The sequence below is a fragment of the Hordeum vulgare genome, chromosome 2H (assembly GCF_904849725.1).
Source record: "Hordeum vulgare subsp. vulgare chromosome 2H, MorexV3_pseudomolecules_assembly, whole genome shotgun sequence".
In the NCBI taxonomy this organism is placed as follows: Eukaryota; Viridiplantae; Streptophyta; class Magnoliopsida; order Poales; family Poaceae; genus Hordeum; species Hordeum vulgare.
Genome location: NC_058519.1, coordinates 647533111 through 647605199, shown reverse-complemented (window position 1 = coordinate 647605199; position 72089 = coordinate 647533111). Strand labels below are relative to the sequence as shown.

Sequence of the window (72089 nt, the reverse complement as noted above, 5' to 3'; positions counted from 1 at the left end):
AGACGAAATAGTTGCTCCATACTATGTAAAGAGCAGTGCATTCCCTCTGTTTGAGCATCATATCAGGAGTTACTTTCAGAGGAGTCAAAGTGCTCTCACCTAACAAATCCCAAGGAAAAACCATATAATTTAAAATGCAACATAAAGTTGTATATCATGATGTTTGACATTCCATATAGGTTGACATCTCGAATATATTCTGCTAGCCCAAAAAACGTGATGATAAGATACTTTGGTAAAGGCCTACATGCACCGAACACGGGTAGATATTGTTCTCTGGGACGTGCGCATATAAATAGACGTTGGACGGAAGAAAGACTGCAAACCAAGAACTGAAGAGACCGAAGTCCAATAGTGGTGATGCATCAGCGGAGAGCAAGCCTTACATGGCTGCAAGGGCCTTATCTCTGATAGCCAAGGATGACTTGCCTGTGTCTTGTTCCTCCCTCAAGGCTTAATTGGTGGCCTTGGGGTGTGGTTTCATGGGCAGTCTTCTTGGCTAGCCTGAGTGGCTCCTGCGGCCCATGCTAGGCTGTCTCTTCATAAATCAATGCATACTGATGTTCATGTTCATGTTCCATGCATGGAGAAAATTAGCTCCGTATGGTCGCGAAGATGTGCAAAATGGAGGATACCATCTTCTAACTCAAGGGGTTTTCGTGATGGTATGAAAGATTATAAAAGAGGAGAAATAATATCCCACTAAGCCTGGTTAGTTCTGTATAGTTTCCCCGTCATTGAGAATGACATGTGGCTTTCTTGCTTTACAAAACATCATCATCATAAAATCTTACTTTTGGCCAGCTGATTCCCAATATGCAGTACAGTTTCTTTGTCACTTTTTTCTAAAATTAGTATGGTTCTGTATTAATTAGTAGGAAGATCTTCCCCATCAGGGTCAGGGCCCCAACACATGGTCTCAAGTGGCCACTGCATGATTCCATGGCTACACTGCCAGTAGGAAAACTCGACGTATCATAATCGCAACTATCTCCTCAGGCGCACAAGGGACAACTGCCAAAAAACTCACACAAAACGTGAGTGCATCTATCAGTGTGTATCTGTTTTTTTACCGTTTTCAGTCAATCTCGTACTTTCGGTCTTTTAATCTGCTCTGCGCGTGTAGATGTTTTTTCTCATGTTTGATTGAGAGTTCAAGGCAATCCGTTAAGATGAAAATCTAGTATCTTCCTCCGTGGGCACTCTTTTTATAGGTATTGATCTGACTATGTTTCCCAATCACATCATGTTGCTTTCATTCATGTACCGAAACACCATGTGTTTATGGAGGAGTTGCATGCTAAGCTGACCAACATTTATGTTTTATCTAATTTTAACCTTGAACCACTAAGCAATTGAACACATAAGCGTTGGTTTGGACCAGCCCTGGATTAATATTTCGTCCTACTTCATTGTCGATACGGATGGCGTGATCGAGCTCTCAAGGTGGGTTGTTTCTGTCGATTTAAGAGAGAAACTGTTGTGATGCTATGGACGCCTCTCTGTCCGGTCTTCTTGCTCGGGATACAAGTACAACTGAGTTCAAGCCAGAGTGCTCCGGCACGAGCTGCGGCATGTGCGACCTCGGTTCGTGCAAGATTCAAGTTGCCGTTGCTTGGTCCCTCTTTGTTATTGTTGTGTGAACGCTGGAATTATTTGGTCTTGTGGGAATTTGTCATTTTTATGAAGGGCTTTTATTACTTAAGAAGTTTTAATCATTACTTCCGGTCTTTTCGTAGCTAAGATGCACACAGTCATAATCTCGAAGTATAAAAAATAGAACAACAACAGACGTACTACAATTATGTTGACGTAAATCATCGTCGCCTATGGAGGACCTATCTAGAGATCACGCGGCCATCCATGTGGGATGAAAATATCCCTCGCCACTTTCTTCAGTCGCACAGAAGCCTTTCTAAAAAGGTCTCGAAACTCCATTCATTGTAATATGAATCACGAACGGAGAATACTTGTACATTGAAAGAGAACCTGCAAACGAGTTGAATTTTTATCATTAAAAACTTTATCATTTCTAATCAACCATAGCCGTTTTCAGTGGTAGTATTCCCAAGCCGTTGAACTGTCTCTCAATGATCATGTTTATTTGCTGAGATGTAAGCTTGTCCCTGTAAGTTATCATGTTCTCTGTTGATCCACACCGTGTGCCATTGTTTGGAAGTCTTCTGTATCACCCAGAAGCAAGAAAATGATTAAACGTTACTCGGATTATTTGGTCTCATGGGGATTTTTTTTTTGTTAAAGGGCTTTTATTACTTAAGAAGTTTTTAGCATTACACCCCATCTCTGCATAGCTGGGATGCACACAGCCATTATCTCAAAGTATAAAAAAAAAAGAACAACAACAGACGTAGTACAATCATATTGACGTAAATCATCGTCGTCTATGGAGGACCTATCCGGAAATCACGCGGCCATCCATGTGGGATGAAAATATCCCTCGCCACTTACTTCAGTCGCACAGAAGCCTTCGTAAAAAGGTCTCGAAACTCCGTCCGTTGTAATATGGACCACGAACCGAGAATACTTGTACATCGGAAGAGAACCTGCAAACGAATTGAACTTTTATCATTGAAAACCTTGTTATTTTTACTCAGTCATAGCGATCATATAACGGCAAGCGCTCATACCCTTAAAATGGTTCTAAACTTACTATCAATCCCAAATAAACAGTTACCAAAAACAAGGCAACTGAAGTTGGTGAATACAAGTTGGAAGCCATCTGAATAGCTGATCAAATAGACCGTGCAAACTGGCAGTCGAAGAATAAGTGTTTTATTGTCTCTTCTTGATGATAGAATACACATTTCGTGTTGCCATGCCAGTTCCATTTGACGAGGTTATCTTTAGTTAAAATGACACATTTACGAAGGTACCACGCACGCGAATATTTTTAACTTCAGTGGAACCTTCATACGTCATATTTTTATTATTATTATTATTATCGACTGACACATCAGCCTGTACTAACGCCCTATAGATGGAGTCCACCGAGAATTTCTCATTTCCCACATAGATTCCAACGGAACTCATCGGAACCTTGCGTCAGCCGTACCGATGCCACGCATCCCAACAAGGTGTTCCAAGACTATAGTCTCATACCAGTTAAGTCACGTCTGAACGTCACAACTGATGGCAAATCTTGCATAACAGAAGCAAGCGTAGCACCTTTGTGTCGTACAATATTATATAAAACTGGATATTATTCTCGAAGGATGGTATTCCTTAATCAATTGTATTTCCAAAATCTAATTTCGATTCATCCTTAATCTTATATACCCCAAAGCGAAAGAAGTGTTTCTTAGTCGTCATTGGGCCAGCCCAAAAATGTGAGTCACCAGGTTTTCATAGGACCTGTGATAACGGTTTGTGCCAATGTATTTTCGTTTAAGAAGTGTTTGCCAACACCATCCTCCGTAAGTAACTTAAAAAGCCACTTACCCGAGAAGGCTAAGTTCTTTACCTATAGGTCATGGGCCCAGTCATCCCTGGTCTTTTGGTCGGCAGACGACATTCCATTTAACCCGTGGGAATTTGGTGAGATCAACAGAAAAAAGCTGGACCTGCAACAGTTCTTTTTTTTATAATGGGCTTTTATTACTTAAACTATTTTAAGCGTTACACCCGGCCTCTACATAGCTAAGATGCACACAGCCACAGACCAAAAGGTACTAAAAATGAAACAGCAACAGACGTAATACAATCTAAATCGTCGTCGTCTATGGAGGCACTATCCACAGATCACGCTGACATTCATATGGGATAAAAATATCCCTCGCCGCCTTCTCCAGTAGCACAGAAGCCTCCGTAGAAAGGTCTCGAAAGTTTGTCCGTTGTAAGGGGTACCACGAACGGAGAATACATGTGCATCGAAAGAGAACCTACAAAGGAGAAGAATTTTTATCATTAAAAACCTTGTCATTTCTACTCAGCCAGAGTGATCATATAACGGCAAGCGCTCTTACCCTTAAAATGGTTCTAAACTTATGACCGATCCCAAATAACCAGTTACCAAAAATATTGGTAACTGAGGTGGGTGGATACAAGTTGAAAGCATTTGGATAGCCGATCAAATAGACCATGCAAACTGGCAATCAAAGAATAAATGTTTTATTTTCTCTTCTTGAGGATAGAATACACACTTCGTGCTTCCATGTCATTTCCGTTTGACGAGGTTATCTTTAGTTAAAATGACACATTTGCGAAGGTACCACGCGAATATGTTTAATTTGAGTGGAACCTTCATCTGCCATATTTTTTGTTATTATCGTCTGGTACATCGAACTGTACCATCGCCCTATACATGGAATCCACGGAGAATTTCCGATTCCCACATAGATTCCAACATAACTCATCAGAACCTTGTGACAGCTGAACCGAGGCCAGGCATCCCAACAAGGCATTCCAAGTCTATATAGTCTCCTACCAATTAAGTTCTGTTTGAACGTCACATCTGGTGGCGAATCTTGCATAACAGAAGCAAGCGTAGCACCTTTGTGTCGCACAATATTGTATAGAGTCAGATATTGTTCTTTAAGGGTGGTATTCCCTAACCACTTGTCCTCCCAGAATCTAATATCCGATCCATCCTTGATCTTAAATACCCCGGACCAAAGCGAAAGAAATGTTTCTTAGTCGCCATTAGGTCAGCCCAGAAATGTGAGTCACCAGATTTCCATAGGACCTGTGATAACGGTTTTGTGCCAATGTATTTTCGTTAAGGAGTGTTTCCCACACACTGTCCTCCGTAAGTAACTTAAAAATCCACTTACCCAAGAGAGTTGAGTTCTTAACCTGTATGTTATGGATACCCAGTCCTCCCAGGTCTTTTGATCGGCAGACGACATTCCATTTAGCCAGTCGATATTTCTTTTTCTCACTATCCCCTTGCCAAAAGAATCTCTATCGGAAATAATACAATCTTTGTAAGACTCCTTCGGGTAGTTGGAAGAAAGATATCATATACTGTACCATATTAGTTAATACTGAATTTATGAGAAGCAGTCTTCCTTCCGGGGATAGCTATTTTCCTTTCCAACTCGCGAGTCCTTTTTGCAGACGTTCTTCGATGTGCTTCCATTCGGCATTCGTTAATCTCCTATAATATACCCCCTCCATTCCTAAATATAAGGTGTATTAGTTTTTTTAAAAACTCAACCGTTTTCTATGTTTGACCAACGTTATAGGAAAATATATAAATATTTACAATACCTAATATATAATATAAAAATATATTTCAAGGTGAATCTAGTGATAATGATTTTGTATTCTAGATATTGATATTTTTGTCAATAAACTTGGTCAAAGTTTCAGAAGTTTGACTTTTTGAAAAAATAATACACCTTATATTTATTAAAGGGGGAGTATTGCTATGCCGAAATACTTAATAGGAAATTGCCCTTGCTCACATTCAAATAACTCACCATATTGAGCAGTTGGGTCCTTAGCCTCGCCAAAACAGAACAATTCACTTTTACGGAAATTAATTTTCGATCCAGATAATTACTCGAACGTTGATAATGTTAATTTCAGATTCGCTGCTTTATCTAGGTCGTATTTCACAAATAGAATTGTGTCGTCTGCATATTGAAGGATTGATAACCCTCCATCCACCAGATGTGGGACCACCCCTGCAATTTGACCATCTTGTTTAGCCAGGTCAATCATGATCGTTAACATATCCGCCACTAAATTGAATAGTATTGGAGATATAGAGTGGATAATTCGCTTCTCAGCACGGGCTCAGATGCTCCCGCTGACGAAACAAATAAAAAGAAATACTAAAAAAATTCAAAAAAATCCAAATTTTTTTTTGAGTAGTAGACAATTTGATGCGCAAGGTCCGCTCCAAATTTCACATCATTTGGACATTCGAGCATCTCTCAGCAAAAAAGACAAATTGAGTCAAAAAAATTGTAAACAGTGAACCTTTTTCACAGACCCAGATTTTGTCTTTTTTGTTGAGAGCACCTCAGATCCCCAAATGAACTCAAAATTGGAGCGGGCCTCGCGCATCTAATCATCTACCACATACAAAAAATTTGGATTGTTTTGAATATTTTTTGTATTTGTTTTGATTTTTTCCGTCGGCCCGGGTGCAGATGCACCCGAGAGCCAAAACGCCGCACTCATATAGAGTCCCCTTGTCTTAATTCCTTTTTTGTTTAGAAATGGTGTCCTATGTCATCATTGACTTTTACGTAAACGCTACCCCCAGAAACAAAGCTATGGATCAAGGCACACCATTCCCGTAAGAACTCTTTCATTCTAAGAGTATGTTGGATAACGACCAATTAACTTTCTCATAGGCTTTTTCAATGTCTATCTTGAAAATTACACCATTAAGTTTTTTAGTGTGCATCTCATGAACGGTTTCGTGTAAAACAACGACCCCATCCAGGATATCACTCCATGATGTGTAAAGAGTAGTGTGTTCCCTCTGTTTGATCACTATAGTGATAATGTGGTAAATAGATAAGCGATTCAACTTTTCATGTCCTTTTAGCACAGATATGGGATTGATCATACTAGCTAGCTTTAACCAGATTTGAGCACCATATCAGGAATCGAGTTCAGAGCAGTCAAAATGCTCTCACCTAACAAATCCCAAGGAAAAATTATATAATTCAAAATGCAACATGAAGTTGTATATCATGATGTTTGACATTCCATATAGGTTGACATCTAGAATATATTCTGCTAACCCAAAAACCGGTGATGATAAGATACTCTGGTAAAGGCCTACATGGACCGAACACGATTAGATCCTGTTCTCTGGGGCGTGCGTATATAAATAGATGTTGGACGGAAGAAAGACTGCAAACCAAGAACTGAAGAGACCGAAGTTTGGTAGTGGTAAATGCAGTAGCAGAGAGCAAGCCTTACATGGCTGCAAGGGCCTTATCTCTGATAGCCAAGGATGACTTGCCTGTGTCTTGTTCCTCCCTCAAGGCTTAATTGGCCTTGGGGTGTCGTTTCATGGGCAGTCTCCTTGGCTAGCCTGAGTGGCTCTTGCCGCTCATGCTAGGCTGGCTCTTTCATAAATCAATGCATACTGATGTTCATGTTCATGTTCCATGCATGGAGAAAATTAACTCCGTGTGGTCGCGAAGATGTACAAAATGGAGGATATCATCTTCTAACTCAAGGGGTTTTCGTGATGGTATGAAAGATTATAAAAGAGGACAAATAATACCCCACTAAGCCTGGTTGGTTGTGTATAGTGTCCCTGTCATTGATAATGATATGTGGCTTTCTGGCTTTACAAAACATCATCATCATAAAATCTAACTTTTGGCCAGCTGATTCCCAATATGCAGTACAGTTTCTTTGTCACCTTTTTCTAAAATTAGTATGGTTCTGTATTAGTAGGAAGATCTTCTCCATCAAGGTCAGAGCCCCAACAGATGGTCGCAAGTGACCACTGCATGATTCCATCACTGCAGAAACAAAACGGGTTAAACAAGTGCAGGCATATGTACAAAAGCGCCATTGCCGACATACAGACAGCACGAAATATCAAGGGAAACATATTTAGGTCTGTAGGAATCATGGTTTTCATTTTCAGTGACATTTCAATGAAATTCATTGAATTTCATTCATTTCAGTAGACACTGAAATATTACGTTTCGGCCAAAATATTTCAGCAATTTCAGTAGTACACTGGAAATCAAATATTTTTCAAAATAATTTTCAAAATTTTCAAATATTTATTTAAATTCAAGTGAATATTTCGGTCGTTTGGCCGAAATGCAAACTGAAATTACTGAATTTCAGTGATTTCGGTTGGTGCTGAAATTTTTTCTGAACTGAAATTCAAAACCATGGTAGGAATAATGGGGTGAATGCAGGTGAGAAGATGAACAGAAAATCTGGAGCTGAAGCTGCAGCTTTCCTGTGAAGCAGACTGAAACGCTGAAGCTCCAGCAGTCTTGGTCCATTTTGTTTTGAAGTGTTCTTTACAAGCCGAGGGTTTTCCATTTTGGTAGATTCTGCATCCAAGTTTCCCAGGCATGTTGTTATTTCTCATCAGTTCTGGTAGTTTAATACAACCAAAAAGAAAAGTAACCTTGAGGCGCAGAGCTAGAACCTGGGTCTGTGATATTGTGGATGGATGGACTTGTACAAGTCCTAGACCAAAGAGAATTTCAAGCATACCTTATTGCATTGCAATGTAAGCCTGTGGATCAAGCATTTTTACGAAGAGGATTAATGAATATGTAAATTTTATTATAAGTGACATCACCAAGAGATTAATAATGATGTAATATAACTAGAGCAAATGGATGGACAAAGGTCTATGTTGCTGCATCTATCACGGATATATCTTGTGAAAATGTGACTCGCCAGAACTATAAGAGCAAGTACAATAGTATAGCCAGCTGCTGGCTATAAGCCATTGTCATGTCATCTATAGCTTACCTTATAGCCAACATGTACAATAGTTCATTACAAAAATGTACTGCTTTTTTATTATATGGTCCACCTTTCATACTCACAAAATGCCTAGGAGCACGTGCTAGAGCTGGCTCTTAGCTAAGAGCCCTCTTACCTTCTCTCTCCTCTTCTCTTTCCTCTAACTAAACAAAAATATAGTAGTTTATTCCTTATAGCCATGTACTTGCTCTAAGCATGTCCTCCTTGCAGCATGACTATTTCATTGAACAACGGCATACTCGTTGATGTGATAATCATGAAGGAAAAAATACAGCAGGAACTTAACCGGCGCCTCTTAGAAGCATCATTTTATGATAGCTCTTACAATGAAAGTTGCGACAAAACACGAGTTCCTCCTGAAATTCACGGAACAATCGTGGTATCCATGAATGGCTTCTGCAAAATTGTCGTTAATTTGGAACATCTATTCATCTCTGATACAACTGGAAATAGCTTCGAACTTGTCCACATAGATATCATGTGGCATTAGATATCAGCCATGCTAATACTTTTGCTTTTACCCTGAATTTTACTAGCATGTTAATTCTTAAAACTGCTGGGAAATACCATACAGGTAGCCCAATGCATATTTATCTAATAGAATGGTTACTACATTTTATATCTATCAACGGAGTAGCTTGGTTTTTAAGAGTAAAATACGTTCAAATTATCAAAAGACGAAAGAGAAAGGTGTAACAGTACCCGGATGCCTAGGCAACTTCTATGAACAGTAAAATCAAAAAAATAGAAAAAAAGGATAATAAAATCTGAAACTTTGCAACATATAAGATGGTCAAATTTTGTAGGTTTTTACAAGTTTTCATGCCAAGATATCATGTAAAGAAAGGTGTACAAACAAGTTTCAGATTTCGGTGCTAAAAGTGCTCAAAATTTGAAGTATTAAAATGTTTTTCCTGTGTAGAGCTCCTGGAATGTTTTATTGGCATGAAAACTTGGAAGCCCCTAGAAATTTTGATCATCTTTGATATTGCAAAGTTTTAGATTTTTTTTATTTTTTTCTATTTATTTTGTTGTTACTGTTCATAGAGGGCGCATAGACACCCGGGTGCTGAAAATTCACTTTCAAGACGAAAGAGTTGCTCCATGCTATGTAAAGAGCAGTGCATTCCCTCTGTTTGAGCATCATATCAGGAATTACTTTCAGAGGAGTCAAAGTGCTCTCACCTAACAAATCCCAAGGAAATATCATATAATTTAAAATGCAACATAAAGTTGTATATCATGATGTTTGACATTCCATATAGGTTGACATCTCGAATATATTCTGCTAGCCCAAAAACCGTGATGATAAGATACTCTCGTAAAGGCCTACATGCACCGAACACGATTAGATATTGTTCTCTGGAACGTGCGTATATAAATAGACGTTGGACGGAAGAAAGACTGCAAACCAAGAACCGAAGAGACCGAAGTCCAGTAGTAGTGATGCAGCAGCGGAGAGCAAGCCTTACATGGCTGCAAGGGCCTTATCTCTGATAGCCAAGGATGACTTGCCTGTGTCTTGTTCCTCCCTCAAGGCTTAATTGGTGGCCTTGGGGTGTGGTTTCATGGGCAGTCTTCTTGGCTAGCCTGAGTGGCTCCTGCCGCCCATGCTAGGCTGTCTCTTCATAAATCAATGCATACTGATGTTCATGTTCATGTTCCATGCATGGAGAAAATTAGCTCCGTATGGTTGCGAAGATGTGCAAAATGGAGGATACCATCTTCTAACTCAAGGGGTTTTCGTGATGGTATGAAAGATTATAAAAGAGGAGAAATAATATCCCACTAAGCCTGGTTAGTTGTGTATAGTTTCCCTGTCATTGAGAATGACATGTGGCTTTCTTCCTTTACAAAACATCATCATCAGAAAATCTAACTTTTGGCCAGCTGATTCCCAATATGCAGTACAGTTTCTTTGTCACTTTTTTCTAAAATTAGTATGGTTCTGTATTAATTAGTAGGAAGATCTTCCCCATCAGGGTCAGGGCCCCAACACATGGTCTCAAGTGGCCACTGCATGATTCCATGGCTACACTGCCAGCAGGAAAACTCGACGGATCATAATCAGAACTATCTCCTCGGGAGCACAAGGGATAACTGCCAAAAAACTCACACAAAACGTGAGTGCATCTACCAGTGTGTATCAGTTTCTTTTACCGTCTTCAGTCAATCTCGTACTTTCGGTCTTCTAATCTGCTCTGCGCTTGTAGATGTTTTTTTCCCATGTTTGATTCAGAGTTCAAGGCAATCCTGAAGGAAAATCATGGAAAGAAAATCATAAAGTGCAAATAATCATGATATGGCCACACAACCCTGAAGACTGCCAGGAGTTACAGTTGTCTAAATGTTTTGAAGCTCTGTCCTTTTAGCCATTTTTCGGTGGTAGTAACCCTAGGATGTTGAACTGTTTCCGTGTGATCATCATGATATATGGGTGAAGAGATGTTATGGTAATCTGATTTGGTAGTATGTGTATTCTTATCCTCAGATGTATGTGTAAACTTGTGTATGTTGCAAGTATCACTTCCGAGACCTCTATCTCTATTTATTTTCATTCTTCCCTTTGGTCAGATACTAAAATGTACTCCCTCCGTTCCTAAATATAAGTCTTTTAAGAGATTTGACTAGTGGTCTACATACGTAGCAAAATGAATGAATCTATATTCTAAAGTATGTCTATATACATCCGTATGTAGTCCACTAGTGCAATCTCTAAAAAGACTTATATTTAGGAACGGAGGGAGTAGTATTTTTATTGGACATCCTCCTCACTATTGAAATTAGGGATGCTCTATGTTATTCACACTATGTGCCCGTTGTTTGTGTGGTCTTCTGTATCACTGAGGAAACAAAAAAGGGTTAAACGAGTGCAGGCATATGTACAAAAACGCCAGTGTCGACGTGCAGACAGCGAAATATCAACGGAAACTTGTTTAGGTCTATAGGAATGGGGTGAATGCAGGTGAGAAGATGAACAGAAAGCTGGAGCTGCAGCTGAACCTGCAGCTTTCCTGTGAAGCAGACTGAAACGCTGAAGCTCCAGCAGTCTTGATTCTGCATCCAAGTTTCCCGGGAATATTGTTATTTCTCATCAGTTCTGGTAGTTTAATACAACCAAAAAGAAAAGTAATCTTCGGGCGCAGAGCTAGAACCTGGGTCTGTGATGTTGTGGATGGATGGACTTGTACCAAGTCCAAGACCAAAGAGAATTTCAAGCATACCGTGTTGCATTGCAATGTAAGCCTGTGGATCATTGGATCAAGCATCTTAGAAGCGTAGTTTTATGATATGATAATCATGAAGGAAAAAAAATCAGCAAGAACTTAACCGACGCATCTTAGAAGCGTAGTTTTATTATAGTTCTTACAGTGAAAGTTGCCACAAAACCGACGCATCTTAGAAGCGTAGTTTTATTATAGTTCTTACAGTGAAAGTTGCCACAAAACCGACGCATCTTAGAAGCGTAGTTTTATTATAGTTCTTACAGTGAAAGTTGCCACAAAACACGAGTATCACCTGAAATTCACAGAACAATCATGGGTTCCATGAATGGCTTCTGCAAAATTGCCGTCTGGAACATCTATTCATCTCTGATACAACTGGACATAGCTTCAAACTTCTCCACATAGATATCATGTGGCATTAGATATTAGCGATGCTTATACTTTTGCTTTTACCCTGAATTTCACTGGCATATTAATTCTTAAAACTGCTGGGAAACACCATACAGGGAGCACAGTGCAATGTTATTTAATAGAAATGCTTACTGTATTTTAAGCTGTTAACGGAGTATCTTGGTTTGTTAGATCAAAATATTTTTTCTTCAAATTATTGATGTTTAGTATTTTATTTTATTTCGCTAAAGAAGACTCCAACTTAAGTTAATATGCACACCCTAAGTTAGTTCCAGCATTTATGGAGTATATGGTTAAGAAATTATTTAGCCTCTTCTGTCTTTAGTATCACACTGATATGTGTCATATGTACTTGATCATTCCATGTTTCCATACTCTTTGGCTTATCTGAAGATGAAATTATCGCTCCATGCTGTGTAAAGAGCAGTGTGTTCCCCGTGTCTGATCACTATAGTGATAATGTGGTAAATCAGATAAGCGATTCAACTTTCCGTGTCGTTTTAGCAGAGATATGGGATTGATCATGCTGCTAGCTTTAAGCAGATTTGAGCATCATATCAGGACTCGCTTTCAGAGGAGTCAATATACTCCCACCTCATAATTCCCAAGGAAAAATCATATAAGTCAAAATGCAACATGAAGTTGTATATCATGATGTTTGACATTCCATATAGGTTGACATCTAGAATATATTCTGCTAGCAGAAAAAACGGTGATGATAAGATACTCTGGTAAAGGCTTACATGCACCAAACACAATTAGATCTTGTTCTCTAAGACATGCAGATATAAATAGATGCTGGATGGAAGAGACACTGCAAACCAAGAACCGAAGAGAACAAAGTTCAGTAGTAGTAACGCGTTAGCAGAGAGCAAGCCTTACATGGCTGCAAGGGCCTTATCTCTGATAGCCAAGGATGACTTGCCTGTGTCTTGCTCCTCCCTCGAGGCTTAATTGGCCTTGGGGTGTGGTTTCATGGGCAATTTCCTTGGCTAGCCTGAGTGGCTCTTGCCGCCCATGCTAGGCTGGCTCTTTCATAAATCAATGTATGCTGATGTTCATGTTCATCTTCATGTTCCATGCATGAAGAAAGTTACTTCAGTGTGGTCGCGAAGATGTACCATCTTCTAACTTTAGGTTTTTTTGTGATGGTTTGAAAGATTATAAAAGAGGAGAAATAAGCCCACTAAGCCTGATTAATTATGCATAGTGTCCTTGCCATTGACAATGGCATCTGGGTTTCTGGCTTTACTAAACATCATCGTCGTAAAATCTAACTTTTGGCCAGCTGATTCCCCAATATGCAGCACAGTTTTTTCTTCCATTCTTCTAAAATTAGTACAGTTCTTTATTAGTAGCTGTAAGTTCAACTGTTTCTGTATGATCATATTATGACATTCGGCTAATGTTATGGTACTCATCTTTCTTAGTGTTTATTTGCTCAGATATAAGCCTGTGCCTGTTGTAAGTATATAATGCTCTATATTGATCCACACTGTGTGCCAGTCTTCTGTATCACCCAGGAAGCCAAAAAGGATTAAAATATTGCATTGTTTAAGCTTGTAGGAGGAATTGGGTGAAATTCAGGTGAGGTCAACAGGAAAATCGCAGCAGTTCGTATCAAGCTCAGAACATTTTGTTTTCAAGTTCTTATTTGCATTGTGCAAGTTTCCCAGGAATGTTGTTCTTGTTTCTCAACCCAAAAAAAAGTTGAAGGGGAGCTGTAAATTTCAGGCACATCTATCATAAATATGTGGGTTAGAGTTTGAATTTTGAAACCAACTGCTTTCCGCGAACACAGCGGCATACTCGATGTCGTGGTAATCATGAAGAAACAACATATATATATATATATATATATATATATATATATATATATATATATATATATATATATATATATATATATATATATATATATATATATACTGCAAATATGTATGGATCGGAGTGTAAGCATACAGTTGGTCGCACGACGCTTAAACTGTCAAGACAAACAGTTGTCTGAATACTTGGAAGCTGCTAAGCTCTGTCCTTTTAGCCATTTTTTCGGTAGCGACATCCCTAGGCTGTTGAGCTGTTTCTGTGTGATCATCATGTTATGTGGGTGAAGAGATATCATGGTACTCTCCTTTGTTAGTATGTACTGTATGTGTCACTGTCGCGTGAAATATCAGCAGAAAGTTATTTAGGCCAGTAGGAATAGGGTGAACTCAGGTGAGAAGACCAACAGAAACGCTGGAGCTGAAGCTGCAGCTTTCCGGTGCAGTGCGGTGCAGCATACCTTTGTTGGTTTGTTGCGCTCCTGTCGCTAGCAGCTGTAAGCCTGTGGACTGAGCATTTGTAGTAAGAAGATTAACCAATGTAAAGGTTAAGTAGCATCAACAAAACATACGTATAATGATTTTATTATAACTAGATCACAGGAATGGCCACGAATTACGACAGGAATATAAATTCCACTCCAGTTGATACTTTTAAGGCCATTTCTTTCCTTGCAGCCAGCATGACTATTTTGTTAGACAACCACATATTCGCTGCCATGTTAATCATGGAAGAAGAATATCTCGTGAAAATTGTGACTAGCCAGACCTATAAGCAAGTCCTATGTCGACTCTGAAGACTGTCAAGAGTAACAAGTTAGAGCTTTGACAATGATACCAAATTAGATGGCCAGAACTTTTCACATTATTGTTACCAAGTTTTTTTTGTTTTTTTAAGGAAAACTGTAAGGGAAACCCCCACATCGAGTTTTTTTTAAATAATAAGAACCCAAATTCGCATCCGTGGGGACTTGAACCTGGGTGGCTGGGTTGTACATCCACTCCACTAGCCTTCTTATTGTTACCAAGTTAGAGCATGCTTTGCCATTAAAGAGAAATTCAAAGAAAGGAACATAACAGATTTCTGTGTGACAGATTATAATATGCTAATATATGTATGTACTGCATAAAGAAGAACTGAATGGTGTTTTGCTATCGATTTTCGTCTCCTGCTGATACAACAGTACAGGTTCAGAATTGAGGCGCACTGCCATCTAAATTGGTAAAAGAGAACCATCAGAACCACATGCAAGAGAGAAAGAGAAAGATCATCCAATCCAAAGCATGCTATCCAGAACAGAACACAAAGTTGAATCATATTTGTGCACTCCGCTGGACCCTCTGCTAGTTGATCTACAAAATGTAGTGAACTCATCGTACTTGAATCTGGTGTCCTATAAGCAGAAGAATGTGATTTCCAATCCTGATACATGTTGGTCTGGTTGCTTTAGTGTGAACCTGAGCTCCATTTGGCCTGCACATATGACACACATAATAATCGCTCCATTCTGTCATGTTTCCATCCTTAATCGCTCCATTCTGTCATGTTTCCATCCTTTTTTGCTCATCTAAAGACGAAATTATCGCTCCATGCTGTGTAAAGAGTAGTGCGTTCACTCTGTTTGATCACTATAGTGATAATGTGGTAAATTAGGCGAGCAATTCAATTTTAAGTGTCTTTTTAGCAAAGATATGGGATTGATCATGCTAGCCAGCTTTAAGCAGATTTGAGCATCATATCAGGAATCGCTTTCAGAGGAGTCAAAATGCTCTCATCTCTATAAATCAAAATGCAACATAAAGTAGCTGTATATCATGATATTTGACATTCCATATACGTTGGCATCTAGAATATATTCTGCTAGCCCAAAAAGCGGTAATGATAAGATACTCTGGTAGAGGCCTACAAGCAACAAAGACAACCATTAGATCTTGTTCTCTAAGACATGCAGATATAAATAGATGCTGGATGGAAGAGACACTGCAAACCAAGAAACGAAGAGAACAAAGTTCAGTAGTAGTAACGCTTTAGCAGAGAGCAAGCCTTACATGGCTGCAAGGGCCTTATCTCTGATAGCCAAGGATGACTTGCCTGTGTCTTGTTCCTCCCTCAAGGCTTAATTGGCCTTGGGGTGTCGTTTCATGGGCAGTCTCCTTGGCTAGCCTGAGTGGCTCCTGCTGCCCATGCTAGGATGTCTCTTTCATGAATCAATGCATACTGATGTTCATCTTCATGTTCCATGCATGGAGAAAATTAGCTCGGTGCGGTCGCGGAGATGTACAAAATGGTACCATCTTCTAACTCGAGGTTTTCTTGTGATGGTATGAAAGATTGTAAAAGAGGAGAAGTAAGCCCACTAAACCTGGTTAATTGTGCATAGTGTCCTTGTCATTGGCAATGACATCTGGCTTTACAGAACATCATAATCATAAAATCTAACTTTTGGCCAGTTGATTCCCCAATATGCAGCACAGTTTCTTCATCCCTTTTTCTAAAATTAGTATGGTTCTGTATTAGTAGCGCAAAATATGTGAATGTGGCAGTTCATAATGACCCTATTAGGTGGAGCTGGGAGATCAACACCGTAAGCATAGGAACGAAGGGTGTAACTAATATGTGCTATTCTTTATTTTTCTGTTACGCGTGTCCCGCAAAAAAGAAGTGGAATATGTTTTCTAACCGGAGCCTCTCAGCACAATTGCTGCTATTTGTTTGGGTTGTTGCTTTTTATTTTTGGAGTTTTCAGCCGAAGACAGAAAAGGCACAAACAAATAGGAGGGCCACGTGTAATTTACATGTTTTTTTCTGTTAGGTATTGCTAGCTTTCGATAGTCTCAAAATAACTGTAGCTTTTCACACACAAGAAAGATCGGGTTTTAGCTCCATGGTAGCTATGAGTGAAGGTCGGAAAAGAAGAAGATGAAAAAATTTGGTTGTACAGTTCACTTCTTCACATATTTGAGTTAGTATAAACAAATGTAGAATTTGTCTGTTGTCACCACTAACCAGTATGAGGATTGATGATGCTTTAAAGAAATTTGATGTTACATGCACACAATAATCATTGCAGTACTCTGGTGGATTATCCATGCAGTCATGCTGTGGATGTGTAGATGCAGGAAGGATGCATTTTGACGTTTTATGTTTATAACTGTAGGAAGTACAACCAACACACCACAGGGAGCTGATCCCTTGGATGGAGCATCCATCTGAGCTACAGTCGGCCGAAATAAAACCTAATTCTACCGCTGAAAAAGAGGATATGGAGTTGCCGAATAATCCGAACACCACGACAGAGAGTGCATCACATGCTCAGAGAAGGTTGCTTCAGAAGATAAAAGTGATGATCAAACAGGAAATGCAGAAGAAACTCATGGAAATGATGCGGGAACAACAGGAGAAGCAACTGTTAAAAATGACGAGCCTTAGAGGAGGAAGCTAATGCATCATTTGATTTGTTAAGGGATGTAGAAGACCTCCCTGAAGAGTACAGTTATGATTATGGTGATTATGTTGATGATGCCACGTTGGGAGACGAGGATTGTAGAGAAACAAGAGCATGAGAAAGCGGAAGATTACGTGATCATAGATGCTCACATATTGTCGACCCCAGTAAGTGAACATTTTTCTACATATATTTGATGTTTGTTCTATTAATGTTCTTGAGTTGGTTACTTGGTTTGACATTCTTTCTGCAGGTGATTGCAGACATTGACAACGACGGTGTACAAGAAATGGTTGTTGCTGTATCTTACTTCTTTGACCACGAGTGAGGCTGCTTTCTCTGCTACTAATGCATTTCGTACGTGTTGCTCATCAGCTCATGACATCGGGGTGATGACTTATAAGTAAGAATCTCTGAACGTCAGTTTATTTGTGATGTCCTGTATTGCATGCATGTGTGTGTCATTAATGCTCTCCAAGATTAATTTCCCAAAAATAGGACCCCCTTTGTTCTCTCTTACCATGGACTGGTTGGTGCATTTGCCTGCCTGATTAATATTATGCTTTGCTTTGATTGTTTTTGTTCTGTTTCATGCTTGTTCCAGTAATGAATCGAAGGTGCTAAAGCAGAAGCTAGGTGTTTGTCTATCTTGCTGTGCTATCTTTTGGTTATGATTAAATGGTTTATTCTTAATGCAAAACTTTCAGCCACAACATGAGCACTTCATTATATCTTGCCTGTGTTACCATGGTGGTGTACCTATTGCAGTCTAGAAACTATGATAATGCAAAGCATTTAAAAGAGCTAGGAGGGATTGACATAGGGAAATATATAGCAAATTAGCAAGCATTATAGTTGTTTTTAAACTTGACACAAAACAAGTTAAATGGACAGCAGACCTTGATTTGATTACCGGAAACAGGAACTTCTGTTCCCATGCATATTCGTCTCCAACTGTGGCTGATTTGGATGGTGATGGAAATTCAGACATCCTTGTTGGAACTTCCTATGGCTTGCTAAGTTCTGCTGTCGACAAATTAGATGACCAGAACTGTTGGCACATGATACCAAGTTAGAACATCATTTGCCAACAAAGCAAAATTTGAACAAAGGAACATAACAGATTTCAGTATGCCGGGTGTTTTACTTTCAGTTGCGATCTCCTAGTGATACAACAGGACAAGTTCAAAAATGAGGCCAACCAATATGTCAGCAAGAGAGCAAAAGAAGGATCATCCAATCCCAAGCATCCTATCCAGCACAGAGCACAGCTGTGTAATATCTGTGCATTCCACTGGACCCTTTCTGCAGAATGCCTTGATCACATTGGCAAAAACCCTAGCATCTATAGCGACTCCTTTCGCTAGCATGTCATCAAACAGACGCAAAGCCTCTCGAACATTTCCGCTCCTGACCAACCAAAATGCCAGATGCGCTACGGGCTCCGCAGGGTAGCCGCCGTCCATGTGCCTTACCAGATTGGCAGCCTCGGTTCTCCTCCCAGACCTAAAGAGGCAATCGACCAGCGTGTTGTATGTGATTACATCTGGGGTAATCTTCCCTGAATCGATATGGCAGAACAAGAACCCGAGCTCGCCCTCCTTTCCAGCACCGTAGAACTGATGGATCAGAATGTTACAGGTCACGGTGTCTGCCACAAACCCGTTGCAGCCGAACACGAACTTGGCGGCCTCAAACTTGCCGGCTCGGCACAGGGATGAGATCAAGATGTTGTACGTCTGCACATTGGGTGTTATGGGCTTCTTGAGCAGGTCCGTGAACAGCCTGAGCACAAGCAGCCACTGCATCTTCTTGGAGAAATGGTCCATGACCGTGTTGTACGTCACGACATCGACCTCGAAGCCCAGCTCTTCGCAGCGCTCCAGCACCTCCTTGGCCACCCACATATCTAGATCTTTCGCGGCGTAATCCAGAAGTATGTTGAGGCCAACCACGGTCAGCTGCAGCCCCATGGCGACCATGATGTCCAGCTGCCGGAACGCGTCCTCGATGTATCCAAACCGGCAGAGCCCGGCAACGTAGGTGCTGTAGGTCACCGCGTCCGGCACCCACCAGTTCCAGACACTGTCATTGATAACCCTCTGCACGGCGTGGAAATCGCCGACCCTGCACAGCCCGTGGATGTAGATGTTGTAGATGACGACGTCGGGGTTGCACCCGGAGCGGCACCCGGAGGCGCGCATGGAGGCGATGAGCGCGTCGGCGGCCGGGATGTCGCCGGCGTCGCAGTGGGCCTGGAGGACGGGCGAGTAGACGTGCGGGGGGACCGGGTACCCGAGCGCGCGCATTTCGTCGAGCAGCTGGAGCGCGTCCGGGAGGTGCCCCGCGCGGCAGAAGGAGAAGATGAGGTCGGCGTAGTCGACGGGGCTGGGGCGGACGCCGAGGCCGGACATCCAGTGCAGGACGGAGCGGCCGGCGGCGGGGAGGCCGAGGTGGGTGGAGTAGACGTGGAGGAGGAGCGAGTAGGCGCGGCGGTCGGGCGCCACGCCGTGCGCGAGCATGTCGTCGAAGAGCGCCATGGCGTCGGCGGCGCGGCCGGCCTTGGCGAGCGCCGACATGGCGGAGACGTAGGAGGCGGCCGTGGGCGCGCAGGCCGCGGGCGAGCCGTGGCGCATGCGGCTGAGCACGCGCAGCGCCGACTCGCCGTCCCCGTCGCGCGCCAGGGCCGCCAGCAGGCGGTTGTAGTCGTCCAGGGTGTGCGCGGGGGAGGAGGAGGTGGTGGTGGCGGTGGAGTGGGTGTGGGTGCGGGGGACGAGGCGCCCGAGCGTGCGCACCGCCGCGCGCGCCGCCGCCGCGGCCGCCGACCACGCGCCGGCGGCCATTGAGGATCGGCGGCCGCGGCGGCGGCAGGGCGGAGCCTGAGCGCGGAAGGCAAGGCGGACTTGGACAACGGCGGCGGCTTTGCGGCTGTGGAGCGGCGGCGGTGGCGATCTGATGAAGCCGCAGGCCGCATGGGCTGGCTGGAAGTCTGGCGAGGCTGACGGTGAGAATGAGATCCAAGCGGCTATGTCAATGCCACTGCACAGGCTTCAGTTAGTTCAGTAATACTGACTACTCTAGTACTCCCTCCGATTTCTAGATATAAGTAGTTTTAGAAATTTCATTAAAGGACTATGCGTGGATGTACATAAACATATTTTAAAACATAGATTCACTTATTTTGTTTCGTATGTGGTCCACTAATACAATCTCTAAAAAGACCTATATTTAAAAACGGAGGGAGTAGTTCTGTTCCTGATTAAAACGATTTTTCTATTCATTCACATGTTAATTTTGGCACGAATACTCAAAATATTTATTCAGAAAGTAACATGATGTCAATGTGTTTGCCGTGGAGAAACGATTATGTTGTAGATTTAAAGTACTCCCTCCGTTCTTAAATATAAGTCTTTCTACAGGTTTCACTAAACGACTATATATGGATGTATATAGACATCGAGTGTAGATTCACCGAATATTGCTTTTGACTCCCGAGCTCACTGGAGGCCTTTAAATTCAAACTTTAAATTAAGTGAAAATTGTATTTTAATGTTTCAAAAAATTCTGAAAAAAATACATAGATAAATGAAGGTATAATACACAAGTGGGTAAATTTTCAGAATAAAATACGTTGAAATGAGGGCTGTGCAAAAAAGACAAATCTGAGGCTGTTTAACACATGTTACTATTCACCATTTCAGACCATGAATTAGTCTTTTTTGTACAGATCACGTTTTAAAGTATTTTGACCTGAAATTTTAAACACATGTCGGTTACATCCTTACATACATGCATATTTTTTTCAGAATTTTTTGAACCATAAAAATTTGAATTTGAATTTTTCAAAAATAAAGGCCTCCATGGCTCCCGGGAGCCAAAACGCCATTCTCGTAGGTTCACCCATTTTACTCTGTATGTAGTCTTTTAATGAAATCTCTTAAAAGACATATATTTAGGAATGGAGGGAGTAGAAAATGTCTATCGAATAGGCTCGAAAACGTCGCGCCATCTTTATCTCAAAACAACCATATAATAAAACTTGGAGACCCAGATATCCAGCGAATGTCAGATCTTTAGGCATGACAAAACCGACATTTTCTACGGTACGTTGTGTTTACCGAAGAAATCAAGTGTAATGTCTACAAATCTGATTCCCAAACTCAAAAGGTCAATGATAATGTTCCTACCGTATCCAACAGGGATCAAAGCTGAAGTAAAGTACAAGCCTGTGGCGCCTGAACAAAGGCAAACTTCAAAAACAAAGGGGGTGGAAAAAGGAATCATCATTTATGAAGCCTATGGTAAAAACTCAAAACAAGGGGGAGAAAAATGAAGCAAGCTGCATTGATCTTTCAACAATGAACAATGGCTAACACAATTCAGTTACACCGCGCGGGGCACCCAAGGCCCGACAAGCGGAAAGAAATGAAAGGTATGTGAAATCAGCAGAGGTTAGCATCCTGTACTAACGTAGCAAATCAGCGGGTATCGGTGTCGAATCCTGATGCAAGTCACCACGAGCAGCTAGAGCATCCCAAACACAGATCATCGAACGGTTCCGTGCATTCGAATTTGGTTCAATGGTGATCTAATGCTAGTGAACTACAAAATTCTAATATGTTGGAACTTTGTTTAAACATGGCCCCGTGTCCTATGAGATGATGCGTTAGTCGTCCTTCTGGCAGAAATCACGACAGGTCCCGGACAGCAGCCTCGCAGATTTTCCACGATCCATCGTCCTGCCTCCTCAGCGTGTACTGAACTTCATACGTACTGCAGGTATAACAGCACAAACCATCAGTGCCATTTTATTCTGGAGAAGAATGAAAGAGCGATAGACAGAAATGGCATGTTCTCAAGTACCTGTAATAACTAGGCTTCTTGGGCTGAGAGTCGTCAACAAGCTCAGCAGCTTCCTCAAGCACAGCATCGATTTCCGCCACTTCACCATCACCAGCCTCATCAAGCAGGATCTCGGCTCGAACAACAGAGAGATTCAACAGGACAAATCTCCAGTAGCAGGACTGATCCTTTGCTGATAAAGCCAAGTCCTGCCACTGCTCAACAAGAGGGTGTTTGATTTGATTATGCACTGCATACACGATCATGCATGAACTCCATATGCAATTACGTGATTGATAGAAGAAACTTACCTTGGACAGCATCGAACCATCGAGGACATCGGAGAGCATATCAATTTCATAGTCAGGGCCAAGAGCTTCAGATTTGATATCTTGCCACTGCTTCACAAGCGCTTCTGCTTCTTGAAGAGACATCCTTTCCTTGCGAGCTATAGCAGTCACATCACCAGAACCAGGAGACAGATCACTTCCTTCACTTCTCAAATAGAGCCTGTTGTTCAACCAAAGCATTTTTGACAGCTTCTCAAACTGTTCCCTAACTCTGCTACTGATAAGAGAACCGTCTGACGAAGATGCTTCATTCAGAGAAGACGTGGCTGCAGATTCTCTAGTTGAGGGGACAGGTTTTGTGCTCCCGAACTGAAATCTGAGCAGTTTTAATGTACCAAATAGGGCAAACCCCAGGACTGCAGTGTACGCAATCTTTCCTATAACATCCCCAGTCAGGCCCCACGATTCCAAGGTTCTTACAGGATGGGATCCGGGATTGCGCTTCAGAGGAACAGATGTTGTACTTAAGCCATTTACTGGCCTATCCGTTGATGTATGGCCCTGGCCCCCCAGGGTGGTTGGTGCAAGCTGCTTTACAGCTTCCCCGAGATGGCTGGTAGAATTTAATCTTGGATTCTGCTGCCCTGAAGTCCTGTTGGATGTGGAGGCACTAGAAGACGTCTGAGAGCTCAAAAGGACTCTTCTTGTGGCTCCTAGTTTTTGCTTGGAAGTGCTAATGAGGCGCTTAGGAGCAGCAAAGAAGTTTGCCTGTCATAAGATGACATTGATAGTCAAATTAATCCACAGAGAATGTTCTGAGGGACTTGATTACTAAAAAAAACATGGCACGAACCAAGGATGGCGGACAATCTCTTGTATCTGCAAAACGAGAAAGTGCCACATCCTTCAGCCACAGTTCCTGGTAAAGACAAGTTGCCTGGCATGAGATAGTTTCAACAGACCATAGGCACAGTAATAACTTCAGACAAATATATCATCTACTCCCTCCGTCTCAGTTTACAAGTCCGGCACATGTACCTAGGTCGTCAATTTGACCAACTTAATGAGAGGCATATATTACAAAAAATATATCAGTAGAAACTTTAGATGATCTATTTTCTAATGATATAATTTTTATGTTAAACAATATATTTTATATAAGTCAAATTGACGACCTAGGTACACGTGCATGCCTTCTAAACTGTGATGGAGGGAGTACTAATCTAGCATAGTAAAACTTATTTGCTCTCATCGCAAGATGTAGCATACCAGTGACTGGTTGACAGTAACCTTGTCACTGCTGTCTTTCTTTTTAGCTAACCCATAATTCCTTGAATTGGAACTTCCATTACTTTGAAGCTGCTGAAGCTTTTCAAAAACTGTGGTGCCAGATTCCTGAGAGCAAGCCTTTAGTCCTAGTAATGTGCAATTGTGCATTACTAAATTTATAGATATTGAGATTAGCTTATCACCTCTCCAAGAAGAAACGAGCAAAACGATTCCTCAAATTTCAGGTCGGTGTTCTCAGATGCAACAAGGCATTCACAGATGGTTTTAGCTTTACTTATCTGCACAGAGGTAATGTAAATTGAAGAATGGGGAAAAGCAGCAAAGAGGATAGTTTGGTTCCTATAGGCTATAGGCTACAAGTAGTAGAAGAAGAAGAAAAAAGGTACCAACTCAGTCTGCCGGGTTGAAAATCCAGATGCAAGGTGTGCAAGCATTGCCCTGTAGAAACAGTTGAAGTCAACTACCACCCGCTGGCTCTGGGACTCCAATGATTTTTTGTTTTTACGAGTTGTAGCCAAAGAGTCCCAAGAAAGTAGTTCCACGATTTCAGTGGCTAATAACTTGTCCATTGCCTGGCCCAGGAAATAAGGCCAATCATGAACTCTACAAGATGACTCGACATCAAGTCCCTGTCCAAGCAATTCACAGAGAGCTGCAATAGCACCACGCCTGCGTTCAGAATTTTCAGGTGTACGGGGCAGGCTTAAAACCTCTAGAGTGCAAGCTGGTGCAAGCTCTTCAAGTGATTCTTCGATCTGGTTCACCCAACAAGAGAAGTTATGGCATGATTGCATACATGGACAGATCTGTAAGGTGAAAGCAATAACATGTTACCTGCTCAAGAAGAGGCATCTTCTCTAAAGATGTTTTTTTCCTCAAAAGATATTGAGCACGTGCTAGAGCCTCAAAGCCAAGAGATACTTTACTTTTTTCAAAGCTAGCTTTTGCAATGGAGCACTACAGGAAAATGCATGGAATTATTCCAAATTGCCAAAGATGTACATAATAAACACTGTACCAAGCAGCTTTTTTCACTTTAATCATGCATAGTACTTACTTCAGCTAGTGCCATTGCAAGAAGTACATCGTGAGCATATGGCTTAGAATCAGGGCGTCGTAGAGCTGCCTGACCAATGTCCAAGACCAGCTTCTCTTCCCCAACCTGCAAACAATACTGGCATGTGGTATCTTACACTGGCAATAAACAAACAAGCCAGTACATGATGATAAGACAAGCACATTCAACAGTGACGAACAGAGGCCACTAGGACTCTCCATGCTTGAGCCTTTAAATCTCACAAACATCAAACTGATTATCAATCACATTTAAGTATATTACACCTACCTAGTCCGAAAGATGGGTATAATTGAATTTTGATATGCTCCTTACAGTGATACTACAGATATTCACCATGGAGATTTCATAATTTTGTTCAAGAAAGCATAGATAAATCTTAAACAGCCTGTAACTTTTCAAACCGCCTCGATGAGAAAAACAAGAAACACAGTCGATGTTCAACTAAATATTTCATATTTTGGTAAACTTCAGAGAACAGGGGATGCCCATGATATTGGCTATCCCATGTGATAGTGATACATACAGATGTGAAACATTTCAGTACATGGTTACAAGACAAGCACATTCAACTGTATTGAACAGAGGCTACTAGGATTCTTCATGCTTGAGCCCTTTCTCAAACATAAAAGTGATCATCCATCACATTTCGGTATTTTACCAAAAGATGGGCATTATTCAGTATCTACATGCTCCTTACAATACTACTACAGATATTGACCAGCATTTAAGTATTTTACACTTGCCGGGTACAAAAGATGGGCATTATTCAGTATCTAGATGCTCCTTACAATAATACTATAGCTATTGAAAATGGAGTTATCATAACACTGTTATATTTTATTAGTTTTCCAATAAAGCACATATAAATCTTAAAGCACCCTGTAACTTTTCAAACTGCCTTGATAGGAAAAACAAGAAACACTGTTAATGTTCAACTAAATATTTGCTGTTTTGGCAAACTTCTGAGAACAGGGCACTCCCATAATAGTGACTATCCTGTGTAGTATAGATGAAAGGCCTAGATTATGTTTGAACGGACCAAACTTGATAACTGTCCTTAATTTGTACATATGAATCTTTTGACTGGATGGTGTTTATGTGGCACATTACCTCCTGCAAGACACACAAGGCAGCAGGCAACCAGCTCCAGGGTATATGAAGAGAGGATCTGGGAGGAACCTTGGCCCTGGTGCTTCCTGCGTACTCCTGTTCAAAGAGAAGCTTGTCTCTCACGTCCAGCAGCAGAGCCTGAGAGAAAACCAACAAACAGCACGACATGTTAAACACCGGGGTTCTGGCTGCATATGATTCCGGGCAAAACTGCATCCACGCAATTGCTGAATGAAATGAGCAAAAACCTGTCTGCAGGTGGACACCTCCTCCGTGTACCCATCTTCGATCTCCGATTTCCTCAGGTCGATGGCCGACTTGACGATCTCGTCCTTCTCGGCCTTCTCCGTGACGCCCAGGATCTGCACGGTGGTCATTTGGACAGACGCGTCATGAAAATGGAAGACAAGATGATCCAGCCGCTTTTGGCGTGGAGAAAAACTAGGAAATCTCGGAACTCATCCGCGGCAGTAGAGTCCAATTCAAAACGAGGGAGGCGTGTGAACCACAGGCGCGAATTCAGGTTCAAACGGGTGCGAGGGCGTTGAATTTCGACGATAAAATCCACAGCTAGCTCACCCGTAACCGCATCAGCGGATCGAGCGGCCGACGCGGCGCGTCGGCAACGGCAGGGGCCGCATTTCCGGGGAATTCGAACCCGGGGGCGGAGAACGGCGGGGGTCAGACGGTCTCACCTGGTAGCATGTGACGGGGATCTCGACGGCGGGCGCGGCGGGGGCCTCCTGCCTGCCGCATCCCTCTGCCGCCGCCGCCTCGGTCACCGGCGCGGCTGCCCCCGCCACCCTCGCGCGCACCGCGGCCCCGCGCCCGGCGGAGGCATTGCCGCCGCGCCGCGCCGGGGAGGAGGAGGAAGGGGCACTGCGGCGCGCCGAGGAGGTGGAGGGGGACGGGGCGGCGACGGCGGAGGGGTGGAGCAGCGCCGCGGCGGCCGTGGGCATGGCCATGGCCGGGGAGGGAGGGAGGGGGTGGGCGGAAGGACGGAGAGCCCTAGCCGGCCCGCGTCTCCGGAGCGCGCGCCTCCATGCGCGGTGGGGGGGGTTGGGTTTTGGTTTTGGGGAGGAATAAAGGGGGAGGGAGAAAGCGTCAGCGGCAGCGGGCGTCGTCAAGGCCAAGCCGGAGACCGGCGAGGTGGATCGGGTTTTGCTTTTCTTTTTCACTGCGTGGACCTGGTTCACGGGCTGGATTTTTTTTTTTTTGTTAGATGCTGTGTGTCTGTCTGCTTTGATGACCGTACGTACGACAGGTGGGCCACTCCAGCGGATGACGCGTGGCCCATCCGTCTTCATTTTTGCTTTTATGTGAAGTGAAGACGACACACCCTCCTTCCAAAGTCCTTTTCCGAACGTATTTGCTGCCAAGTCATGGAACAATTTTCACTATTTGTTCATTGAGTGTGCTACGCTTTGTTGATCTTTTTAAGAGATTAGTGGGTTTGTGAACAGTTGGATTTGACACATCGAATAAGTCAGACGTGTCTTCATCACTCCAATACGAGTCTTGTTATGGAATTATTTATGTAACATATGTTTTGTTGTAGAATTTTTTGCAATAGTTGTTTTGTTGCGATTTTTTTTTACAATTCAGGTTTTGTTGTAAAGAAAAAAATTACACTAAGGTTTTGTTGCAAAATAAGTTTTGTAACAAGGGTTTTGTCATAAGTTTTTTTTGTGCAATTAAGGTCTTGTCGCAAAAAAAACTAACAGGGGTTTTATTGTAAAACATATACCCGCTGAGACCATTACAACATCGTATATGTTTTAGAAACATGATTCCTGTGAAGGAGCGCTTCCATTAAGGACGGCATTCAGACCCTTAGTTGGAGGCGTGTCATGCATGGAATGTGCTGGATGCGGGCGCTGCTATCCCCCGGATGACGGTAGGCTTTTCCCTTGTTCATTTCAATTTTCTTGACTACCAAAAGAACAAAAAAGTATCGAAACAAGTTTCTCAACTAGCAAAAGAGAGACACATGATTTTGCCCATTTCAATCTCACCCACATACACTTTTTGGAAGAACCTTGATAGCAAACATTGACACACAGTGTCAACCTCAAGGATGGGCGTGAGGTAGGTCGGTCGATCGTCGGAAGAGTCGGGAGCATATTATGTTTGTCCACAAAAATGGCATCTTAGATTGCGCGGAGCAAATGTGCAAAGAGTCGGGAGAGAGTCGTGGCCGAACTGTGGGTGATGAAGATGATTGAGTGGCTAGAGCGTGCGGCCAAAGCCACAAGTGCCATGAGCGAAGAAGACGATGAGGAGGAAATGACAAGAGAGCTGGCGTCTTATGTTGGAGAGGAGGATAGGCAGGAGAAGAAGAAAGAGACACAGTCTCCACGCTGTCTTTTTTTCTCTGCCTCTCTAGAAACCTCATTGTCATGTTTTCTTTTTGAGACAACTTCCCTTGCCATGCTATACATGGGCCACACAAAAATGTGTGTATTGGATAGACCAGGCGGAATGAGGCCGTGGGCTAGATTGGGTTGTGCGCCCGTGTTGTCATCGCGAAGTGGCACCTTCGAGAAGATTCCTTGTCCTCTCCTACCCGCATCGGCGTCGTGCTGCGCTCCTCACCCTCCCATGGCATCCGTGCGGAGCACCATCGCGTCCACCCTCGCATCCCCTCCGCCCCTCTAGGCACGCGGTAGTACCGCCTACAGACGGTGGTACCTCTGTCCAGTGTCGCGTGTACTACGCTTCCTTTAGGGGACTCGATTTTTTTGTCGGACTATGAGATAGTGGGACGGTAGTGCGAAGCGGTAGTATCGACTATAAGCGGTGGTACCGCTCTAGGCACGCGGTAGTGCCCCAGTCCAGTGCGGCGTGTACTACGCTTCCTTTGGGGGACTCGACTTTTCATGTCGGACTATGAGGTAGTGGGACGATAGTGCGAAGCAGTAGTAACGCCTATAAGCGGTAGTACCGCCCGTGCTACCGCTCCACTTCCACTCCCATTTGGGACCCTTAGCACTCTCAGCGAAGGTAGGGCGACAATTGGGCGAGGCACTATCGCTCGTAAGCGGTAGTACCGCTCTCGCGAGCGGTAGTGCATTGCCTCTGTGGGCACTTGTGCTACAACCCTAATGGTAGTACCGTTGGGGCAAACGGTAGAACGAAATCGGGAGGGCCACGGGAGGCACAAGCTATCAGGGCGCTTCTCGAGGCTGCGCCATGTTGGCTTTTGGGGCCTTGTGAGGCCTCCAGCCTTCTTCCGATGCTCGTTGGTCTTTTTTGGTCCAGAAAAAATTACCAAAAAGTTTCAGGGTAACTGAACTTCGTTTGATATGAAAAAACCTAAAAAGTGAAAACACGCAGAAAATAGCAACTAGCACTGGGCATTGGGTCAATTGGTTAATGCTCAAAAATAACATAAAACGGTAAATAAATACCCCAAAAATATTTTAAAATGATAATATATCAATATGGAACAGTCAAAAAATATAGATACGTTGAAGACGTATCAAGGGCTCTCGGATACCATGCTGAACAATGGCATGCCAGCAACTTTGTGGCCATTCATATTTTATCCTCATTATGTGAAAATTTTGGGATGCATGTGATACGTCTCAAACGTTTTTTTATTGTTCCATACTATTGTCGTGCCATTTTAAATAATTTTGGTGATAATTTACAGTAATTTTATTTAGACTAACATATTAATTCAGTGCCAAAGGCTAGTTCCTGTTTTCATATATTTTTAGATTTTTAGGTGATTTTTTTTACGAAGCTGGAATGACCTATTTTTTTGCGATTTTTTATAAAATATATCTAATTTTCGGGTGAAGAATCGACGTCAGGCGGTGCCCGAAGGCTCCACACGGCCACCTGGCGCGATCAGGACCTACCCGTGCGTGCCACCCGCGTGGAGGTTGTGGAGGTTCGGTTGGGGCTCTACTTTGGCCACAAGAACATTAATTTTTGGAATAAAATCAATTTAGAATTTTAGCCAGGTCGAAGTTATGGATCTCCTTATATTTAAGAAACGGTGTTGGCCTCAGAAACATGACTTAAACATAGAAGAAATCAAAGAGAAACGGGAAAATCTATACTGCAGACTACGCACGGTCGCGCTCCCGTGCGACGGCTGTTGTGTGCGGCTCAGTATACAATGTCATATTATTTCACTATAGCCTTTGTACGGTACTACTCCCTCCGTTCCTAAATATAAGACATTTTAGATATTGCATTATGAACTACATACGGATGCACATAGACATTTTTAAAATGTAGATTCACTTATTTTGCTCCGTATGTAGTCTCCTAGTGTAATCTTTAAAAGGTCTTATATTTTGAAACGGAGCGAGTATTTGCTACAGCAGGCTAGCACATGTTGCTACAGTAACCGAACACCACACTACAGTGAACGTGTTTTGCGTCGAAGTTACCCTCGCTGCCGTGCTTTTTTCCTTCCACAAGTACACGTTTAAACGGAGGCAAAATATTTACCTCGTCCATTAATTAAGAAAAAGTTAAGAATTGCTTTTACAACGAAAAGCAATAAGAATATTACAACACCATTACTCTCGCGGTAAGATTGTTTCCAATTGCCTAGCGCCGATGTGGTCCGGTGCGGCGGCATGGAAAGATGTCCCAATCAATCTTGACACAAGCATGTACTAGCATGCATGCATGCTCTATTTTTTTGCTTCTGGAAAATGCATGCATGTTGAGTATTACGCACAAGCTTGTAGCATGCATGTATGCATGGTCTACCTTTTTATATGACAAAGCATATAGCATGCATTCTTGATTTATTTTTCTTCACTACATAGAATGCTCGTGGTTATGAGGTGGTGGGGGTGCATGAACGTTATAAAATAACTGACCATTAGTTATAATTTAAGTGACAAGCGTTGCAAAATAATACGACAACTATAGTGTTTATAACAACTGACAAGCTTATATGAGATTTGAGTAGAATTTAACTGACCGACACAACAAAACTTTACCACAACTACGTTTCAGAACAATCAAATGTCCTTTTATTACGACACGACATAATAATCGAGGATAAAATTCAACAGATAGATACAGCAAACACCATGACAACTATTTTTTTTACAGTGACTGACAAGTTGTATGAGACAATATGATAACGAGGTAGGATTAAAATGACAAGCACAAAAAATATATGTGGCAACTGTGATTTTATAAGCACCTACAAGCTTTATGAGACTACATGACAACTTAGTAGAATAAAAATGACAAGCACATCAAAACATTTTGCGGACTGCATTTATAAGTATCGTAAGTCTTTGCACGAAACGACATCAAAAAATATGACAATTAAGCTATTTTTATTGGGCAACTAAGTGGTTAATTATATAGCAAGTGAGTGAAACAATGTGGCAATTATGGAAGGAAAAAAAGTCTGTCGAAACATGTCGACATGGGATCTAATTTCGGAGATCTTGTCATGACAAAGCCAACGGTGAAAATAGATCATCGATTGAATTAACAGTTTTAAAGATAAAATTTTTTAAAATTTCAAGCATCGGAGAGAATCTTTACGTCTATTTAGGTGCATGTGCATGCGAGCCGCCGCATGAGAGCATCAGCATGCGGCGCCGCTGCATAGTTGAATTCAAGAGAAACACATGAGGAGAGAAACGCATTAGGATATTAATTACGGATATAGATCCGAGCTCGAGTGATCCCAGATGAACAGTAAAATCTAAAAAAAAGTGAACAATTTCAAAACAATATTATTTTTGTGGTAGGAAACATTGATGTTTTTATACATGCATGCAAATTTTCATGACCAAATGACATTCAAGCACTTTTTTGGAACATCAATTTTGTTTTTTTGCCCACACCTCCATAAATGTCATTTCGTCATGACAATTTGCATGCATGTAGAGAAAACATCAATGTTTCTTGTAATTTTTTTTTACTATTTTTCTGATGTTATTATTCATCCAAGATCACTGGAGCTTGGGATCACGTGAGTACTTTCGATCACTTACGCATCAAGTAACACAAAAATGACGTTTGGCACGAAATTGCATGCTATACATGTCAAAGCGCTCACCATTGGAGCAATCTAGATTGTTGGATTGACATATTCTATTTTTGCGTGGTGTTGGATTGACATGGTTTGATGACGAAGATTAATTGGATCTTCCCTTTGAGTCTTTTTTGTATTCTATAGATATAAATATATTTAGAGCAAATTTAGCTAGGCGTTATTGATCATCAATAATGTTTACAGGAATAACAATTGGATCATGATGTGAGCCCAACAATAGCCTCCCCTGGGAAAGAGAAAGACCAAATCTAGCTATCTCATGTGCTTTAAAATTTGAAGCTCTAGATTTAAGAGATAAATTACATGAACTAAAAACTTTAATTGTTTCTAAAATCTCTTTGATAATACCACCATAGTATCCTCGCGCGCCTTGATGGATATGACCGACCACCCGTTTACACCCGAAGGCCACCTGAAGATGTTGCATACATAGGTCTTGCACCAAAGACAGTGCATCTCTTTATATTGGTATATACTCCCTCCGTTTCAAAATAAGTGTCTTAAGCTTAGTACAAATTTGTACTAGAGCTTATACAAAGTTGAGACAGTTATTTTGGGACGGAGGGAGTATATATATATTTTTGAGACACTGGTATAGATATAGATATAGGGTGCGGCTATACCTCGTGTATAGCGAGGCAACCTTCCGACTCGTTGAAGTGCTTTATTGCCACACGATGTATGGTCCGGCCTAGTGCGCGGGAGGCCACTACCTCGCTTTTTTTGTTGGGAAAATCTAAACTGCACACAACGCATGGTTGTTTTCCCATGCAGCGGCTGCTGCGCGTAAGTCCGAAGAGCTCGCTTAGCAGCGTTGTATTTTTAAAAAGATTTATCTTTCAAACCGTTGTCTCAATCAACGATCCATTTTCACCACTGATTTTATCGCGACGAGATCTTTAAAACTAGATCTCATGTCGACATGTTTCGACAACTTTTTTTTTGCTCGTACTTACCACATTTGTTGCACTTACTTGTCATATTAGTAAGTACCTACTTGCGTGATAAAAATAACTTAATCGTCATATTTTTTTTAAAATTTCGTATAAATATGACATCTCGACATAATCAAACTGGCAAACACAAACAACTTTTTTTAGTCGATCACACGCAAAAATATGACAACTCAACATATTTAAAAACGATGACCACAAGAAATCTTTTTTGGTCATCGTTTGTAAATATGACAACTTGGCACAGTTAAACTAAGAAGCACACAAAATAGTTTTCTGACAAATTTGTATGTAAATATGACAAGTTGACATATTTAATTTGACAAACACAACCTACTACATGCTTTTTATATCATGTATGATGAAAACTACTACAAGGCTTTGTACAAAACAATATTAAAAAGTGACAATCAAGTTATTTTTTTTTAGACAAGTAAGTGGTTAATAATATGACAAGTGAGTCAAAAAATGTGGCAAGTATGAATGAAAAAAAATAGTTGACGGAACATGTCGACATGGGATCTAGTTTCGAAGAACTCGTCGCGAGAAAGTCAATGGTGAAAACGGATCATCGATTGAATTAACGGTTTTGTAGATAAAACTTTTTAAATTTCAAACATCAAAGGAAATCTTGCATGTGGCAGGTCGTGCTTAGTCTGTAGGAGCCGCCGCACGGCAAGGCTTTCGTGCGGCGCCGCTGCCTAGTCGAGTCCTTTTTTGGTTTATTTCACGTTTATGTTTTCATTTTTTTCGTTTCATATATATTCCTAAAATATTCTAAAATCATATTATTAAAACACTTTACATAAAACATTGTAAAAAATTATGCACCCTGTGTTGGGAAAATTATAAACTTGTATTCATAAACTGTTAATCAAGGATTTGAAATAGGACCGAAACATAGAAGAAATGTTGACCATATATTCAAAAACTATTATTCAAGCATTTGAAAATGTTAAATACATGTATAAAAAATTGACCATGTAAATAAATGTTAAACTTGTATATGTAACAAAATAAAAGTGTATTAGAAAAATATATTAGATATATACAAAAATTTGTGTAGAAAAACAATAAATACCTGTTATAAAACAAAATAAAAACAACAAAACAAAAGGAAAATGAAAGAAAAGAAACAAGCCAACGAGAAATGAAAAAGAAACAAAATAAGAGTAAACCAGTAAAACAACAGAGAGAAACGAAGAAGAAACAAGAGAAAAAACAAAAGCAAAAAGAACCCTTGAGAGAACATTTGAAAACCGGCTCTTTTCCTTCAACTATGTCTGCGCTGCAACTCACTCTGGGCATTTTGGTACCCCGTTACTCAAACCCGAACCTAACCGAATTACCAAAATAATCGGGTAATTCGGTATCGGGTTAGGGTTCGATTCTCATTTCTTAGCTATTTGATTTTCGAGTTCGGTTTCAGTCTAGAAAACCCAAAATACCCATACTGCCCGAATTATTCATACTACCTAAATTATTCATCATATTATTACACTGTCATGTTACCCGTACTAGCTGAAATACCCATACTACCCGAAATACTCGTATTATCCAAATTATTCATACCAAAAGTTGATGTGTGCTCGAATATTTCGGGTTTTTTGGGTACCCGAATTACCCGAAACAAAATTTTGGTTAATTTGGGTTCGTGTATTTTTTTAGCAGAAAAGGTTTTTGGTTTCCATTTTTAAGTACCCGAATTACCCATAAATCGAACTACCCGAACCGAAATAACCGAATACCCGAACGCCGAGGGTGAGCTGTAACTAGGAGATCCACATATTTACAAGAGCAACTAATTGAGGAGTGCTTCTTTGGGAGCCTCCGAAGGGTCACCCTCACGCGTCTTCACTTGACACGTTCTCAATCGCCGTCACGTGTCGCGCTTTTGACTCTTCCTTCGGCGTTTTTCCCGCACATGTGTTCAGTTTTTTAGATTTTTTTTTCTTCTGTTTTCTACCGCTCTTTCTTAGGTTTTGGACTTTTTTGGAAAAACATCTTTTTCATGAAAAACATGTTTTTTTTTGTTTCCTCAAGATGAACGGTTTTGTTTTTGTGAGAGACATGGACATGCCTCTCAGAAACAGAAAAAACACCTTCCTCCAAAGGCACGAATCTCCTTCCGCGAGAGGCACGTCCGTGACACTCAAAAATGAAAAAAAATGCATTTTTTCTTCATCGAGAGGCACGGTTTTGTTTTCTCGAGAGACACGGCTGTGCCACTTGAAAACAAAAAAAACATGTTTTATTTTTTGATCCACGAGTGGCTTGTTTTTTCGTGCGAAAAAATCATGAAAACTTATCAACATGATCTAGTTTTGAAGATCTCTACGCAAGGAAACGAACGATGAAAACAGTTTAAATTTTGGACGCACGATTTAAGAGTTAAAATATTTTGAATAAACAAATCTACAAAAAAGAAGAATTGACAAGTTACGACAAGTGACACGTATACATGCCATTTTTTCCTACAATTGCGTCCCTATTTTTCTTTAGTCTATTTTTTTTAACTATGTGAGAATGGGCTGGCCCGCAAATGTAGTTTTTTTCAGGTGAGACATAGCCTTTGCGATGGAAAACCCTATTTGCAGCTCTGTGCGAATAGGTGTTGAGGCTACGCACAGAGCTGGCACGGGATCGGGGTGGCCGATAAGCAGGGCTGCAGTGCCCGGTTTTAGGAACCTTCTAGAAGTTCCAGACATTTTTTCCGGCTTTGGGAAACTTATAGAAGGTTTCTTGAACCCGGTTTTCAATTTTTTGTTTTTTCTTTATTCTTTTTTGTTTATTTTTTTCTTTTTTGTTTCTGTTTAAAAAAATGTTCTCGATTTTGGATTTTTGATTTTTTTGGATTTTCGGAAAATCTTCTCGATTTTTAAAAAGTGTTTTGTATTTTTCAAAAATTGTTCTCAATTTTTGTTCTTCAGACTTAAATTTGTTTTCATTTAAAAAAAACTCAATATTCAAAAAATGTTTGTGTCTAGAAAAAATAATCGTGCTTTTAATTTGTTAATTATTTTTTCAAATTGTTCTCGGTTTCAAAATTTGTTCTCAAAATTCCAAAAAATTTGTGCTTTAAAAATTTATTCGCGGTTCCAAATTTGTTCTCAGTTTCAAAATTTGTTCTCAAGATTCAAAAAATGTTCGTACTTTAAAAAATGTTACCGCTTTTCAAATTTGTTCATGATTTTTCAAAATTGGTCTCGGTTTCAAAGTTTGTTGTCAAAATTAAAAAAATGTTCGTGCTTCAAAAATTTGTTCGTGTTTCAAATTTGGTCGGATTTGTTTTCAATTTTTTTTTATCAAGATTCAAAAAATGTTCGTGCTTCCAAATTTGTTCACGTTTTTTAAAAATTGTTTTTGGTTTTAAAATTTGTTCTCAAAATTCAAAAAATATTTGTGCTTTCAAAATTTATCTGCGCTTTCAAATTCGTTTGGTGTTTTCAAAATTGTTCTCGTTTTCAAAATTTTGTTCTCAAGATTAAAAACAATTGTGCTTTAAAAAATTGTTCGCTCTTTCAAATTTGCTCAGGATTTTTTTAAACTGTTCTTGGTTTCAAAATTTGTTCTCAAATTCAAAAATGTTCGCGCTTTCAAATTTGTTCATGTTTTTTTAAAATTGTTCTCCTTTTCAAAATTTTATTTCCAAGATTAAAAATGTTCGTGCTTTAAACAATTGTTCGCGCATCCAAATTTGTCTTGGGTTTTTCGAAATTATTCTCGGTTTTAAAAATTGTTTTCGAAATTCAAAAAATGTTTGCGCTTTCAAATTTGTTTGGGTTTTTTCAAAATTCTTATCATTTTCAAAAAATTGTTTTGAGGATTCAAAAAATGTGTGAGATTTCAAAAAATATTCACGCTTCCAAACTTGTTCGAGTGTTTTTAAAATTGTTCTCCTATTTCACTGCATTTTCGCAAAACTGATTGTAATTTCAAAAAAAATTCTTCTATTTCATTTTTTCTTTTTCCCATAAAAATATTGATTGTTCTCAAATAATATTCGTGTTTCAGTAATTCATGTTCAAAATTTTACGGAAAGTTAGAATCTGCAGCGGCTTATGGTTCGTGTTGTTAAATTTTACTACTGTTGTTAGGTTCGTTAACATTCACGCATGTAACCTTCCACGTCTAGTAGTGAGTCGAGATGGTTAACCAAGGCATACTCCGACCTAGAGGTCCCGTGTTCGACTCGTGTTGCTCGCTCGTTTTGCTTTTTGCGTTTTTCCATCCCTACAACAAATGGGCCGGCCTAGGAGAGCTCACTGATGTTTACGCACGCTTCTATTCTTGTAGACTATGTTGGGCCTCCAAGCGCAGAGGGTTGTAGGACAACAACAATTTCTCTCAAGTGGATGTCCTAAGCCTTATCGAACTCAGGGAAGTAGAGGTTGAAGATGGTCTCTCTCAAGCAACTCTGCAATTAAGATACAAGAAGTCTCTTGTGTCCTCAACACACCCAATACAATGGTAAACTGTATAGGTGCACTAGTTCGGCGAAGAGATGTTAAAAGGCAAGTGATATAGATGGTAAAACAAGGTATTGTAAATCTGAAATAAAAATGGCAGCAAGGTACCAAGTGACAAAAGTGAGCATAAACGGTGTAACAATAGTGAGAAACAAGGCATATGCTTCATACTTTCATTAGTGGCAACTCCCAACAACATTAACATGGTCTAATCACATGATATTTCCACTAAAACATGCAATGGAGACGTACTCGGAGGTCATTCCTTTGTGATCAAGAGAGGACGATAATTATGTAGGGCTACAAAAGCACAACTCAGAGTTTGTAGTTCTCATCTATGGATTTCCTAATGTCACCGCGGCCATCCAAAGAGAATACCACAATCAACACAACATATCTCAAGGATAGTCAAAGACAAGCACCAAGAGACTCTCAATCTTCAATCAATTCACAAAAGAGGAAATCACTCATGAAAATATTCTTCTAATCCATGTCCAATAGACCGCTATCACCATGGTCTCGGGGATTATACTAGATACGATCAAGTGAGTACATCAATCCAATACATAGAAGAAGGGGAAACATCATGGGATCATCCTAGATTAACATAGCCCATGATCACGGTCAATATCACATCATGGGAGAGAGAATTAACCACATAGCTATTGTAGAAGACCTCAGCCCCGAGGAGGAACTACTCCCGCTTCATGGAGGGAGGAAGCAACGTCGATGGAGATGAATCCAGGGGCACTTCCCCGTCCCGCAGGGTGCCGACACAGAAACTCTGGTCCCCCGAAACTTGTTGGCGATGGCGTCGGAGATCGCAATTGTTTATGGAGAAAAGGGTTCAGGAATCAGGGTTTCCTCCACGGGGGGTAAATATAGGCCAAAGGAGGGCGCCGGGGGGTGAACCCTCCACCCAGGCAGCCTGGTGGCGCGGCCAGGAGGGAGCCCGCGCTGGGAGGCCGCCTGGGCAGGGCCTGGCTCCCCTCTGGCCCACCTTGATGCTTTGTGAGGATTCCGTCACACTGGTTTTTATATATTTTTCTCGGGATTTTTGGGGCTCTCGAAATTGGGGTAAAAGTCTCTACAAAAAAGACATCAACAGACAGAAACTAACACTGGATGCACTGAGTTAGTAGGTTAGTCCAAATATGTGTAAAAAGGTATGAAAGTGTAGCAAAACATATAACAATGTCACCCAAAAGAGCATGGAACAAACTTAAATTATAGATACGTTTGGGACGTATCAACATCCTCAAGCTTAATTCCTGCTCGACCTCGAGGAGGTAAATGATAACACAAATAATTTTTGTGGTGACATGCTAACACACATATAAGAACTTCAAAGTAAAGCAAGTAAGATATGCAATTCAAGTCAAGATAATAACAAGCAAGAGTCCATATTTAGTATTGAGATTAGCAAAGTAAGAACATAAAGGTGCAAGAGCTCTCGCTGTCCGTGACTCGAATGTCTCAAAATGATGTTTGCGTGCAAGAAGTGGGAGATGGGTTTAGAGCATAAAAAATATTATATAGTTTAATTGAGAACTCAATCTACTAAAACTTCATACTTGGTCTCCTTCAGAATCTTATTTTGACTCTTCCCCAGATCACTAGCCAGGCACAAGTCAAAATGATCATCTCCCTTTGTACTTTGACCACTCATGCAATGGATGAGCGCGAGCAAGATATGTTGGCACTTAGGATGACAAAGAGAATAATGACGGGGAAGAAAGACAAAAAAGGTGTGAAAGGCTCACATCAATGAGGACAATCATAGGCGAGAGAAAGCCAAACGATAGATATGATGTGAGGAATAGGGATTGCCATGCAACGGATGCATATATGAGCTAAGGTAAGCTCTCCAATGGAACTAGTGGGGGTGCATCCAACTTGCTTGCTCATGAAGACCTAGAGCTCATTTGAGGAGGCTCATCATTGGAATATACAAGCCAAGTTCTATAGTGTAAAGGTCCCCACATAGTTATGCATGAATAATAATGTCTATGGAGTACAAATATAAGAATGGAGTACGAGTGTGGATCTTTCAAAAGGAATAGTAGTGTTGCCCCTTCTCTCTTTTTATTTCTCGTTTTTTGTGGCCTCTTTGGCTCTTTCTATTTATCTCTCATTTGTGCTCTTTGCGATCTTTTCATGTGTCCTCTTTTGGGATCTTTTAATTTCTCCTCTTTGGGATCTTTTCATCACTTAAGGGCAACATTCCATATTCTACAAGAACAAAAAGAAGATCTTCACACTTTATAAGAAGTACTCAACATAAATACAAATGAAAACTATCATGATGTATGCAAATGTATGTCTCTGCCAGTGTAGTAGGATATGCAATGAAACTAGCGCGTCATGTAGCAATAATAAGGGCAAGGCCCAACTAGCATGCGGCTCCTCGATCAAGCAAAAGCATGTATGACATGAAGATCAAGTCATGATATGGTGGATGTTGCATGGCAATGTATCTCGGAAAGGCTATGGAAATGTTTTAATAGGTAGGTATGGTGGCTGCTTTGAGGAAGGATATGATGCTTATGATGATAGATCATATCATGCCAAGGGTTTAGATGCACCGGCGAAGTTTGCACCAACTCTCAAGATGAGAAAGGGCAATGCACGGTACGAAGAGGCTAGCAAAATATGGATGGAGATTCACAAAGAGACAAGTACCCCGAGAGGAGTGTTTGGAGGTTTGGTTATCCTTGTGCATCCTCGACCCATGGTAACGTGAGTGTACTCTATACATTCCAACCCCTCCAAAGGTTAGCGATACATCTAGTAGCTAGAGTTCTCAACTAATTTTTTAGTTTTTGAAAATACACACGGATTTCCCAAAATACGACACCTATCACTAATAGGCTCAAGCTCTTGACACCAATAGTCCAAACATTACTCAAATCAATACCTTAAAATTATTGCAAGTTACTACTATACTTAAATAGCAACCTCAGTTACCTACTCATGCAAGACACACAACTCAGTGCAACAAGCCAACTCTCTAAACAAGATAAACATGGTAACTCAAGATAGTTCCAAAAGCATCTAAATAAAAGCTCTTAAAAAGATAAAGCGTGAAAACTAAGAGCTAAGCATGACAACAACTATGAAAAGATAAAGAAAACACAAAAAGATAAGCATGAAAACCTATGTTGTGTCCTATGGTGGAGTGGAGCGTGTTTCTCTCTCAAACAAAGAAGGCTAGGGTCCAATTTGTGATGAATAGCAAGCAAAACTAAAACAAACTGAGAAAGTAAAGAGCGGGACGCTCCAAGCATAGCACATAACATATGAAGTGATAAATATATAGCATGGAGAAGGACGAACTGATGATTGTTGATGGAGAAGGGGATGCACGGGGGCATCCCCAAGCTTAGACGCTTGAGTCTCCTTGAATATTTATTGGGGGTGCATGGGGGCATTCCCAAGCTTGACCGCTTGACACTCCTGGATCTTCTTTCATCATCTTCCATCACATACTTGAAAACTCCCTTCATACGAAACTCATCATAAGCTGATTAGAGTGGTTAGTATCCATAATAAAATAATTTTTCTCCACTGAAAATAAAGATTTTCATGAAGAGCTACTGCCTCTCAAGATTGCCAAAAAGTTTTTGCAAAGAAAAAGCAAGCTTAAGATATGCAAAACGATGAAAACGCAAAACGTGGCAGAATCTGTGAAAAACAGACCAACAGGTAGTAAATAATTTATTCAGGGCACTTCTGCAACTCAAATCAAAATACTCAGAACAGATGCCAGAAAGCCAATTGTATAGAGCATGCTGTCAAAACAATGGAGATCAAAAAGATGATTTGGTGATTTTTGGCGAATTTTTTCGTCAAGCAGACAAAATCTATTTCTGGACAGCATGTCACAACTTTTGAACTTTCTTGTAATCGGAGGCTAAAACTTGGCACAGAGCTTAAAAATAAAGATACAATGATGTTGCTACAGTAGTAACACACATCAAGACCACTAAAAACAGAAAGTAAAAACAGAAAGTAAAGATAAAAATGGTTGTCTCCCTAGAGCTCTTTCTTTATAGCCATAAAGATAGGCTTAAGATTTTAATGATGCTCTCCTAGGAATAAGAGTTGTAGAACAAAAGAGAGCATCAAGAAGCAAATACCAAACACATTTAAGTCTAACATGCTTCCTATGCATAGGAATATTGCAATAGAATAATTCATTGAAGCACAAAGCAATAAGCATAGGAAGGCAAACCAAGTGCAGCTTCAAAACCTTCGACATAGAGAAGGGAAACTTCTTATTTTTTAGATATTTAGAACCTTGTCTCCCCCTCTCATTATAAATTTCAGTGGTATCATGGATGAACTCAACAATATAACTATCACATAATGCATTATTTCCATGATCCAAAAGCATAAAAGTATCATTACCCTTCTTATAAGAAAAATATTTCTTATTAGGAATAGTGAGAGTAAAGTAATCATTATCATCATGGTAATCATCATATTTAGGAAGCATAGTATCATCAAAGCAAATTTTCTCCTCAAACGTTGGGGGACTAAAAATATCATGTTCATCAAACCCGCCATCCCGAAGCTTAGAGCTTTCCATGTCATTAGCAATATTGATATTCAAAGAAAGCATACTAATAACATTGCCATGCTACGGCGACAGAAATCCTTCTGTCGTCTCTTGAGCTTCGTTGGTTTTTCCCTTGAAGAGGAAAGGGCGATGCAACACATGAGCAGTAAGTATTTCCCTCAGTTTGAGAACCAAGGTATCAATCCAGTAGGAGAATCGCGTCAAGTCCAGAGTACCTGCGCAAACACAAAAGAGCTTGCACCCTACGCTATAAAGGGGTTGTCAATCCCTTCAAGATTGATTGCAAAGTGAGATCTGAAGGCGGAAAGTGCAACGAAGAAAAAGAGTAAGGCTGAAAATATAGTGTGGAGTAGACTCAGGGGCCATAGTGTTCACTAGAGGCTTCTCTCAAAATAGCAAGTATTACGGTGGGTGAACAAATTACTGTCGAGCAATTGATAGAACCGCGCAAAGTCATGACGATATCTAAGGCAATGATCATACATATAGGCATCACGTCCGAGACAAGTAGACCGATACTTTCTGCATCTACTGCTATTACTCCACACATCGACCGCTATCCATCATGCATCTAGTGTATTGAGTTCATGGCGAATAGAGTAACGCCTTAAGCAAAATGACATGATGTAGAGGGATAATCTCAAACCAATGACGAAAACCCCATCTTTTTACCCTTGATGCCAACAACACGATACGTGTCTTGCTACCCCTTCTGTCACTGGGTGAGGTCACCGCACGGTATGAACCCAAAACCAAGAAATTCTCCCATTGCAAGAATCATAGATCAAGCTGGCCAAACAAAACCCACAACTCGAAGAGAATTACAAGGATATGAAATCATGCATATAAGAGATGAGAAGAAACTCAAATAAGATTCATAGATAATCTGATCATAAATCCACAATTCATCGGATCTCGACAAACACACCTCAAAAGAAGATTGCATCGGATAGATCTCCATGAAGATCATGGAGAACTTTGTATTGAAGATCCAAGAGAGATAAGAAACCATCTAGCTACTAGCTATGGACCCGTAGGTCTATGGTGAACTACTCCCGCATCATCAGAAAGGTCATGGTGTTGGTGAAGAAGCCCTCCGTATCCGAATCCCTGATACGTCTCCGTCGTATCTACTTTTCCGAACTCTTTTGCCCTTGTTTTAGACTCTAGTTTGCATGATTTGAATGGAACTAACCCGGACTGACGCTGTTTTCAGCAGAATTGCCATGGTGTTGTTTTTGTGCAGAAATAAAAGTTCCCGGAATGTCCTAAAAATTTATGAAGATTTTTTCTGGAATAAAATAAAAATACCTGCGCAAATATCCATCGGAGGGGGTGTGCCAGTGGGCCACAAGCCCACAGGCCGCGGCAACCCCCTATGGCCGCGCCGTGCAGGCTTGTGGGGCCCACGTGGCGCCACCGCCCCCAATCTCAGCTCTATATCTTCCATTTCACCTGGGAAAAAAATCAGGGAGAAGGTTTCATCGCGTTTTGCGATACGGAGGCGCCGCCACATCCTGTTCTTCATCTCGAGGGCAGATCTGGAGTCCATTTCGGGCTCCGGAGAGGGGAAATCATCGCCATCGTCATCATCAACCTTTCTCCATCGACAATTCCATGATGCTCTTCATCGTTCGTGAGTAATATCACCGTAGGCTTGCTGGACGGTGATGAGTTGGATGAGATCTATCATGTAATCGAGTTAGTTCTTGACGGGGATTGTTCCCTAGTATCCACTATGTTCTAGATTGATGTTGCTACTACTTGGCTATGCTTAATGCTTGTCACTAGGGCCCGAGTGCCATGATTTCAGATCTGAACCTATTATGTTGTCGCCAATATATGTGTGTTTTAGATCCTATCTTGAAAGTTGTAGTCATCTACTATGTGTTATGACCCGGCAACCCCGGAGTGACAATAGTCGGAACCACTCCCGGAGATGACCATAGTATGAGGAGTTCATGTATTCACCGCGTCTTAATGTGTTGGTCCGGTTCTTTATTAAAAGGAGAACCTTAATATCCCGTAGTTTCCATTAGGACCCCGCTGCCACGGGAGGGATGGACAATAGATGTCATGCAAGTTCTTTTCCCTAAGCACGTATGACTACATACGGAATACATGCCTACATTAGATTGACGAACGAGAGCTAGTTACTTATCTCTTCGTGTTATAGTTGTTACATGATGAATCACATCCGTCATACTCATCCATCACCGATCCACTGCCTACGAGTCTTTTACTACTGGTTCTCGCTACGTTACTTTGCCTAGGCTTGTCCCTTGCTACAAAAGGGATTGGGACACTTTGTTGCTCCTACTGCTGTTCCTTGCTACTTCTCTGTTACTTGTTGCAAGACCTTTTTTGGAGCCATAGCCGGGGAAGCATTCTTCTCAATAATAATCCCCCGTCAACGTGTTGGCGCCATTGATACAACAGTTAGGAACAGTCTGCCGTCAACATATTGTTCCTAGCACCGTTGCTACCATACTACTTTGCTACTGATACTTTGCTTGCAAACTCTAATCTTTCAGGCGTGGTTGAATCTGACACATTCAGCTGCTAATACTTGAGAATATTCTTTTGCTTCCCGTCGTGCGAACCAACAAATTTGGGTTGAATACTCTACCCTCAAAAATTGTTGCGATCCCATACGCTTGTGGGACATCAAGGCTTTTTCTGGCGCCGCTGCCGGGGAGGCACAGCTATATTCTCTGAGTCACTTGGGATTGACGTCTACTGATCACTATGAGGAATCCTAAAGATCCAAGAACTAAAATCCTACCTTCCACTATGAGGAGAGGTAAGGAACTGCCATCTAGCTCTGCACTTGATTCACCTTCAGTTCTGAGTAAGTTTGCGACTTCGCCTCCTGCTAGAAATCTTGATATGTCGCCTGTTCTTGATGATGCTACTTCTGCTGGCCATGATGCTTATGATGCTATGCTTGATACTATGCCTGATGATGCTATGCCTCATACTGCTTTGCCACTAGGTGCATTCCTTGATGCACATATTGCTAGAGTTGCTGCTAGATGTGATGATACTTCTGAAACTGCTGATACTATTGAAGTAGAACCTGCTACTATGCCTGAATTGCCTGTTATGCCTGATACGCTCTATGTTATGGAGGGAGAGATAGCTGTGGACTTTCTTGCGTGTAAGGATAGCTATGATGTTGAGAAACTTTTGCACAAGTGGAAAGAAAAATCTCTGAACGCTAGGATGAAATACGACCCGAAGTTTGCCACTTCGCCTATCTTTGTGACCGATAAGGATTATGAATTCTCTGTCGACCCTGAGTTAATCACTCTGGTTGAATCTGATCCTTTTCACGGTTATGAGTCTGAAATGGTTGTAGCCCATCTTACCAAACTGCACGATATAGCCACCCTATTCACTAGTGAGGAAAAGATCCGCCACTACTATATGCTCAAGATGTTTCCTTTCTTGCTAAAGGATGATGCTAAGACCTGGTTCACTTCTCTTGCTCCTGGTTGTGTGCGTAGCCCCTAGGATATGGTCTACTACTTCTCTGAAAAATATTTCCCTGCCCATAAGAAGCAAGCTGCCTTGCAGGAAATATACAACTTTGCTCAAGCTGAGGAAGAGAGTCTCCCACAAGCTTGGGGAGGCTCATCCAGCTACTAAATGCTTTGCGTGATCACCCTCTTGAGAAGAATAAAATACTTGATATCTTCTATAATGGACTTAACGATGCTTCCAAAGACCACCTAGATAGTTGTGCCGATAGTGTTTTTAGAGAACGAACTGTAGAACAAGTTGAGATTCTACTGAATAACATCTTGTGCAATGAGAATGCTTGGACTATTCCCGAACCACCTCCTAAGCCAACTCCGAAGAAAAGAGGTATTCTATTCCTCAGTCCTGAAGATATGCAAGAAGCCAAGAAATCTATGCGAGAGAAAGGCATTAAATCTGAAGATGTCAAAAATCTACCACCTATCGAAGAGATCCATGGTCTCGATAACCCGATACAGGTAGTAGAAGTAAATTCTCTGCGTAGGTTTGATGAGAGTGATATTCCTTTTGATAAACCTGCTAGCCTATGCCTGGATGAATTTGATAACTTTCTTGCCAAACAACAGAGTTTCAATGATTATGTTAGCGGACAATTGGAAAAGAATGCTCGTATGCTTAGTCATTTAAGTGCTTGTGTGGACAAAAATGTCAATGATCTTAAGCTTCTGAGTAAACATGCCTCTATGGTTACTACTCAGGTAGAACAAGTACTTAAAGCTCAAAATGACTTTCTCAATGAGTTGAATGACAATTCCGTCAGAGTCGTCACTAGAGGCGGTAGAATGACCCAGGAACCTTTGTATCTTGAGGGTCATCCGAAGAGAATTGAACAAGATTCTCAAGGAGTTAGCACTGATGCATCTAGTCATCCTAGAAAGAATAAGAAAGATGATAGGAACCTGCACGCTAGCAACCCTGTTGCTGCTACACCTGAGAGTCCAAATGATGCCTCTATCTCTGATGCTGAAACACAATCTGGTGATGAACATGAGCCTAATGATAATATCAATAGTGATGTTCATGAAGATGCTCAACCTAGCAATGATAAGGATGTGGAGATTGAACCTGATCTTGATAACCCACAACCTAAGAATAGGAGATACGATAAGAATGACTTCACTGCTAGGAAGCATGGTAAATAAAGGGAACCATGGGTTCAGAAACCCATGCCCTTTCCTCCCAAACCATCCAAGAAAAAGGATGATGAGGATTTTGAGCGCTTCGTTGAGATGATCAGACCTGTCTTTCTGCAGATGCGTTTGACAGATATGCTCAAAATGTCTCCGTATGTTAAGTACATGAAAGATATTGTGACTAATAAGAGGAGGATACCTGATCTTGAGATCTCCGCCATGCTTGCTAATTACACTTTCAGGGGTGGAACTCCTAAGAAACTAGGTGATCTCGGTGTGCCACTATACCTTGCTCCATTAAAGGCAACTACGTTAGAACTGCGTTATGCGACCTTGGAGCCGGTGTTAGTGTTATGCCTCTCTCTCTTTATCGTAGACTTGAACTGGATAACTTGACACCCACTAAAATTTCTCTGCAAATGGCCGACAAATCAACTGCTTTCCCCATCGGCATTTGCGAGGATGTGCCTGTTGTGGTTGCTAACACCACTATCTTAACAGACTTTGTTATCTTGGATATTCCCGAGGACAATGACATGGATGTCATCCTCGGAAGACCCTTTTTAAACACTGCAGGGGCTGTTATAGATTGCAACAAAGGCAATGTCACTTTCCATGTCAACGGTAATGAGCATACGGTGCACTTTCTGAAGAAACAATATCGAGTACATTGCATCAATGCTATCGAAAAAACTTCATCCATTCTTATCGGGAGCTTTGAATGCCCTATTCCTCGTGTCAAGATGAAGTATGATTTGCTTGTTGGGGAAATACACATCCCCATTGAGGTGACTTAGTGACTATTCGAGAATTCGCCGTTCTCTTTTTGCGATTCGAGAAAGTTTTGTCGAGGGGATTTGATCAACCCCATTGACGGATTTCTTTCGATGACCATGAGATGGATGAATCGAGGAGTCACAAACCTCTGTGCCAAGCTTTCACTTTCGGTTGCTTAGAAGAAAAATGATAGATTTAGTTTAGTTTTCCCTGTTTTCTGTTTTAGCGTCCGGTAGAAAAGTACCCCGAAAATAAAAGTTCTCCGAACGTTGTGAAAATCAAGTATGATTTTTTCTGGATTTTTTGAAAAATACTAGGACAAAGAGTCTGTCTGGGGGGCCACACCAGTGGGACACAAGCCCTAGGGGCGCGGGCACCCCCTGGCCGCGCCACCCAGGCTTGTGGGGCCCACAGGCACCCCCTCCACTCATTCTTGCTCTCATGTGGTTCTCCTACCTCCAGAAAAAATCGTTTCGCAGCTCAAACCCGTGTTCTTGCTCCTCTTGCTGGGATTTTCGATCTCTTTGCTCAAATCACCGTTCTCCGAACTGTTTTGGGGAAATTACTCCTTGGTAAGTGACTCGTCCATTGGTCCAATTAGTTTTTGCTCTAGTGCCTTATACTCCACGTATTTTTGCTGCCTTGGTGACCATGTTCTTGAGCTTTGCATGCTGATTTTAGCTGGCCCCAAGTAGTTTTGACGCGTGATATGGCCTCTAGGCACTTGTTGGAGTAGTTGCTACTAGTTTAGTTGAACCTTGTTCACCTTTCCTTTGGGTCACTGAAAATTTCAGAAAAGGAAGATGTTCAGGAGAAACTTTCATGGTGGTTCTTCAAGCAAGAGAGGTCCCCGTCTTGCGATTCGGGAGCCTGATCCTTACCAACCTAGGGACGAGCATGTTCAACCATGTGAATGGCCTTCTTGTGAATTTATGATTGAGGCAGGCTTCAAAGATGAGTTTGATGCACTTGTTCACAACATCGGACTCGAAGAATTCATCTCCGATAAATGTGAACAGTATGTTGCTCTCACTGCCTCTTTTGTTCGTAGATTCAAATTTTCAGCTGGTCGTGAGCCATCGGTACTGTTTGATCTCTATGATAAATCGTATACCATGGATTTAGAGGATTTCAGTAGAATATGTAAAATACCTATTTGGGGTAACCTCAATGGTCCTCCTAAATCTTCGGTTAGAGATTTTTGCGCTGGTATTACGGTTGGAGAGACTAGAGACATTACGCAAGCTACCATGGGGAGTATTCATTTTCCTGCCTTGCATTACTTTGCCATCTTCATAGGCAGATGCATTAATGGCAATATTGAGCATTGTCACCTCTACGCACCCGACCTTAGTATCCTTAAGAGCGCAGTGACGGGTGACAAAAGCTTCAACATGGGAGCTATAATAGCAAGGAGGCTGAATAAGAATGCTATTGAAGGGGATTTCTTTGGTGGGATCTATGCCACTCGCATAGCAAATTTTCTTGGAGTACCCATCCGCGAAGGAGATCCCCCACTCCATACAACTTTCTTTGACCGCGTCGCTTTGACACACTACCAGTTTCTTGAGAGGGATGATGAATCCCTCATATATAGATTGATATTTAACCGGCAGCGTGTTTTCCATATTACCCTTCATGCTCCTGCTCTCTTTGACTTTCAGGTAAAACAGAGATATTACATAACCAGAGAAGAGGCAGAGGAGTATGAGAGGGAGGCGAAGGCTGCTCATCTCCGCGAGGCAGCTATTCAGGCAGTGGCTGCAACGCTCCCGTATAACCCTGATTATGATTTTGTGTTTCGCTAGGACCATCCTTGGGAATAGACCAAGTTAGGCCAAAAGCCTAAGCATGGGGGAGTATGTGTTCTCACCGACTTTACATTCTTGCTTATGCTTTCACTTTGTTAGCCGGTGTTCACACTTTGCCACTTTATCATCCATGCTAGTTTATTTTATTTTTCTCGTTTTCTTTTCGTGTGTCTGTCTAGTTTGAGAAAAACCAAAAAGATTTTCTTTTTCTTCTTTTGCTTGTTGGGAGCTTTCCCGTGTAGATAGTTTTCTTTTTCTTTGGGTCAAGGTAGAAGATATTGGTTACAATGTTTAGTGGCTCTTGCATGCATACTTGTTTAGCTTTCAAATAGCCATATTACTTTGTCTTCTCCTTTGTGTTTGCGTGCAGATTCTAGCGTAGTCCAATGCACGAGCACGCTTGTTATTGTTCACATCATTCGGTCGTGCAAGTGAAAGGCAATAATGACGATATATGATGAAGTGACTGAGCCTGGAAAAGCTGTTATGAACTCGATCTATTTTGTTTTTGTAAATATGACTAGCTCATCATGCCTGATTCAGCTTTGTTGTGAGAGAAACATGTTTGCAATGACAACTTAGAGATCTTAGTTGCTTATGCCATGCTTATTTAGCTAGGAGCTTATAATGGTTTGTCTTGGATGCCCACATGAATGTTAAGATGACTATGATGTAGTATGATAGGATGGTATCCTCCTTTGAATGTTTCAAGTGGCTTGACTTGGCGCATGTTCACGCATGTAGTTGAAACAAAATCAACATAGCCTCTATGATGTTCATGTTCATGGTGATTTATGTCCTACTCATGCTTGCACTCAATGTTAGTTAATCTCAATGCATTTTGATGACTGGTGTCGCTCTCTAGTTGGTCGCTTCCCAGTATTTTGCTAACCTTCACTTGTACTAAGCGGGAATACTGCTTGTGCATCCACTTCCATAAACCCAAAGTTGTTCCATATGAGTCCACCATACCTACCTATGTGCGGTATCTACCTGCCGTTCGAAGTAAATTTGCATGTGCCACTCTCTAAATCTTCTAGAAATAATCTGTTTTGCATGCCCAAACCGCTCATGTGGTGACAGGGGGCTATTGGTATCTTCCATGCTAGGCGTATTATCCTCGATATGTGTTTATTCACTATCATTCACGAGAAAGGGGCCTGATACGTCTCAAACGTATCTATAATTTTTTATGGTTTCATGCTGTTATCTTGTCAACTTTGGATGTTTTATATACCTTTTATGTCTTTTTTGGGACTAACTTATTAATTCAGTGACAAGTGCCAATTCCTATTTTTTCTGTGTTTTGACTCTTTTCAGATCTAATTTTGGAACGGAGTCCAGACGGAATAAAATCCCGAAAATGATTTTTTCCAGAACAGAAGAAGATCCGGGGACTTGAGGGCCAAGGCAGGAGGCTCATAGGGTGCCCACAAGCCCTGACGCCGTGGCCAGGGGGGCCCGCGGCGACCAGGCTTGTGGCCTCCTTGGCGCTCCCCTGCCCTAGCTCTTTGGCCTATATATTCCCTAAAATCCTAGAAAAAATGAGGGCATCCACGAAAACACTTTTCCGCCGATGCAAGCTTCCGTTTCCGCGAGATCTCATCTGGAGACCCTTCCCGGTGCCCTGCCGGAGGGGACTTTGGAGTTGGAGGGCTTCTACATCAACATCATCGCCTCTCTAATGACTCGTGAGTAGTCCACTTCAGACCTACGGGTCCGTAGTTAGTAGCTAGATGGCTTCTTCTCTCTCTTGGATCTTCAATACAAAGTTCTCCATGATCTTCATGGAGATCTATCCGATGTAATCCTCTTGGCGGTGTGTTTGTCGAGATCTGATGAATTGTGGATTTGTGATCAGATTATCTATGAATTATATTTGAGTCTTTGCTGATTTATTATATGCATGATTTGATATCCTTGTAAGTCTCTCTGAGTCTTGGGTTTTGTTTGGCTAACTAGATCTATGATTCTTGCAATGGGAGAAGTGCTTGGTTTTGGGTTCATACCGTGCGGTGACCTTTCCCAGTGATAGAAGGGGCACCAAGGCACACATCGTGTTGTTGCCATCAAGGGTAACAAGATGGGCTTTCATCATAGATTTGAGATTGTCCATCTACATCATGTCATCTTGCTTAAGGCGTTACTCTGTTCTTATGAACTCAATACACTAGATGCATGCTGGATAGCGGTCGACGTGTGGAGTAATAGTAGTAGATGCAGCAAATATCGGTCTACTTGTTTTGGACGTGATGCCTATAGATATGATCATTGCCATAGATAACGTCACGACTTTGCGCGGTTCTATCAATTGCTCGACAGTAATTAGTTCACTCTCTGTCTACTTGCTTTCATGAGAGAAGCCACTAGTGAACACTACGGCCCCCGGGTCTATTCACAACTATCGTCTCCACTTTTACTTTTACTTTGCTTTGTTTACTTTTTGCTTTCAGTTCTCACTTTGCAAACAATCTATAAGGGATTGACAACCCCTTCATAGCGTTGGGTGCAAGCTCTTTGTGTTTGTGCAGGTACTTGTGACTTGACGCGATCCTCCTACTGGATTGATACCTTGGTTCTCAAACTGAGGGAAATACTTATCGCCGCTGTGCTACATCACCCTTTCCTCTTCAAGGGAACACCAACGCAAGGCTCCAAGGCCGCGGTGGAATCCTTTGCATATTTTCCAAGGATGTCCCTATAGGCGTAGCCCGTAGCAGAAGGATTCCTCGCGCCGTTGCCAGGGAAGGTCTTTTGTTGCCGTAGCAGGGCAGGTAATTGGAATTCCCAGTTCCATGCTCAAATCGAAAAGATAATTACAAACAAAACTCCCCCAGGATTGTTGTTGGTATGGACGGTACCCGAGGATTCGGCTAGCCGTGGAGTGTGATTGATTGGTGGTGGGGGAGTCAAAACTTTACTTTTCTGTTTGGGAACCGCCTATAACATGTGTAGCGTGGAAGATGTTGAGAACTCTTAGTCATTGCGTTGACAATGAAAGCATGGCACCTAAAATTATTATCTCTGTTTTAAAAGCTTGAGCTTTGGCACCTCTACAAATCAATGCTTCCCTTTGCGAAGGGCCTGTCTATTTATGTTCCTGTTGAGTCATCCTCCTCTTACAAAGCACCAATTAGAGAGCACCTTTGTCATTTTTATGCTTTGCTTTTAACTGTGTTGAGTATGACTATGACTGGATCTTCATTGCCTTGAATTACAATGTTTAGTCAGCCATTGTTCTTTGAAGGTGCTCTGCATTTATGTTTTGCGGTCTCAGAAAGAGCTAGCGAGATACCATCTATTCGTAGTGCTTCATGTTGTTTTGATTCATATGTTGACATTTGAGGCTTATTATTATATGCTCGCTAGTTGATTATGCCATTGATATGAGTTTACCGTGAGACCTAGATGTCATTTGCTTTTGTGGTTTGATTGTGATCTTGCTGAAATTCTGGTTATGAGTTAGACATAGTTGCAACAACAAGATCAAACAGAGTCCGTCAAAGTTTTTCTTTTGTCTCTCCCAGTTTGTCAACTGAACTAGGACAAGCAAGGCTTTAAGCTTGGGGAAGTTGATACGTCTCCGTCGTATCTACTTTTCCGAACTCTTTTGCCCTTGTTTTGGACTCTAATTTGCATGATTTGAATGGAACTAACCCGGACTGACGCTGTTTTCAGCAGAATTGCCATGGTGTTGTTTTTGTGCAGAAATAAAAGTTCTTGGAACGTCCTGAAAATTTACGGAGATTTTTCTGGAATAAAAGAAAATACCTGCGCAAAGATCCACCGGAGGGGGCGTGCCAGTGGGCCACAAGCCCACAGGCCGCAGCCACCCCCTATGGCCGCGCCGTGCAGGCTTGTGGGGCCCACGTGGCACCACCGCCCCCAATCTCAGCTCTATATCTTCCGTTTCCCCTGGAAAAAATCAGGGAGAAGGTTTCATCACGTTTTGCGATATGGAGGCGCCGCCACATCCTGTTCTTCATCTGGAGGGCAGATCTGGAGTCCGTTTCGGGCTCCGGAGAGGGGAAATTGTCGCCATCGTCATCATCAACCTTTCTCCATCGACAATTCCATGATGCTCTTCATAGTTCGTGAGTAATCTCATCGTAGGCTTGCTGGACGGTGATGAGTTGGATGAGATCTATCATGTAATCGAGTTAGTTCTTGACGGGGATTGATCCCTAGTATCCACTATGTTCTAGATTGATGTTGCTACTACTTGGCTATGCTTAATGCTTATCACTAGGGACCGAGTGCCATGATTTCAGATCTGAACCTATTATGTTGTCGCCAATATATGTGTGTTTTAGATCCTATCTTGCAAGTTGTAGTCACCTACTATGTGTTATGACCCGGCAACCCCGGAGTGACAATAGCCGAAACCACTCCCGGAGATGACCATAGTATGAGGAGTTCATGTATTCACCGCATGTTAATGCGTTGGTCCGGTTCTTTATTAAAAGGAGAACCTTAATATCCCGTAGTTTCCATTAGGACCCCACTGCCACGGGAGGGATGGACAATAGATGTCATGCAAGTTCTTTTCCCTAAGCACGTATGACTACATACGGAATACATGCCTACATTAGATTGACGAACGAGAGCTAGTTACTTATCTCTCCGTGTTATAGTTGTTACATGATGAATCACATCCGTCATACTCATCCATCACCGATCCACTGCCTACGAGTCTTTTACTACTGGTTCTCGCTACGTTACTTTGCCTAGGCTTGTCCCTTGCTACAAAAGGGATTGGGACACTTTGTTGCTCCTACTGTTGTTCCTTGCTACTTCTCTGTTACTTGTTGCAAGACCTTTTTTGGAGCCGTAGCCGGGGAAGCATTCTTCTCAAGAATAATCCCCCGTCAACGTGCCGGCGCCATTGATACAACAGTTAGGAATAGTCTGCCGTCAACAGATCATTGCTGGCACCGTTGCTATCATACTACTTTGCTACTGATACTTTGCTTGCAGACACTAATCTTTCAGGTGTGGTTGAATCTGACACATTAAACTGCTAATACTTGAGAATATTCTTTCCCTTCCCGTCGTGCTAACCAACAAATTTGGGTTGAATACTCTACCCTCGAAAACTGTTGCGATCCCATACGCTTGTGGGACATCAATCCCCCCTCCGGCAGGGCACCAGAACGTGCCCCAGATGGGATCTTGTGGAGACAGAAGCTTGCGGCGGCGGAAAAGTATTTTCGATGATCTCGTGATTTTTTCTGGGATTTGAGGGAATATAAAGGCGGAAGACCTAGGGCAGTGGAGCCATGGGGAGCTCACAAGCCTACTAGGCCCGCCCCCCTAGGCCGGGCCTGGTGGGCTTGTGACCTCCTCCGAGGTCTCTTGCCTTGGTTCTCAAGTCTCCCGCGTGTCTTCTGTTATGGAAAAAATCATTCCGCAGATTTTATTCCGTTCGGACTCCGTTTAAAATTCTCCTCTGAAAAGGGTCAAAAACACGGAAAAAACAGGAACTGGCACTTGGCACTGAGTTAATAAGTTAGTACCAAAAAAGATATAAAAGGCATACAAAACGTCCAAAGTTTGACAAGATAATAGCATGAAACCATAAAAAATTATAGATACGTTGGAGACGTATCAAGCATCCCCAAGCTTAACTCCTGCTCGTCCTTGAGTAGGGAAGTGATAAAGACTGAATTTTTGATGTGGAATGCTACCTAGCGTAGTTGTCCTTTGCAACTTCTTTCATGTGACATGAATGTTCAGATCCGTAAGATTCAAAACAATAGTTTGCTATTGACATGAAAACAATAATACTTCAAGCAAACTAGCAAAGTAATCATGAACTTTCAAAATAACAAGGCCAAAGAAAGTTATCCCTACAAAATCATATAGTCTGGCTATGCTCCATCATCCTCACACAACTATTGTAAATCATGCACAACCCCGGTATTGGCCAAGTTGTTTTCGCACTCTTACTTTCTCAAACTTTTTATAACTATCACGCAATACATGAGCGTGAGCCATGGATATAGCACTATAGGTGGAATAGAGTGTGGTGTTGGTTGTGAGACAAAAAGGAGGAGATGGTCACATTGACTCGGCGTATCAAAGGGCTATGGAGATGCCCATTAATAGATATCAATGTGAATGAGTAGGGATTGCCATACAAATGATGCACTAGAGCTATAAGTATGTAAAAGCTCAAAAGGATAAATAGTGGGTGTGCATCCAACTTGCTTGCTCACGAAGACCTAGGGAAATTTTGAGGAATCTCATCATTGGAATATACAAGCCAAGTTATATAATAAAGATTCCCACTAGCATATGGTGGTGACGAAATGAGAGGCTCTCAATCATGAAGAACATGGTGCTATTATGAAGCACAAGTGTGGAAAAAGATATTAGCATTGTCCCTTCTCTCTTTTTCTCTTTTTTTATTATTTTATTTGGGCTCTTGGCATCTCTTTTTTATTTGGGATCTTTGGCCTCTTTTTTTCCTCACATGGGACAATTCTCCAATAATGATGATCATCACACTTTTATTTACTCACAGCTCAAAGCTTAGAACGATGGTGACTCTATAGGAAATGCCTCCGGCAGTGTACCGGGATGTGCAACGATCTAGCTTACGATCATGCAATGGCAATATGAGAGTGACGACACAAGTCATGAGACGGAACAGTGGGAGTTGCATGGCAATATATCTCGGAATGGCTATGAAAATGCCATAATAGGTAGGTATGGTGGCTGTTTTGAGGAAGGCATATGGTGGGTTTGTGTACCGGCGAAAGTTGTGCCGTACTAGAGAGGCTAGAAATGGAGGAATGTGAAAGTGAATCTATACCATGGACTCACATTAGTCATGAAGAACTCACATACTTGTTGCGAAAGTTTTTATTAGTAATCGAAACAAAGTGCTAAACGCATACTCGTAGGGGAAGGGTTGGTAGGTGTTAACCATCGCGTGATCCCGACCTCAACACAAAGGATGACAATCAATAGATCAATTATGCTCCAACTTCCTAACATAGCGGTTCACCATACGTGCATGCTACGGGAATCACTAACTTCGACACAATTATTTCTAGATTCACAACACCCTACTAACATAACTCTTAGCATTACCAAATCCATGTCTCAAAACTAATTGAGAGGAATCAAGACTTCTCTTTCTACTCAATGCACATGAAGATGGAGGTTTTTGTATCCTCTTTGGGTACCTATCACCTTTGGGACTACTTTCATAGCATAAACCAACTACCAAGTCACGCACCGCCGTGCTCTAAAAGATCTAAGTGAAGCACATAGAGCAAAATTATCTAGCTCAAAAGATATAAGTGAAGCACGATGAGCATTCTAGCAAAATCACAATGAGTGCGTGTCTCTCTCAAAAGGTGTGCAGCAAGGATGATTGTGACACAACTAGAAGAAAAGACTCCTACGATACAAGACGCTCCAAGCAAAACACATATCATGTGGTGAATAAAAATATAGCTCCAAGTAATGTTACCGATGGATTGAAGACGAAAGAGGGGATGCCTTCCCGGGGCATCCCCAAGCTTAGGCTTTTTGGTGTTCTTGGATTTGGCTTGGGATGCCTTGGGCATCCCCAAGCTTGAGCTCTTTCCACTCCTTATCTCTTTGTCCATGATAACATCACCCAAAACTTGAAAATTCACAACACAAAACTTAAACAGAAACTCGTGATAACATTAGCACAAGAAAACAAACTACCACCTCTTTAGGTACTGTAGCAATCTTGATTTCTATTCATATTGGTGTTAGGCTACTGTATTTCCACTCCCCCCCCCCGATACTATCCATAGTTTCATCAAAATAAGCAATCAACTCAACAAAAACAGAATCTGTCAAAAACAAACCAGTCTATAGCAATCTGTATACTTCGTATACTTCTGGTACCTCAAAAATTCTGAACAATTACGACTGCCTGGGCAAAAGGCATATCAACCACCAGAAAAAGGAATCAACTCAAAATCTCTTTCTGAATAAAAATGAAAAATCATCTCGTGAGCAAAAAGTTTCTGTCTTTTTCGAGCAGGATTAAACAACCATCACCAAGACTAGTCAGAAAGGTTTTGCTTGGCTCAAACACAAAAAGAAACCCAAAAACACAATAATAACAGAATTATGATGGTGTGGACGCAACAAAACAGAAGGAAAAAGAAATAAATTCATTGGGTTGCCTCCCAACAAGCGTTATTGTTTAACGCCCTTAGCTAGGCATAAGGCGATAAAATCACGTATCGTCGTCTTTGGTGCTCAAACCATAAGTGGCCCTCATCATGGATTCATAAGGCAATCTTATGTTCTTTCTAGGAAAATGCTCCATGCCCTTCTTTAAAGGAAATTGAAATCTAATATTCCCTTCCTTCATATCGATGATAGCACCGATAGTACTTAGTAAAGGTCTACCAAGAATAATAGGGCATGTAGGATTGCAATCAATGTCAAGCACAATGAAATCCACGGGTACATAGTTCCTATTTGCAATAATAAGAACATCATTGATCCTTCCAATGGGTTTCTTGACAGTAGAATCCGCAAGATGCAAATTAAGAGAACACTCTTCAAGCTCATTAAAACCCAGAACATCACATAAAGACTTTGGAATCGCGGAAACACTAGAACCCAAATCACACAAAGCATTGCATTCATAGTTTTTGATTTTGATTTTGATAGTAGGTTCCCACTCATCATGAAGCTTTCTAGGGATAGAGACTTCCAATTCAAGTTTCTCTTCAAGAGATTTTATCATAGCTTCGACGATATGATCGGTAAAGGCCTTGTTTTGGCTATAAGCATGTGGAGAGTTTAGCATGGATTGCATCAAGGAAATGCATTTAATCAAGGAGCAACTATCATAATTGAATTCCTTGAAATCCAAAGTAGTAATTTCATTACTACTCAAATATCTTCTACTCCACTTTCAATGCTTTTAGCATCAAGATAGATGGACTCCGAATCATTGGGGCGTTTTTCAACCAAAGTGGATTCATATCCAGCTCCATCATCATTAGGTTTGACACAAGAAAACAAAGATTCAATGGGAGTCACACCAAGCACTTTAAGATCTTCGTGATTCTTATCACGAGAACACGCCTTTTTAAGCCATTCATGTCTAGCACGAATTTGGGCGGTTCTTTCTTTGCTCTCACTCATGGAAACATGCATAGCTTTCAAAGTTTCATCCATATTGATCTTGGGATGAGCGCATCTAACTTTCAAAGCATCAATATCACTAGACATTCTATCAACGCTTTTAGTCAAATCGTCAATTTTGAGTAGTTTTTCCTCTATGGACGCATTGAAATTTTTTTGCGAGTTGATCTTTGATATTACTCTCTAGATCAGAGGGTAATCTATTGTAATTTCCATGAGTGTTGTTGTAGGAGTTGCCAAAGTTATTAGAGGAGTTACTAGAAAAAGGCCTAGGAACATAGTTTCCTCTAAAGGCATTGTTGTTGCCAAAATTATTCCTACCAACAAAATTAACGTCCAAGCTAGCGTTGCTACTCTCAATCAAGGATTACAAGGGCATATCATTAGGATCTAAAGGAGCACTTCTACTAGCAACCAAATTCATTAACTCATCCATCTTAGCACTCAACGAGTTAATTTCTTCTATAGCGTGTACCTTCTTACTAGTAGGTGACCTTTCAGTGTGCCACTAAGAGTAGTTCGTCATGATATTGTCTAGGAGTTTTGTGGCTTCTCCTAACGTGATTTCCATGAACGTTCCACCTGAGGCGGAGTCCAAGATATTTCTAGAAGAGAAATTCAAGCCAGCGTAGAAGATTTGTATAATCATCCAAAGACTCAAGCCATGAGCGAGACAATTTCTAATCATCAATTTCATTCTCTCCCAAGATTGTGCAACATGTTCATGATCAAGTTGCTTAAAATTCATTATATCATTTTGGAGAGAGATAATCTTAGCCGGCGGAAAATACTTGGATATATAAGCATATTTGCACTTATCCCAAGAATCGATACTATTTTTGGGCAAAGACGGAAACCAAGTTTTTGCCCGATCTCGCAACAAGAAAGGAAAAAGCTTCAATTTAATCACATCATTATCCACATCTTTCTTCTTTTGCATATCGCAAAGCTCAATGAAGGCATTGAGATGGGATGCGACATCTTCACTAGGAAGGCCAGAAAATTGCTCTTTCATAACAAGATTCAGCAAAGCGGCATTGATTTCGTATGACTCCGCACTAGTGGCGGGAGCAATCGGAGTACTAATAAAATCATTACTATTAGTATTCGAGAAGTCATAAAGTTTGGTGTTTTCAGTCATGGTGACTTCAGGAAGCAAGCAAGCACACAAGCAAACAAAGAGCAGGCGAGAGAAAAGGGCAAACGAAAAAGGCAAACGAAAAAGGCAAATATTTTTGTAAATTTTTGTTTTTCAGAAGTGAGGGAGAGGAAAACGAGAGGCAAAAAAGTAAATGCAAGAGATGGGTTTGCGACACTTACTTGGATGAGTTCTTGACTTGATCCTCCCCGGCAACGGCGCCAAAAATTCTTCTGCTACGGCGACAGAAATCATTCTGTCGTCTCTTGAGCTTGTGTTGGTTTTTCCCTTGAAGAGGAAAGGGCGATGCAGCACAGGAGCAGTAAGTATTTCCCTCAGTTTGAGAACCAAGGTATCAATCCAGTAGGAAAATCGCGTCAAGTCCAGAGTACATGCGCAAACACAAAAGAGCTTGCACCCAACGCTATAAAGGAGTTGTCAATCCCTTCAAGATTGATTGCAAAGTGAGATCTAAAGGCGGAAAGTGCAACGAAGAAAAAGAGTAAGTCTGAAAATATAGTGTGGAGTAGACCCAGGGGCCATAGTGTTCACTAGAGGCTTCTCTCAAAATAGCAAGTATTACGGTGGGTGAATAAATTACTGTCGAGCAATTGATAGAACCCCGCAAAGTCGTGACGATATCTAAGGCAATGATCATACATATAGGCATCACGTCCGAGACAAGTAGACCGATACTTTGTGCATCTACTACTATTACTCCACACATCGACCACTATCCAGCATGCATCTAGTGTATTGAGTTCATGACGAACAGAGTAACGCCTTAAGCAAGATGACATGATGTAGAGGGATAATCTCAAACCAATGATGAAAACCCCATCTTTTTACCCTTGATGGCAACAACACGATACGTGTCTCACTACGCCTTCTGTCACTGGGTGAGGTCACCGCACGGTATGAACCCAAAACCAAGCACTTATCCCATTGCAAGAATCATAGATCAAGCCGGCCAAACAAAACCCACAACTCGAAGAGAATTACAAGGATATGAAATCATGCATATAAAAGATCAAAAGAAACTCAAATAAGATTCATAGATAATCTGATCATAAATCCACAATTCATCGGATCTCGACAAACACACCGCAAAAGAAGATTACATCGGATAGATCTCCATGAAGATCATGGAGAACTTTGTATTGAAGATCCAAGAGAGATAATAAGCCATGTAGCTACTAGCTATGGACCCGTAGGTCTATGGTGAACTACTCACGCATCATCGGAGAGGTCATGGTGTTGATGAAGGAGCCCTCCATATCAGAATCCCCCCTCCGACAGGGCACCAGAACGTGCCCCAGATGGGATCTTGCGGAGACAGAAGCTTGCGGTGGCAGAAAAGTATTTTCGATGATCTCCTGATTTTTTCTGGGATTTTAGGGAATATATAGGCGGAAGACCTAGGGCAGGGGAGCCACGGGGAGCTCACAATGTTCGGTAACGTAGCATAAATTCAAAATTTTCCTACGCATATTCAGATCTTCCTATGGTGAGACCAGCAATGAGAGAGGGATAAGAGCATCTTCATACCTTTGAAGATCGCTAAGCGGAAGCGTTGCTAGAACGCGGTTGATGGAGTCGTACTCGCAGCAATTCCGATCTAGTGCCGAACTACGGCACCTTCGCGTTCAACACACGTGCAGCCCGATGACGTCTCCCGCACCTTGATCCAGCAAGGAGGAGGGAGAGGTTGGGGAAGAACTCCAGCAGCACGACGGCGTGGTGTCGATGGAGAGACGAGGTCTTCCGGCAAGGCTTCGCCAAGCACCGGCAGAGAGGAGGAGAAAGAAGAGCAGGGCTGCGCCGAGGGAGAGGGAAAAAGTCTATCTCTCAATGGCCAAAAGTGCCCGATATATATAGGGGGAAGGGAGAGGGGGTGCCACCCCTAGGGTTCCCACCCTAGGGGTTGCGGCAGCCCCCCCAGATGGGAGGTGCGGCGGCCAGAAGGGGGAGGAGGGGGTGGCGCACCATCTGGTGGGCCTTAGGCCCACCTGGCTTAGGGTTTGCCCCCCCTTTTTTCTCCCCTCGCATTGGGCTGAGTGGGGAGGCGCACCAGCCCACCTAGGGGCTGGTTCCCACCCCCACTTGGCCCACCTTACCTCCTTGGGTCGTTGCCCCCCTTCGGTGGTCCCCCGGGGCCACCTCCGGTGGTCCCGTACGTTACCGGTGATGCCCGAAACACTTCCGGTATCCAAAACCATCCGTCCTATATATCAATCTTTACCTCTGGACCATTCCGGAGCTCCTCGTGACGTCCGAGATCTCATCCGGGACTCCGAACAACTTTCGGTAGCCTCGTATAACAATTCCCTATAACCCTAGCGTCATCGAACCTTAAGTGTGTAGACCCTACGGGTTCGGGAGACAGGCAGACATGACCGAGACACCTCTCTGGCCAATAACCATCAGTGGGGTCTGGATACCCATGGTGGCTCCCACTTGCTCCACGATGATCTCATCGGATGAACCACGATGTCAAGGATTCAATCAATCCCGTATACGATTCCCTTTGTCTGTCGGTATAGAACTTGCCCGAGATTCGATCGTCGGTATACCTATACCTTGTTCAATCTCGTTACCGGTAAGTCTCTTTACTCGTTCCGTAGCACGTCATCGTGTGACTAACTCCTTAGTCACATTGAGCTCATGATGATGTTCTACCGTGTGGGCCCAGAGATACCTCTCCGTCACACGGAGTGACAAATCCCGACCTCGATTCGTACCAACCCAACAGACACTTTCGGAGGTACCCGTAGTGCACCTTTATAGTCAACCAGTTACGTTGTGACGTTTGATACACCCAAAGAACTCCTACGGTATCCGGGAGTTGCACAATCTCACAGTCGAAGGAAAAGATACTTGACATTAGAAAAGCTTTAGCATAAGAACAATACGATCTAGTGATATGCTTAGGATTGGGTCTTGTCCATCACATCATTCTCCCAATGATGTGATCCCGTTATCATTGACATCTAATGCCCATGATCAGGAAACCATAATCATCTATTGACTAACGAGCTAGCCAACTAGAGGCTTGCTAGGGACACATTGTGATCTATTTATTCACACATGTATTACTGTTTCCTGTTAATACAATTATAGCATGAACAATAGACGATTATCATGAACAAGGAAATATGATAATAACCATTTTATAATTGCCTCTAGGGCATATTCGTCGACGTAACCCTTTACGACGAGCTCTTCGTCACCTCCATAAACGAGACACATTTCCTTAGTGCTCTTTAGGTACTTAAGGATATTCTTGACCGCTGTCCAGTGTTCCATGCCTGGATCATTTTGGTACCTCCCTACTAAACTTATGGCAAGGTTTATATCAGGTCTGGTACACAGCATGGCATACATTAGAGAGCCCATGGCTGAAGCGTAGGGGACATAACTCATCTTCTCTCTATCTGCTGCCGTGGTCGGCGACTGAATCTTACTCAATCTCATACCTTGCAAAACTGGCAAGAACCCTTTCTTTGAGTTTTCCATATTGAACTTCTTCAATATCTTGTCAAGGTATATACTTTGCGAAAGACCTATGAGGCGTCTTGATCTATCTCTATAGATCTTGATGCCTAATATGTATGCAGCTTCTCCAAGGTCCTTCATTGAAAAACTATTGTTCAAATAGGCCTTTATGCTCTCCAACATCTCTATATTATTCCCCATCAATAATATGTCATCCACATACAGTATGAGGAAAGCTACAGAGCTCAAACTCACTTTCTTGTACAGACAGGCTTCTCCGTAAACCTGTATGAACCCAAACGCTTTAATCACCTCATTAAAGCGAATGTTCCAACTCCGAGATGCTTGCACTAGCCCATAGATGGAGCGCTGGAGTTTGCACAGTTTGTTAGCACCCTTAGGGTCGACAAAACCTTCTGGTTGCATCATATACAACTCTTCCTTAAGGTTCCCGTCAAGGAACGCTGTTTTGACGTCCATTTGCCAAATTTCATAATCCTGAAAGGCGGCAATTGCTAACATGATTCTGACTGATTTCAGCTTCGCTACGGGAGAGAAAGTCTCTTCGTAGTCAACTCCTTGAATTTGTCGAAAACCCTTTGCGACAAGTCGAGCTTTGTAAACGGTTACATTACCGTTTGCATCAGTCTTCTTCTTGAAGATCCATTTATTTTCTATGGCTCGCCGGTCATCGGGCAAGTCCACCAAAGTCCATACTTTGTTCTCATACATGGATCCTATCTCGGATTTCATAGCCTCAACCCATTTGTTGGAATCCCGGCCCGCCATCGCTTCTTCATAGTTCGAAGGTTCACCGTTGTCTAACAACATGATTTCCATCACAGGGTTGCCGTACCACTCTGGTGCGGAACGTGCCCTTGTGGACCTTCGCGGTTCAGTAGTAACTTGATCCGAAGCTTCATGATCGTCATCATTAACTTCCTCTTCAGTCGGTGTAGGCGCCACAGGAACAACTTCTCGCGCTGCGCTACTATCCTGTTCAAGAGGGGGTGTAATTACCTCATCAAGTTCTACCTTCCTCCCACTTACTTCTTTCGAGAGAAACTCTTTCTCTAGAAAGGATCCGTTCTTGGCAACAAAGGTTTTACCTTCGGATCTAAGATAGAAGGTATACCCAATAGTTTCCTTAGGGTATCCTATGAATACGCATTTCTCCGCTTTGGGTTCGAGCTTTTCTGGTTGAAGTTTCTTCACATAAGCATCGCAGCCCCAAACTTTAAGAATCGACAACTTAGGTTTCTTGCCAAACCATAGTTCATACGGTGTCGTCTCAACGGATTTAGACGGTGCCCTATTTAAAGTGAATGTTGCAGTTTCTAATGCGTATCCCCAAAATGATAGCGGTAAGTCGGTAAGAGACATCATAGATCGTACCATATCTAATAAAGTGCGATTACGATGTTCAGACACTCCGTTGCGTTGTGGTGTGCCAGGCGGCGTCAGTTGTGAAACGATTCCACACTTCCTTAGTTGTGTGCCAAACTCGTGACTCAAATATTCTCCTCCACAATCAGATCATAGACATTTAATTTTTTTGTCATGTTGATTCTCAACCTCACTCTAAAATTCCTTGAACTTTTCAAACGTCTCAGATTTGTGCTTCATCAAGTAGATACACCCATACCTACTCAAATCATCGGTGAGAGTGAGAACATAACGATAACCACCGCGAGCTTCAACGTTCATTGGACCACACACATCAGTATGTATTATTTCCAATAAGTCGGTTGCTCTCTCCATTATTCCTGAGAATGGAGTCTTAGTCATCTTGCCCATGAGGCACGGTTCGATGTGTCAAATGATTCAAAGTCAAGAGACTCTAATAGTCCATCAATATGGAGCTTCTTCATGCGCTTAACGCCGATATGACCAAGGCGGCAGTGCCACAAGTATGTGGGACTATCATTATCAACTTTACATCTTTTGGTACTCACACTATGAATATGTGTAACATCACGATCGAGATTCATCAAGAATAAACCATTCACCAGCGGAGCATGACCATAAAACATATCACTCACATAAATAGAACAACCATTATTCTCTGACTTAAATGAGTAGCCGTCTCGCATTAAGCAAGACCCTGATACAATGTTCATGCTTAAAGCTGGTACTAAATAACAATTATTAAGGTTTAAAACTAATCCCGATGGTAGATGTAGAGGTAGCGTGCCGACGGCGATCACATCGCCCTTTGAACCATTCCCGACGCGCATCGTCACCTCGTCCTTGGCCAGTCTCCGCTTATTCCGCAGTTCCTACTTTGAGTTGCAAATGTGAGCAACAACACCGGTATCAAATACCCAGGAGCTACTACGAGCGCTGGTAAGGTACACATCAATAACATGTATATCACATATACCTTTAACGTTGCCGGCCTTCTTGTCCGCTAAGTATTTGGGGCAGTTCCGCTTCCAGTGACCCTTTCCCTTGCAATAGAAGCACTCAGTCTCAGGCTTGGGTCCGTTCTTTTTCTTCTTCCCGGCATCTGGCTTACCGGGCGCGGCAACAACTTTGCCGTCTTTCTTGAAGTTCTTCTTGCCCTTGCCTTTCTTGAAAGTAGTGGTTTTGTTGACCATCAACACTTGATGCTCTTTCTTGATTTCTACTTCTGGAGACTTGAGCATCGAGTACAACTCGGGAATGGTCTTCTCCATCCCCTGCATGTTGTAGTTAAGCACAAAGCCTTTGTAGCTTGGTGGGAGAGACTGGAGGATTCTGTCAATTATAGCATCATCCAGAAGTTCGACTCCAAGTGAAGTCAGACGACCGTGTAACCCAGACATTTTGAGTATGTGCTCACTGACAGAACTGTTCTCCTCCGTCTTACAGCTAAAGAACTTGTCGGAGACTTCATATCTCTTGACACGGGCATGAGCTTGAAAAACTAGCTTCAGCTCCTGGAACATCTCATATGCCCCGTGTTGCTCAAAACGCCTTTGGAGCCCCGTTTCTAAACTGTATAACATGCCACACCTAATCAGAGAGTAGTCATCACTCCGCGTTTGCCACACGTTCAGAATGTCCTGGGCTGCTGCGGGAGAGGGAGGGTCACCTAGCGGCGCATCAAGGACATAAGCCTTTTTAGCTGCTTCAAGGATGAGCTTCAAGTTGCGAACCCAGTCTGCATAGTTGCTACCATCATCTTTCAGCTTGTTTTTCTCTAGGAATGCGTTGAAATTGAGGTTGACGTTGGCCATCTACAATATTTATAAAGACAACTTTTAGACTAAGTTCATTTAATCAAATTAAGTATGAACTCCCACTTAAATCGACATCCCTCTAGTCATCTAAGTGATACATGATCCATGTTGACTAACCCGTGTCCGATCATCACGTGAGACGGACTAGTCACCATGGTGAGCAACTCCATGCTGATCGTATTCAACCATACGACTCATGTTCGACCTTTCGGTCTCTTTTATTCGAGGTCATGTCTGTACATGCTAAGCTCGTCGAGTCAACCTAGGTGTTTCGCGTGTGTAAATCTGGCTTACACCCGTTGTATGCGAACATTAGAATCTATCACACCCGATCATCATGTGGTGCTTCGAGACAACGAACCTTCGCAACGGTGCACACTTAGGGGAATACGTTCTCGAAATTTTGAGAGGGATCATCTTATTATGCTACCGTCGTTCTAAGCAATAAGATGAAAAACATGATAAACATCAATGCAATCATATAGTGACATGATATGGCCATTATCATCTTTGCTCTTTCGATCTCCATCTTCAGGCATCGCATGATCATCATCGTCACCGGCGTGACACCATGATCTCCATCATCGTGTCTCCGTGAAGTCGTCACGCCAACTACTACTATCACTACTACTATAGCTAGCCGTTAGCAATGAAGTAAAAGTAGTAAGCACATGGCGTTGCATCTCATACAATAAGTTAAGACAACTCCTATGGCTCCTGCCGGTTGTCATACTCATCGACATGTAAGTCTTGAAACCTATTACAATAACATGATCATCTCATACATCATACATGCAACATCAATACTTTGGCCATATCACATCACATGTCAAACCCTGCAAAAACAAGTTAGACGTCCTCTAATTGTTGTTGCAAGTTTTACGTGGCTGATTTGGGTTTCTAGCAAGAACGCCTTCTTACCTACGTGACAGCCACAACGATGATATGCCAAGGCTATTTACCCTTCATAAGGACCCTTTTCATCAAATCCAATCCGACTAGAGTAGGAGAGACAGACACCCGCTAGCCACCTTTATGCACGGTGTGCATGTCTGTCGGTGGAACCAGTCTCACGTAAGCGTACGTGTAAAGTCGGTCCGGGCCGCTTCATCCCACAATACCGCCGGAAAAGAATAAGACTAGTAGCGGCAAGCAAATTGACAAATCATCGCACACAACTTTTGTGTTCTACTCGTGCATAGAATCTACGCATAGAAAACCTGGCTCGGATGCCACTGTTGGGTAACGTAGCATAAATTCAAAATTTTCCTACGCATATTCAGATCTTCCTATGGAGAGACCAGCAACGAGAGAGGGGTAAGAGCATATTCATACCTTTGAAGATCGCTAAGCGGAAGCGTTGCTAGAACGCGGTTGATGGTGTCGTACTCGCAGCGATTCCGATCTAGTGCCGAACTACGGCACCTCCGCGTTCAACACACGTGCAGCCCGGTGACGTCTCCCGCACCTTGATCCAGCAAGGAGGAGGGAGAGGTTGGGGAAGAACTCCAGCAGCATGACGGCGTGGTGTCGATGGAGAGACAAGGTCTCCTGGCAGGGCTTCGCCAAGCACCGGCAGAGAGGAGGAGGAAGAGGAGCAGGGCTGCGCCGAGAGAGAGGAAAACCGTGTGTCTCAATGGCCAAAACCCCTCTCTATTATAGGAGGAGGGGAGGGGGGTGCGCCACCCCTAGGGTTCCCCCCTAGGTGGTGCAGCAGCCACCAGATGGGAGGGGGCGGCGGCCAGGGCAGGGAAAGGGGGGGGCGCACCTGCGCCTAGGGTTTCCCCCTTCCCCCTTCTCTGGTGCGCATGGGCTAGGTGGGGGGGGGGGGGGGCGCACCAGCCCACCTAGGGGCTGGTTCCCTTCCCCACTTATCCCATCTAGCCTCCCGGGGTCGTTGCCCCCCTTCGGTGGACCCCCGGGGCCACCTCCGGTGGTCCCGATGGTCCCGATACGTTACCGGTGACGCCCGAAACACTTCTGATGTCCAAAACCATCCGTCCTATATATCAATCTTTACCTCCGAACCATTCCGGAGCTCCTCGTGACGTCCGGGATCTCATCCGGGACTCCGAACAACTTTCGGTAACCTCGTATAACAATTCCCTATAATCCTAGCGTCATCGAACCTTAAGTGTGTAGACCCTACGGGTTTGGGAGACAGGCAGACATGACCGAGACACCTCTCTGGCCAATAACCATCAGCGGGGTCTGGATACCCATGGTGGCTCCCACTTGCTCCACGATGATCTCATCGGATGAACCACGATGTCAAGGATTCAATCAATCCCGTATACGATTCCCTTTGTCTGTCGGTATAGAACTTGCCCGAGATTCGATCGTCGGTATACCTATACCTTGTTCAATCTCGTTACCGGTAAGTCTCTTTACTCGTTCCGTAGCACGTCATCGTGTGACTAACTCCTTAGTCACATTGAGCTCATGATGATGTTCTACCGAGTGGGCCTAGAGATACTTCTCCGTCACACGGAGTGACAAATCCCGATCTCGATTCGTACCAACCTAACAGACACTTTCGGAGGTACCCGTAGTGCACCTTTATAGTCACCCAGTTACCTTGTGACGTTTGATACACCCAAAGCACTCCTACGGTATCCGGGAGTTGCACAATCTCACGGTCGAAGGAAAAGATACTTGACATTAGAAAAGCTTTAGCATACGAACAATACGATCTAGTGCTATGCTTAGGATTGGGTCTTGTCCATCACATCATTCTCCCAATGATGTGATCCCGTTATCAATGACATCTAATGCCCATGATCAGGAAACCATGATCATCTATTGACTAACGAGCTAGCCAACTAGAGGCTTGCTAGGGACACATTGTGATCTATTTATTCACACGTGTATTACTGTTTTCTGTTAATACAATTATAGCATGAACAATAGACGATTATCATGAACAAGGAAATATGATAATAACCATTTTATTATTGCCTCTAGGGTATATTTCCAACAAATACTTCTTAGGAAAGTACTGGAGCAGGAACTCAAAATAGTCTACCTTGTGATGTGTGCATGCGTGTGTGTGCGCGCGCTCGTGGGCGGGTGTGAGTGTGTGTGCGCGCTTGTGTGCGGGTGTGAGTGTGTGTGCGCTTACGCTCATCTCTGGTCCAGGTTTAGTTGTCCCTGATGCTTGGTTTTAATTTTTTACAAGCATATAATTATACAAGAAAAGAAAAAGTGAGAGGGTGAAATACCCCGAAAGGGGGTATCCAAGAAAGGGAGTACCGTACAGAAGAGTAAAGTGGGAGTGTGAAAACCCATGGAAGTATTGAAAAAGATTCGGTACCGGGAGGCGGGTTATGAGGGGAGGCATGCCGAAGGCGTAGTAGGAAGGGAGGAGAAATGGAATGGGATCCTTAACCGGTGCTAATTGTTATTTGATTGCAACACAATTTAGGTTGTAGCTCTTGTCATACGTCCTTTTGTATTCATTTTAGTGTCTATTTAACTTGTTTTCTACATAAATTATGGACCCGCTTTGTTGACGAACGGTCGCCAGGAGGAGGTGGCATTTGCGAACGATTTCATTGTCATTTTCAGTTAGAGGGGATGATAATTTCTTTAGAATGACATGGCGATTTCTGTCAGAGAAGGAAATTTTAGTTTTTTAAACTGTTACTATATGATCTCGTCTCAAAACTAAACCTGCTATCAAAAGGGGTTCAATTGCCACCCCTTTTGCAATGATTGGTAATTAGTTAACTTTTCCTTAAATGATAATATAGGAAGGAATAAGTATCAGAATTACTGCCGTGGTGCCCATTTCAAGTCTAGCAATGAATTAACAAGTTTAACATGTGAAGCCATTTTTATTTGTTATGTGAAATATTACCATTAATTTGTGTGCTTCATAGCGATGGAGTAAATGGCCAAGTATTAAGTTTAAAAGGTTGTCTTAGCCTCTGTAACCTAAAAATAAATTAAAAGCCCGTGGCAACGCACGGGCCTTCTACTAGTAAATATAAATAGATGCATGGGCGACACAAATATGCGAATTGGGTAAACCAACCAGGCCGAGCGAAGCGCCAGGAGATGGTGGGCTGGATTGCGCGCCTCACGATCACACACACAAACCCGCCCGCCCGTGTTGTCATCGCCAAGGCCCAAGTGGCACTTTCCAGAACATTCTTTCTTTGTCCTCCCCTACCCGCCCACCTCATCCGCATCGTGCTGCTCTCCCACTCTCATGGCGTCCGCGCCGAGCGCCACCGCCGCTCCCACCCTCGCGCCCCCTCCGCCAGACCGCCACATCCTCTCCGCTCGCGCTTCTCCTCCTCCTCCTCCTGCAGGTTCTCCACCGCCGCGGTCCCTCGGCTCGCCACGGCGGGGCCGTCCTCGGCGCTACTCTGCCATCGGACAGGTAGCTCACTCGATTCGGCAATTGCGTGGATACAGTCAATGGGCGGCGACTAACAAGTGGATATCTTTTGCCTCTTTGTCGGGTGCACGCCTCCTCGACATTCTCAATCGTGGTCATTTTTTCAATCGCAGATTATCGCACCAGTAGTAGGTTATAAAAATTGACGCGGTCAGTCTTCCATGTGTGCTAGCTGCAATTTGCATGTGGCAACCACCGGATATGGCGGCTTTTTTGTTTTGCTTAACTAAATCAATCACCAAGCTCTGCTTTTACACTAAAGCAGGGAGCACACATGACACACCAGATTAGAGGGAAAAGTAGTGCAAGAGGCATGTACCAGGAAATTTATTGTAGCATGCTTTGGAGCCATCCTTTGTACATAGTACACACCAGGTTTGCAATCTAGCTCAAGACCGAATAGGCGGTATAGTCTTCTCCTTCCCTGTATGCAAGTATGTCTCGAGTGGAATCCTGAATCTGGCTACCCATACCACCACAGGGCTCAACCACAAGCTTCGCCCAGCATCCCGTCTTTGTTCCCTTCCCTTGATGTCTGCACTGCAATTTGGATCATCGTTGTAGCATATAGATCACTGATAGCAGCTTCAGTTTATCTGGCGAAAAGGTAAAGAGCTGCTCCATCCTCACATTTTTCGTTAATCGTATTGTTCAGATTCTCTCCTTTCTCTTTGCACGCTGGCTCATGTTCGTTCGACGTAGGTACTGAGTGAGATATGAATGACCTGGCCATCGGGTTAGCACACGGCGCCGTAGACTCGCTACTGGGACGCCTCACCAGGCTCATTGAAGACGAGGCAAGGCTGCTGAGAGGCGTCCACAGCGACATCCAGTACATCAAGGACGAGATGGAGAGCGTTTATGGATTCCTCCTCAACTCCGTGGAAGGCGACTGCACGGACAGGCAGATGGAGGTATGGACGAAGCAGGTTCGGGAAGTCGCCCGCGAATCCCAAAATTGCGTCGACATCTATGTGCACAAACTCGGTCCCGGTGCCAGTATACTTGACAGAAGCGTTATCTTCAATCATTTCTGGTCCATGAGGCTTGACGTTTCTGGTCCCATTGTCAGGTCGCTGCCGGCTCAACACCGGCTCGCCACAAAGATCAAGGAGCTCAAAGTAAGGGCTCAAGAGGTGAGCGAAAGGTGGGTTAGGTACGGCATCCGCGATCCTACTACTCAGGTGAGGAGGGAAAATCAACTTCAGGAAGTTGGGGAGGACACCAACGGAAAGGAAGACCCCAGGAGCCTACATTTGTTAGGCGAAGATGAGTGCCCAGCTGAGATTTTGGAGGGTGATACGAAGATGCTAGTATCTTGGTTAATTGAGCAAGGAGAGGACATACAACTGGATATGCTGGTGGCCAAGCGGTTAACTGGGCCAG

General features: G+C 42.4%; 3 protein-coding genes across 3 annotated transcripts in view; 1 reads left to right on the top strand and 2 right to left on the bottom strand.

The window, feature by feature from the left end:
• Positions 1-18485: 18485 nt before the first annotated feature.
• LOC123428902 (pentatricopeptide repeat-containing protein At1g63400-like) lies at positions 18486-20204 on the bottom strand. Its single transcript, XM_045113007.1, has one exon. The coding sequence runs from the start codon at positions 20202-20204 to the stop codon at positions 18594-18596; it is 1611 nt and encodes a 536-aa protein (XP_044968942.1). The 3' UTR covers positions 18486-18593.
• A 1483-nt stretch (positions 20205-21687) lies between these two features.
• On the bottom strand, positions 21688-26936 carry LOC123428358 (plastid division protein CDP1, chloroplastic). Its single transcript, XM_045112558.1, has 12 exons — positions 26667-26936; positions 26220-26333; positions 25972-26109; positions 24841-24945; positions 24618-24740; positions 24170-24538; positions 23966-24061; positions 23763-23888; positions 23347-23412; positions 22515-23261; positions 22225-22418; positions 21688-22134 (listed from the first exon to the last, which is right to left on the bottom strand). Exons 1-12 carry the CDS (start codon positions 26934-26936, stop codon positions 22050-22052), a joined length of 2433 nt encoding a protein of 810 aa, XP_044968493.1. The 3' UTR covers positions 21688-22049.
• A 44481-nt stretch (positions 26937-71417) lies between these two features.
• Positions 71418-72089, top strand: part of LOC123428355 (disease resistance protein Pik-2-like) — a 3381-nt gene continuing 2709 nt past the window's right edge. Inside the window, exon 1 of the mRNA XM_045112555.1 lies at positions 71418-72089. This exon is cut by the window's right edge and continues 2709 nt beyond it. Within this exon, the coding sequence (XP_044968490.1) occupies positions 71420-72089 (670 nt within the window). The 5' untranslated portion in view covers positions 71418-71419.

Bases quoted from the DNA above. Each gene is read 5' to 3' on its own strand.
- LOC123428358 (XM_045112558.1), bottom strand. From the start codon at position 26,936: ATGGCCATGCCCACGGCCGCCGCGGCGCTGCTCCACCCCTCCGCCGTC. The intron at 24,062-24,169 runs GTACCTTTTTTC...ACCTCTGTGCAG, and splicing joins CAACCCGGCAGACTGAGTTG to ATAAGTAAAGCTAAAACCAT. The intron at 23,889-23,965 runs GTGATAAGCTAA...GCTTGCTCTCAG, and splicing joins GCTCGTTTCTTCTTGGAGAG to GAATCTGGCACCACAGTTTT.
- LOC123428902 (XM_045113007.1), bottom strand. From the start codon at position 20,204: ATGGCCGCCGGCGCGTGGTCGGCGGCCGCGGCGGCGGCGCGCGCGGCG.